The 72,089-nt window shown below is 36.5% G+C and overlaps 2 protein-coding genes across 3 annotated transcripts; both read right to left on the bottom strand.

The window, feature by feature from the left end:
- Positions 1-22,279: 22,279 nt before the first annotated feature.
- On the bottom strand, positions 22,280-31,519 carry LOC140242512 (monocarboxylate transporter 12-B-like). 2 transcript variants are annotated; one of them, XM_072322250.1, is made up of 4 exons: positions 31,264-31,519; positions 26,832-26,972; positions 24,667-25,563; positions 22,280-22,979 (listed from the first exon to the last, which is right to left on the bottom strand). In XM_072322250.1, the coding sequence occupies exons 1-4, from the start codon at positions 31,481-31,483 to the stop codon at positions 22,834-22,836; spliced, it is 1,404 nt and encodes a 467-aa protein (XP_072178351.1). In that variant the 5' UTR covers positions 31,484-31,519; the 3' UTR covers positions 22,280-22,833. The 2 variants fall into 2 exon arrangements, with proteins under 2 accessions (XP_072178351.1, XP_072178359.1); XM_072322258.1 differs by having other exon boundaries at positions 22,844-23,968.
- Positions 31,520-40,803: 9,284 nt separating this feature from the next.
- On the bottom strand, positions 40,804-55,851 carry LOC140244878 (monocarboxylate transporter 7-like). The gene is made up of 4 exons (XM_072324490.1): positions 55,632-55,851; positions 51,316-51,456; positions 50,133-50,766; positions 40,804-40,873 (listed from the first exon to the last, which is right to left on the bottom strand). The coding sequence occupies exons 1-4, from the start codon at positions 55,849-55,851 to the stop codon at positions 40,804-40,806; spliced, it is 1,065 nt and encodes a 354-aa protein (XP_072180591.1).
- Positions 55,852-72,089: the final 16,238 nt, after the last annotated feature.

Here is a 72,089-nt window from a genome sequence, read left to right as displayed (position 1 = left end):
ACAGTTTGTGGTGATGGTGCCTTCTATCAGTGCTCCGATTTGGATGCCACGTCACATTTTTTTTGTGTGTGTGCTCTATCAGCCTTTCCCAAAATCGACTCAAACAGAAAATACAAATATCTCAAAAGGTACACCAGCATTTTCGCCCAAAATTCATATGGAGAAGAAAATGCCAATATTAAATCTATATGTGAGGTTTCAAGGAATGAGATGGTAAAATAAGGGGGATACGCTGAAGTTAACTTTTCGGAATTTTTGTCCTTCGCTGCGCACAGTGCTTATATGGCCGTTACGATTTCAAAAGCTTTTGCGTCTTTTAGCGGAGTTTATTGCACCGTATCAACGCGCCTGAAATGATAGTAACTGGATAGGAACTCGATGCCACATAGCCGAGATAGGAAAACAAGGAACCTGAAATACAAAGTGACGTTGACATCTCTAAACCAAAAGAATCACAACTTCAATCTTTGAGAGCTGCAAAAGGATTGAAATTATCTCATTTGAATATACGTGTATAGTCATTAACCAAGAATAGTGATGAAATACGTAAAATCATAGATTTGTCTGATATTGATGTGAAGACTCGAAATGAAATAAATCATGAGATATTCAAAACACAAATTGAAATTGATTTATGTGATATAATTAGAAAAGATAGAAATCGTATGAGTGGAGAAGCAGCAATATATATATGTATATATATATATATATATATATATATATATATATATATATAATCAATTGGTTATTTTAAAAAAAAACCAAAAAACAAGATTAGAGTATGTAATGAATCTTTGGAAATGATTGCAGCTGAGGTAAAAATTACCGAATGTAAAATTAACTGTAATTATCGTGTGGTAAAGACCACCAAATGCTAATGCTCGAATGTTTCATTTGTTTGAATCTGTACTTCATAAACTGGATGATTTACAGCATGAGTTTATCATTGTCTTATTAGGCGATTTGAATTGTCAAATACTTGCAGGTTACCAGTCCCGACAAAGTGAACATCTGAATGACTTGAATGAAGCTTTCTGATTAACTCGAGTTGTATCTTCATCGGAACGAGTTACTGTTGGTACTTCTCGTTTGGTCTGTACCAATACTGGTTAATGATTTGAACAGAGTTGGAAGAGTAGATGTTATTTCAGTCTCATTAAGTGATTTTAATCTGATTTTCTGTATAATTTTGTGGTCGGCAAATAATGTGTAAAGAACACTCAAACATAAAGTTAGCAGTAATAATAAAAAAGTGGATATTGTTGAATATGCAGAAAAAGTAAATTGCGCTGGGACTGTGTGTATATAAATGCCACTCATGTCAGTACTGCGTACTCTGCTTTTGAGAGAGAACTTTTGAAAGTAAGAGACGATAATGCTCCCCTAAAACGTGAACGTATTAAGAAAAGGAATTTTCATAAATTAATGATCATGTGCTACAGCTCATTAGAAATCTTAACGAGTTAATATGAAAAGCTAAACTCTCTAACGATATAAAAGGCAAGAAATTGTGTAACGGCTGAAATAAATTCGTTGGATTAAAAAGTAATCTAATAGACCATGAGGAGGAACAAATCCGAATAAGATAATTAATTTCAAATCGAAGGGATTTAATTTCTAAATCAATTAGACTAAAAATTGTAATCTTATGTGGATTTGTCCCTCCTCATGGTCTTATTAGATTACTTTTTAATCCACCGAATTTACGCGTAACTAAAATTGAATTTATAATCAATACTAGACAAGTAACGGTAAATCCAGTGATGTATGGCAATCAGCAACTGTAGTGTATATAATGAAATATTAGCGTCATCACAACGTGGTGCAATCTATTACCTATGTATTCATTATGTAATAAGTGTCTCTATACACCTTCCATTTACAACAGCAATGTTCCTTGCTCTACTTTCAGAAGTCTCTTCCTTCCCTCTTACTGCCACTCCATTAGTGGCGTATCTATAGGGAAAACGGCGCCTGGGGCAAGCGCAAAAATTGCGCCCCTAATTTCTGAAAAAGTGTTCAACCCCAACCCCACCCCGGTAGGGACTTTTAAAAATTCTACATGATATGCTTTTTCAAGCACAACAAGGGGTCTTTTGAGGGTGATTTAAATGTAATAAATTTTGATAAATTTTGGTGAGCGAGCGCAATGAGCGAGCCGAAAATATTTGTATTTCAGCTTACAAAACATGGAGTTCTTGTCATTTTTTTGCTTATTGAATCTGACAATTCTAATCAAGATATAGTGACGGCCTGCTAGGTAACGATTTATACAAACAAATTGAGGACTTGAAAAAAAATACTCTAAATTGATACGAGCGAGTGAGCCGAAATTTGTATATTTCCGCGTCATCATCACGTTTTGTTCTTATCTTGCTTGATTTTTTTTTTTCGCTTCAGAACGAAAGAAATTGCAGCCGCTGCTCCGTGTAACATTTTGCCTGCTATATATAAAGTGACATGTGTGAACACAATAGACATTGCCATTTTGTCCGCGTCATCATCACGTTTATTTCTTATCTTCTTTTTCTTTTACGCACATTTTTTACATATATATAAAATTGCGCTCGCTATAAATTTAGTTTTCTTCCCCCCCCCCCCGTCGAGTTTTTCTTCTTCTTCTTCTTCGTGTTTTTTTTTTCCGTTTTTTTTTTTTTTTTCGTTTTTGGTGCCCTCAAGAATTGGCGACCGGGGCACGTGCCCCCCCCCCCCCCCCCCCATACGCCACTGCACTCCATTCCCACTATAACCTATAACGTTTTATTACTAACATTGCTGATTATAAGCCTATATAGGGCCTACTACCTAAAATGTATTTCAACAAGAGTTATCATGGAATGATACCTGAAGTCATGTCTCCCACAAGAATACCGAGGCCACCTGCGAATCCCATTAGCGTGAGGGCGATCGGCATATTTTTTTCATTCGTTATGGTCGACTTTGAGAGTATCCCTCCGATTGCATTAGCCATGAAAACGGTGACGCCTTGAATAAAAGCCATGACGGCTTGGTAAGGGTATGCCGTGCTCAAGGAGTTGATGAAGATGGTAATGTCACAAATTGTACAGCAGGTAACCAACATGATGCTCAAGTCGAGCTGGGCGTGCGTGATGATGAGCAGTGCAATTTTACCAAGTATGCCTCCAACACCCGCGATGCTGGCGAGAAACACTGCCCGCGAGCTCTCGATTCCAAGGGATTCCGCTCTGGGGATTAGAAAAAGAAGCCAAGAATACGAAAAATAATACATCAGAAAGAAACTGGGTGAGACCAAAGCGTACAACGGTTCTTCATAGTACACGCATGATTTGAGTTTTGCCATCATATTCCCCCGCGAAGCAGTAGCATTCTCTTGATACCGCGTGTTGTTCGATGTACTCTTTGACTGGTCAATAAATTGTGAGTCGCTGTCGCTTTCAGTGGATGAAGACGAAGGTCCGTCGGCTGACGAAATAATGGCATCACTTTTCTCCGTGGCAGAGCAATGGGAGTCGACACTTGAATAATCTCTTGGTGGTCTTAGTGTTAGAGCGCAGGGAACAACGTTCAAGCATATTCCTCCCAAGAGTAGGAATGCGCCGGAAAGACCGTAGGCCTCCAGGGATCTCTCCGCAATAACAGGCAGACAGAAGGCTCCAATGGTTTCACCGAACGTAGATAACGTAGTATAGAAAATAAATGACTCCGGGAAATAGTCGTTGATCGCTATAATAAAAGCGAGATATGTCATACACATCCCCAGACCTAATAGATAAGGATCAAAGAGAGAGAGGGCGAGATATACAAATTAAAAAAACAACATGCCTCACATCATATCTTCATAATAAGATACACTGATAGTATGGAAATCAATGGGATACCAAGGAATCCCTGCACGAGCTGTGGTCAATATTGCACGAATCGAAGATATGAGTGCAATATTCCCTGGTAATCCATGAATTAAAGCCATTCAGTAAAATTACTTCATCTATCAATGGGCCTAATCATTACCTAGATAATGCATAATAAGCTCTAAAAAATCTCATATTTCAGCTGTGTTGACATAAAATTTGTCTTAAGCCCCTATACCAAAAATAAGAAAGAACAAAATTTAATGTTAACTCTGACATGTGGAAATATACTTTTACCTGAATGAGCTAATTCAAATATTTTTTGCTAGTTCAGATGATCTCCTACAAACAATTCATAGAACTATATAACACATGGGATATTGTGAGGGCATGTGACACTATCAACTCGCTCATTTGAATATTCTTTGGGACTGGTCAAGAAATGTTTTCCGAAAAAAAAAATTGTGAAATTTCAAAATACTGTATCTTCCTTCTTTCTCATTTTTTGGTCTTTTTTTTTTTTTGCAGCGTTCTATTAGGGTTTATTGCTCTTTCCTTTAGCGTTTAGTTGATTTTTAGGTGGGTTTCCCCATTTAAAGCTTATGTTCACAGCAGTCCGGCATAGCCCTCTGGTATCCCCTCTATGTACTTGTCGATTATTTGAATTGAAAATGAAAAACCTTTTGATTCTTTGCTACAACCCACCCTGATACTACATCTTTGCTACATGATCAGTACTCTATGAAGTAAATAAATGTGAACATTACATTTCTACTTGTTTATATGAAATTGCTTCTTTACTGAGCATAAGGCGGAATATCGCTTAAACTTTGAGACAAGCTTTACTGTCATCACGCGTTTTGACCTTTATAAAGGCGCGTGGCGCGTGTTCATTAACATTAACGGTGCACAGGACAGAGTGGATCACTTAGATCTGTTTAAAGCCCCCTCACACCTGAGCGAATGTAGGGGGACGAAGGGGGACGAATGGGAAAAACGCTTGAAACGCGCGCGAATTCAACGATTTCAAATAAAATTGCCTTCAAATCATCCGATTATAAACTAAAGTCAAATATGATTAACGAACGGTAAGCGAATGATAAATATTACATGCGAAGGATAACGATTTTTCGGTTCACTTCATTGAGTAAATTGCGGCCGAAGGCGAGCGAAGGGTTGATATGACCCGATAAGACGAACGAACAATGAGCAATGGTTTGATATGGCGTGCGATTGGAAACGAAGACGAAAGAATAGATCAGGCGTTCTCGTACGTGTGTGTGCGCTCCTCGGGGAGTATAAAAGCGACCAGGTCCGTCCAGATTTCAGTGCGGCCAGAGAAATCATCCACGCAACATTTACATTTAAAGGACGACAAAGATAAACAGTAAAATCAGCCGGAAGATTCCAGTATTTTTGGCACTGTAAACATTAATGTTTGGTTATTTTTCGCAAAAATTGTGCGAGTACGTGGAAGGTGATACTCATCACGACGACGAGTTGGGTAGATATGAAGAGAGTTATTTCTTATGAACATATGTGCAAAAATGTCAGGAAGCTCATCAATTGAAAATTTACACATAAAAATACCAACATTATAATGAAACAAATCAATCAATTTCAGATTTTTGCTTCTACACAAAATATCATTTGTGTGAAATAAATATCCAATATTATTAATTATTCTTAAAGCACGTTTTTGAAGAAGAAAAACGGTATCAAGCAAAAACTGAGATGAATTGCCCCAATTGCTATCATTTTAGCAAAAAAAATAAATAAATATTGAAACAGTTACAATGGAGGTGAGGTGGTAACAAATCTGACGTACCCCTAAATTGACTCGAGCTACCCACTTTCCCCTATTGTATCATACCACCACCAACATCGCACCAGATAAATTAGTAGTCACTGTCCACTATAGCCAACAGGATTATACTAAAAAGACCCTTGTAGTTGCAGCATAGCGAGCCGGACAGAGGAGGCTTTCTGATGGCCACTCTGGCTTGCCATCAATAGCTGCCACACAGTGGGGAAAATTCCACCGCTTGTAGAATCCACCAGCAAGTTGTTTCCATCCATCAGGGGTTGAAGGGGCTGTCATGACTTCATCTGCATACTCGTCACATATGGCCTGACACACTTTCCTGGCCACTACAGATAGGGTGTTTTCAGGCACCCTCCACCCATACTGCATGTCGGAGCACTTGATCACAAGATGACGGAGAGTAGCTGCCAACTTGAGACCTTCTTCCAGCGGCTCCCTGTACCAGGTGTACTGCATCCTGATTCTTCCTCTTACCCTCTCCAGGATTTCATCGTAGAGTTCAGGGGGCATGCAGAGAAATTTCTTGAAAGTCGAAGGGTCTTCTATTCGGAGCTCAACCAACAGCTGGTCGTAGATTCCAAAAGCCCTTCTTCTGGCAGGGTTCAGCCACGTCCTTCTCCAGATACGACGTCGTCTGAAGCCTCGTCTGCATCTGAATCGGCCTCTGATGAACTGGTGTAGGTTCAGCTGCTGATGTATAATATCATTCTGAGCCATTGCCAGTAAATACTGGACTCTGAGGCGGGCTGCATTTTCCATTTTTCTGAAGAAACTTTGAAACTTTCAGGTGGAATGTTTATATATGAGTAGCGTGGTGAGTGGCTGGTCACAGGGAGCAGCTCAGCATTCGCCAATTTTTTCGTCAGGTCATTCGCTCGTATTCGTGTCACTTCGCAATCCATAGTTTGTCATAGTATCTCTTGGACTTGCCTTCGTGTATGCATCGCCTTTCAAATTTAGTAAAAGTCAATCTTAGTTTCCCTTCGAATAGAAGATGGCAAGCGAAAATACGTTTGTCATAGTATCTTCGTTTCTATGCGCAAGTCATATTTAGTCATCGTGTTGCTTCGTTTAGGGTTCTTTCGAGATCGGTCCACCTTGGCAAAAGCGCGATGAGGGACTATGCATGACAATAGCACACGAACGATAAACGAAAGATTACCGCAGACTAAATAAGAGATGCAAATGACAGACGATTTTTCAATTCGTCGGGAAATTTTAAACGTGTTCAAAAATCCCATGCGAATTTGAATAATCGCAACTGTTAGTTCAGCAGGTGTACGAACCCAAACACGAAGGGTAAATATGACTTACTATCAATTACCATTGAAAACGATTTTTCCAAAAATGCCTTTCGCCAGCCATCGCAAGTCATATTTCAGGCAATTCGCTCAGGTGTGAGGGGGCCTTTAAACCCACTCGCTGCGCTCGTGGATTTCAGACCGTTCCATAGTTAAACGAGAGCATCCAATTCTCATTGATTCACGAAATAGGCCTGTCCATCATCTTGCGTTATAAAATGGGCCCGGATTTCATGAAATACAACCATTTCCCTCATTGATGCGTCTAATACACTATACAACACTGCACAAGACTTGAGCCATGCGTTCGGATTTTACCGGACGCATGGCTCAGTATGGATCAGTAAAATTTATAAAATGGGCTTTAGAATTTCTGCAAATTGATTGGTCAATAAATATTGTCATGCATGTTTTTTTACTGATTCACATTGAGCCATGCGTCCGGTAAAATCCGAATCCATGGCTAGGAGTCCGGTAAAATTTAGTGTAGCAAGTGTACCGGACGCATGATGGGGAAAATGGTTGTATTTCATAAATTTGCGGGTCCATTTTCAACACGAAGGATGCACATGCCTATTTCGTGGATCAGTGAGAATTCGATGCTCTCGTTTAACTTTGGAACAGTCTAAAACCCACTCGCTGCTCTCGTGGGTTTAAACCGTTCCAAAGTTAAACTCGCGCATCCAATTCTCACCGATCCACTCTGTCCTGTGCATCATTTGTTTATCAATGCATGACAAGTGACCGATCAGATTCTAAAGTCCAGTTTGTAAAGCTGTTTGATTGTCCTTGCTATCATTCACCTGTCATGAACATCAGGACGCCAAGGAGAAAGAGATTCTGAACAAAGGAGGCGCAAATCAAGGGCACGGAGCACAGAAAGCTGCCCACGACGGTCAGAATTCTCATGTTTACCAGCCTCATCATGAAATACACCAGCGGACCTGCGTAAGGGACAGAGAGTATATATCACAAAGTAAGTGTGGCTGCTTCAGTATATACACTGTACAACTGGGGAGTTCAAGTTTCAAGTTCAAGTTTCAAGTTCAAGTTCATTTTTTTATTTTTTTTCCAATCTCAAAATAATCAGTAACATACAAATTCGCGATATGTAATAAAAGTTAAGAAATTTCAACACAAGTAATCAATAAAAAAGTTTCATTATGTTTTAGAAGGGGATAATAAGATATTCACTAAAAGGGATAAATTAAAGGAGGATGGAGATGTGGGACCCACTGAAAAGCAAAGCTTGTAGATTGTTGGTTCCCCAGTTACGATACGCAATGTACATTGGAGAAAAAAGAAGACTGCCATGGTAACCAAAGCCAGTTCCTGTTCCTTGAACAATTAACAAAATTAATCATGAATACATAAACACATAAGTATTATTTCATAGGGCTGATACGACTTAATGAAACGTATAAATCCAGCTGAGTCGAGACTAAATTAAACAGCACAAACGAGCAAGATAAGACAAGTACATGAGCGAAGACACACTGAAATACGAACAAGATACAAATGCAACGATACAACGAAAATCGGGACCGTTGTTGAAAAAGGAGAACAGACAAAAGGAAGGGAGAGAGGAAAGACATTTTGGTAGAGACATTCAAATGCAGGGAACATGCCATGGCTTAATGATAAAGAGAAGATAAGTATAGGCCTACCAACAAATACTGATTATACTGGTCCATAAAATTACTCTCATACATTTTATTTATAATCTATATGTTTATTTACATGATTTAAACAATAACCACTTCAGTTTGTTGTTGTTTATATACCACTGATGATAGGGCATTTTTTATATCATCACTTGATGTATTCCAGAATCTTGACCGAACGTCTTCTTTACATGATTATGAACGTGTAATTACACATCAAACTAAATCTTGTAACTCATACGTTTTGCAATTGGTAATTTTCCTAACGTTGTCTGTGTGTATATTGTCTAATCAATATTGCATTTAAATGCTTAAATGCAACTGTCATCATCATAATGATCCTAATGTGCATACGTTGTGTTCTGTAACTGCACATAATCATGAATATTACCCATTTAATGCAGACAATAATTACCTTTAATATCAGAGATACAGCCAACCACATCCTAATAAATGCAGAATAAACCGAAATTATATCACTTGATCGTCATATTTTCACAAATTATCACACAACTCACACAACAAGCACACACTTATAGTCATCATCAATGTGTTATCTGAGTTACTCAAGGAAATTACTATAGTACTTACGCTTAAATGTGAAATAAACATAGGCCTACACATCCCATAAACTCATTATCAGTTGCAAATGTAAGATGTAAAGATTTACTAGTTTATCATGTCCTATCCATTATGATTATGTGCCCATTATTATTATACTTACCGTACTATTTGGCTTTTTACTAAACCTGAACTTCTCTGTTGATTAACACTAAACATTATGTATACTGATAATACAGTAACATCACCACAATTTGCTAAATACATGCACTTCTAAAATGTACACGAGCTGTGCAATTAACTCTAAAAAGACAAGGGGCGGAATCTGCCTCCCCCTCCCCCCCCCCCCAGATTTCGCGCAAAAATTTGTAATGCGAGAAGACTCGTCATGAGACATTTTTACTTTTTTCTCTCAAGTCTCACGCAAATTTTAGAGACCAAATTTGCAATGTCCGCGCGTAATATTGTACCGAAGCCACATCCATTTCCTGAAATGCATATCACCCCATGAAATATACACTCAATTTTGTGATTTTATGTACGTTTCCTAGGTGTTCTGTCATGAAACGCATATAAACCTAAATATTTCTACTCTTGTTGACTCTGATTGATGTATTTTATGCTAATTATATATGGTAGAAATGTGATACGTAACGATTTAAAAAAAGAAACACCAAAGGGTAAAAAAAAATAATGAAACACATAGCAAATTCTGCAAAACAATAAAATATCATTGAAATGACATTCTGTACTTTCTATGATAAAAAAAAAATAAGTGAATAATTGTGTGAAAGGAAACCAACACCCAAAGAAAAATGTGGATTAGGTGAAAGCAGCAACATTAGTAGAACACATCAGTGAAATTTTGAGGAAAATCGGACGATCGATGTAAAAGTTATGAAGTTTTAAAGTTTTGGTGTTTGAATCGCTGAAAGAGGAGACTACTAAAGGTTATGACGCCATGTTTGGGCAACAACATGAAGAAAATATAAAAGGAATTCCACAAAAAAAAAACAACTTCTCTAGCATATGAAAGAGCGCTTGACGAACCGCTTTCAGAAAGCAAGGGCAATAATAATTATTGCTACCCCTAACATAATGTCATTATCAAGTTGATGGAATGTGTAATTTTCATGAAAATGCTTTTTTGTGAGATTCCCTTTATATTGTCTATATTGTTGTCCACATTATGACGTCATAGCCTCTAGTAGTCTCCTCATCCAGCGGATCCAATACCACTTTTGCATCGATTGTTCGATTTTCCTCAAACTTTCACTTATAATGTTCTTCCAATGTTGCTGCTTTCAGTCAATCCACATTATCTCTTAGGGTTTTGGTTTCCTTTAAAACAATATACACGCTTTTTAGACTCCCAGTACTTTTGATTTTAGTGTTTAACATGGTAGAGTTAGATCTTGAGCCAAATTCGCATAATCGATTAATTCAAATTACAAGTTGCTAATTTCAAACTCTAAAGACTCAATCTTTAATTACGAGATGGGTGTCTCGCATACCAAATTTTGTCGCGACCGCGCCACTGATGGCTGAGATGGGGGGGGGGGGGGTGGGGGTGTTGGGGCGGATTCCAACCCCTATTCGGATTTTACATGCCCCCCCCCCCCCCCCAAAAAAAAAAAAAAAAAAAAAAAAAAAAAGGCCGTCCTGATTTGGACTGATCTTCTGCTTTGTTAGTAAAAACAAAACTCAAATTTCTCGGTACTTCTACTCTGCCTTTTCTCTACATAAAAAAAGAATAAATCACTTCTTAAATGACGAGTTAAGGGTTACATAATATCTATCTTCCAACTTTACTGTTTTCTATGATCAGAAAACTGTCTGAAATTATGAGTTGCCCTGCTATAATTCATCATCACATCACATAAAAAGTTTTTCCTTTTACGTGGTAGTCCATATATAAAACATATTACACTTTGTGTCTTATTTGCCATGATGGCAGTCGGTATAAGATTAAAATACGACTGCCAAAAAGGGGATGGAGTATAATTGCCAATGATAGCACATCCGAAGTAAAATTGGAAACAATATGAATACTTATTCAAATTCATGAAATTATTCCGTCGACATATATTTATTGCAACTACTTGACAAAATAATTGCCCTACATCGACGTAAATATATATTTTATATACGTATATTTACTTTACGTATACCTATATATACGTATACATTTACGTCGATATAGGCCAATTAGTTGCAATATGAATACTTACTTAACAAACTCTGCAGAGTAGCTGGCAAGCTACAAATGAACGCCATAGTCTTGTAATTGCTGTCAAATTGAGCGACCATATCCGCAATGAGCACCCCAAAACATTTGATAAGTCCAGCTTCGAGGAAGTTTACCACGAACTTGTTCAGGACCATGACGTATCTCCAAGGATCGGAAGAGTCCCTCATTTTGCCATACCTCACAGACCTGGGCGAAGCCATTACAGGAACCCGTATGCTATGTAGTCCATCTATACTGAAGTAAATTAGTTCGTGCTCACTACACTAGTCGAGTTTCTGTAGAGAATAATTATGACCTCCGCGTGTTCTACGTATGGCGCTATAATATGTTGCCCGTGGTTCAGCGTTCTACAATAATTATTGTCTAACTGCAGTAGAGTAAACTTATACCGAACGCTACTCCCTGTGGTTCTCTCTGCGTCAAAGGTCAAATGACCAGAGGCAGTGGGGATTGCCGCAGCGTGCTTAGAGCGTAGCGAGAACTATTATTGAGGTGGCATTGTCTGCATGATCTCCCCAGACCCATTTTACGTTTCCCTGACTTAAATATACAGATATATATATCTGACATATACATGTATATATTATATGTGTATATTATATGTATATATATATACATATATTATGTATATATATATATATATATATATATATATATATATATATATATATATTATATATACATATATGTATATAATATATATACTAGTATGTATATATAAATATATATATATATATATATATATATATATATGTATATGTGTGTGTGTGTGTGTGTGTGCGTATGTGTGTAGGCCTATATATGTATATAGGTATATACCCATTCTGATAAGCACATCCAGTTTGCTAACTGTTTACAATGACGTCTGTAATATGCCATTGTATGCATTGATTCTGTGACCTGTTAACTACCCGTCATTTTGCCTTTGTATCCATATTAATATGGCCTGATACAGACGCCACGGTTGAAAAGCAGTTGACAAACTGGATGTCCCTACCCTGTTGTTGTTGTTTTTTTTAAAAGAAAGCATGAATAAATGAATAGTATATGTGACGGAGACGTAGGTACAGCGGGTGGCAATCTGCTCGGACACAACAATCGGGATCGAAGCTGCACAGACGGCGTCTGCGAGCGCAACAAACGCAGGGGGAACACCACCAACGCAACATGAACTTATAGCAAGGACGTGACGCCGACGTATAGCATGCAAGGAAGTATCTTTGAAAAGAGCGAACTTGGCGCTACGTTCTAGGCATTTTTTTTTCCGAACTTAAACGAAACACCAGGGAATTTCCTCCAGTATGAAGAGGCATAAACAACCCCAGCCCGGCATATATGCGCAGCTCCGAGGAATTTACTGCAGTTGTCAAAGACTGACTATACAACTTGTCAAGGCTGACAACTTTCATGAAACGGTGCCCATTCCCTGCGATATCGTCCTTCCATTCCCGGTGTCCTTTCAGAACGATCCCTGATTATCTCATTTAATTCTTTAACTTTGCCTCATATATTGTATTCAAATATTGTATGGGGAAATTGTAGTATAGGTTTTCCCGGTCAATTTCATACTTTTGTCATTCAAGTTCCTATTCCGAGCATTCGATTTCACGCATTCCACGCTCGCAGCACTGAATCAGCAATCAAATTCAAAATCCGGTCATTCGAATTCACTATCCGAGCATTCAAATTCACTGTCGGAGCATTCAAATTCACTATCGGAGCATTCAAATTCACTATCGGAACATTCAAATTCACTATCGGAGCATTCAAATTTAAGAGAGGAGCACGCATTTCATCAATGAGCAGTCAAATTCATGTCAAGCTGGCGACGGAATCTCGTCGGTCATTCAAATTCGTGAATAGGCAACCATGTTCCAAATAACTGCATTCAATTTAAAAGAAGTCCTGAATTTAGTTAGTTTGGGGTCGTGTATGCATGTGCTTCTCATTTGGCTTTGAATATATTGAGATTTACGATGATTATCTATTTTGCAGTAGAGGTCCACCTGTTCATTGACAATTTTGAACTCGCACTTAGCAAATAGGAATATACAGGCACATGTCCCTCGGATTGGACATAAAATGGAGGTCCCACGTGCAAGAGAGTCACAACTCATGCACGTAAAAGATCCCACTTCATTTATTCATCGCAAAGAGCAGAACATCAAACTGGACCCCATATTATGGAAGACCACCTCTTGCAGCTGAATATGGGTTATCCAGCCATCTTGTTTGATAGAAAACGAAACAAACAAACAAAAACTAGGCACTGTATAGGCCTACAGACGAGCATAATGAGGATGGTTGGTTGACACTTTCGAGGAAAAAAAAACAATTTCGGCTATATTGAAACTGATACTTTAACATTTTATACGTGCTGTTTGTTGTGTATTGCTGTCTTATTGGTTTACTTTTGCGGGACTATGTGAGATCACTGTGTGTCAGTTTGTCTTTAAATCGATGAATTGTCATTATCACGATTATGTGGTTGGTGTTGGGGCGTTGTCAGCATTCAGTATCACCAAGAGATATGATTACTAGTCGTTGTGTTGTTTGGATGCACTGATGATGGCTGATTGGACATTGCAATTTGAAATTTATTGAGATGAAAAACAAAATACGTGAACAGAGAACAATGTAGAACCTGTAAACAACCATAATTACACTATATGCAAGCCTTTATTGATTGTATTGGCCCTTTTCCCTTTCTTAAAAGTCTACTTCATTTTCCTCGTTAAATTGATTGCACGAAGTAGGAACTTGATCGCCTAAAAATGAATTTGAACGCTCCAAACAAGCTCATTGGGACTATCACGTGACTATCGCATGAATTTGAATGCACGGGTAGGAAAGTCGGTGCTCGCATTTTGAAATTGAATGCCCAATCGTGAATTTGATTTCACGAAAACGAAATAGAACCCCCATAAATGAAATTGATCGCTCGGATTCTGAATTTGAATGCTCGAATATTTTCGCGTGCGTGCGCTGCGTGAATTTGAATGCACATTAATGAATTTGAGTGACAAAAGTATGAAATTGACCGGGAAAACCTATATTACTAAACTGAATTCATTGTACATGTACTTACTCCAAAAGCGTGCTATTCGCATTATTACTAATTCCACATATTTATCTCATACAGATCCTTTATTTCATCGTTTGCATACTTTGAAGCTTCAGGACATCCACATTTTACAAACAGGTATATTTATGTACAAGTACGCAACAAATCAACTTCCCTCTTTATTTCATAATATTTTTCACTTAAATTCGAATATACACACACACATCCAACTCGCCGTTCGACAGACTTTCATCCTGTAAACCCCAAAACTGTTTTAGCTCAGAACTCAATTAGACATTACGGTTCCGGTGTCTGGAATAACCTACCTGATCAATTAAAGCAGTGTACTTCACTTTTTTCCTTTATGTGAGCTCATTTAAAAAAGTATTTTTTATTGAAATATGTTTCCAGTTAGTAGTCTTTGATCAATGTAATTTTTCTTTCTTTTTTTTGGTTAAGTCTCAGTCAGCCCTGATCCATGCAAAGTGTTTTTTTCTTCTTTTTTTTTTCCATTCCCTCCCGTTCCTTTCTTTGATAATGATATAGCATACATTCAGTAAAGCGCATACCTTACCCCCAAAATAGGCATGCTACAGCCTTTATTCTCTCTTGCACTGTCACCTGCATACACGACGCACTGTCACTCGTACACACCTACACTTTTATTGTCTACTATACCATGCAGTAGTAAATGGTGCTGCGTGCTGTTTTTTTTTCTTGTTTTAAAGCGCCAAGTCACTATTTTTCTTTTCTGTTTTTTTTTTCTCTAGCAAAATTTGTTTCGCGTATTAAGATTAAGAGTTTTATTAGTACATATACAATTGGTGTTGTATTATATTGGTATCACATATTCAGATAGGGCCTCATCCACGTCAAGCTCTGCTTATGATGACAGTCCCCTGTATTGATTTCTCCTTTGTTAATAGATACAGTATGCCTTAATATGTTATTTTGATTCATATGTCACTTCAGACTGATGTTGTTACGCAAATGATGTGTTTTTTTTTTGTATTGATTTGTATGTTATCTGTATCATTCTGTTTTCACTTGCAATTGTATTCGGAGAAAGAAAATGCAGAGACAAACCAAACAAACAAACAAACAAGTCATAAAGTATTCAATAAACCAGTTCACAGAACACTGAGGAGATTGAGCATGTGCAGACAGAGGTCATTGTACTATAGGTCTTATCTTGAAGGTTGCTTTTGAGGTATTTGAAAAAGAGGAGTGGTCTTCATTAAAGCTTTGTGAACTAGATCTACATGCTATTGGAAAGCAGGTGCATGTGTTTTCTTCCCATTCATGCAGTACTTACTGTAAATTAATACTTCGTGGTATATTGCATGTTTGCAACTGTTCGTTCTAAAAGATAAAATGCTTAAAACGTTTGTGGTTCAGAGGTCTCACACCACTCAGGTGTATTCAGGTATGTGCGCAGCTGGCCCTCTGGTAGCGTCCTTGCATTCATGGTGTCTTAATATATCCAATATCCACACATTTTGACTCAGAATATGTAACAGTATCAATGCTCTCCTGACCGTGCAGTCGGACATCATTCATTGAACACTGCAACTGATGGAAGCCTCTCTTAACCAAATCGCCTCACTGGCATAACTATAATTTTTCATAATAATCCTTGGTTACCCCTCCCCCCCCCCCTTTTGACCTGCCAAATTGTTTGTGTGCTTGTTTTGTTTTGTTTGTGTGTTTGCTTGTTTGATTGTTTGTTTGTTTGTTTGTTTTTGTGTGAAAGCAATGTTGAGAGAATTGGGACAAAAAAAAAATGTATAAGGACTTTATTTACAGCCCCTCCCCCCCCCCCCCCCCATGGCGACCATGACTAGCAAAAAGGTAATTCCGCCCCTGATCCTCTAATGTATATCAAATCGAGAAAATTGTGATTCTTGGCTCCATATAAGTGGAAACTGTCGCCGTATACTCCTGCTGAGCGAAATGCCTTGATCACCACTAGATGGAAATGAACTGATCCCCCCCCAAAAAAAAAAAGAAGAAAGAATAGGAAGAATCGCACCGTGTAATCAGAGCACCGGATTTAGTTTTTAGTAATCATTTTGTCTGCTTACAAACTGCTTAGTCAGTTTGTGCTTTGGTGAAGCTTTTACGCAGTGCCAGTGAGGAAAGTGTGTGTTTCCACAACCTTGACTTCTCAATAAATACAGGAAATCGAAGACCGTTTTGCCAAAGTGCATGCATGGTTCGAGCAAAATCAGTGACAATAACTCATAGATTGCACTATATGAAGTGTTTGAGAGCAAAACGTATGAACTCTATGCTTGTCATTTTGAGATATTTGCCATCAAACTTTAGAAAAAACACAGAAGATATATGAAAATGAGATATTTTAGAATAGTAACTTTTTGTTTTGCAACTAAAGAAACAAGAGTAAAAAAAAAAAGTTGTTTTTCCCTCTATTTGGCGGTAGACTTGATTTAAAGTTATTTACACTGTAATTAAACTGTAATTTAATTACAGTTTAATTACAATGTAAATGCACTCCCCAGTATTTTCAATTCAATGTTCCCACGAACCAGTCTTTTCATGATTATCCCACTAGACAATCTAATGAGTTTCATTTACCCCTCCTGAGAACTTTATTGGCTCAGATCTATACACCGGTCCTAGATTTTGGAACTCACTAAGCTGTAAAATAAAAAATTCCCCATCTTTGTATTCTTTTAAGCGCAAGTTGAAATCTTTTCTATTAAATCCTCTCTTCTATGTTTTTTTTTTTTTATTAGCTATAGGTTTCGTCAACCTCGGGGTTCATCATCCATCCACCAATCATTCAATCACTGAATTCATTATTACACAATGAAGTAGCCATCACCATCCTTGCACAGCTGCATCAGCGCCAACTCTATGAAACACATACTCTACCCTCCCCTGTTCCATTTCCCTTGTTCAGCGTGTAGGCATTCTTTCATTCTCTCTTTTTCTTTCTTTCCCTCCATGCTTTTCATCTATTCTGGCAAGTTGTGTCATGTTGTTGTGTTTCTTCTGTTTTGTCCCGTCCTGTCGTATATCATATTTTCACAAGTGTTTGTGAATAAGTAATTCATAAGTTTTATGGGTTGTTCACAATATACAAGCTTTGCTTTTTAGTGGACCTCTCTATTCTTTCTTCTTTTTTTTTCAACTGAAACATGACTATGTATTATTTTCTTCTTTTTTTTTTGCCAGTATGTGCTCTTATGTTTATCGATATCATTTATTTATTGCAAGGGCAAATGTTTTTGTTTAGGATGTACCTGATTAATCTTGTTTTATGTTTTGTTGAAAAAAAAAGAATGAAAATAAATGAATTGAATTGAAGTATACGTTAAGAATGGTGCTTAATAAGTTTGCGATCCAATTCTTCATGCACTACAATATGCGAACAACCACAGGTAACAATCATAGGATTGACATAAACTATTCTTTCTCCGTTTTTGTCGGTTACATAAGTAAATTGTGTGTGTGTGACTGTGTGTGAATTTTTGCATGTCCTTATCAATTAAACCATTCTAATACAAAACACACACACAAAAAAGGGAAAATGATTTGTGATTTATGCATATTTGAGTTTCCTTTTCACCTTTTGATTATGGAAGAAGTAGCGCACTGTAATATACGTGAAGAGTTAGCGCCAATTTTAGACATCTTAAAGTAAGTCTATCACCAAATAGAGGAAAAGAAAACGTTCTCACTGTCTGTTCATAATTGCCAAACCAAAATCATCCTTTAACTTTAGATTAAAAAGCTCATCTTCTTATCAATATCTGTAGGGTTTGATCTCAAATTGACAAGAATAAAGTTAACTCTTCATTACAGTGTAGTCAAATATTGTATACTGTAGGTTGTTAGCTTAACTAAGTGCAATGTAGTGCAATCCTTGAATCTTGGTAATGTTTGTGTTATGGAGCGAAATACATACCTGGACAAAATGATGAGATAGTAGTAGCTGTTCACATGAATTTCCAGGAGGTAAAGGCTATCAAAACATGCACTTTGGTGAAGAGCATGAAGTACATGTACAAGATCCCTGAAACCAAAATAGAACTTCCTGGACGCACACTTAATCAAATGTAAGCAAGTGGCTCAGTTAAATGCGCTACATGCTTTATTTCATTCCACATTTGCATTCATGCATGACTACAGGGCACACTGAGTATCAACCTCGAGTTTCAATGAAAATGACAGGACTTACAAATTAGATATGAATTACTGTACACGAAGAATTGCATCATACCGTTTCAGTGTTTAAAGCAGGTAGACCTATAATAGGAAGGGTAAAAGATCGAAAGTGCATTGTGATTTGAATGGGACACAACCTGTTGCCGCAGATTACAAACTGGTTGGCAGAATTTTCAATTGTGTTCCTGAATTTGAAATGCAGTTGCCATCTCTATATCATCTTACCAAAATTATGTCATTGCTGTTTGTCAACCCAAAGAGATTTTAGAATCTCTTTGTGTCCACCTGAAGCTTATTGATAAAGGCTGTTGCACGGCGATAGTCAGATAAACATTATCAAATTTGCATATTCAAAGTAAATTCGCGGATGATCGGATAAAAAAAAAAACAAACATCGGTAACGGACAGTGATGAAGGAATTTCATACAATTTTCTGTAAAATTTTCATGTAAACCTTTCATCTGCTGCAACAGGGCTGTTTTTGTGTCGTTTGCTTTTTTCACAGTGGTGTCTCGCTTACATACTAGTGATCATTATGCCGTAACTTCAGTATGCTAGGCAAGCGAATTAGTGGAGCGGCATAGCTTGAAAAATTAGAGGAATTGTGCATTTTATGATAAAAGCACCAAATTTCGCACACATGTTGACAATGACAATTCAAATAAATTCAGATATTGGGCCATCATAAATAGCGCCCTCAGCGGCCATGGCAGCCATTTTTCAAAATGGCCGCCATAAATGTCATATTTCGTAAAAATTTACAAATTTCAGTAGGGAAAATCAATAAGATTTTGCAAACGAGTGGGAAATAACATTTAAAATAAATTTAGATATTGGGCCACCACAAATTGCGCCCTCAACGGCCATGGCAGCCATTTTTCAAAATGGCCGCCATAAATGCCTTTTTTCGCAAAAAAATAAAAATTTCAGAAGTGAAAATCAGTAAGATTTTGCAAACGAGTGGGAAATAACATTCAAAATAAATTTAGATATTGGGCCATCGCAAATTGCGCCCTCAACGGCCATGGCAGCCAGTTTTCCAAAATGGCCACCATAAATGCCATTTTTCATAAAAATGTACAAATTTCAGAAGGGAAAATCAATAAGATTTTGCAACCATGTCGGAAATATCATTCAAAGTAAATTCAGATATTGGGCCATCGTAAATAGCGCCCTCAACGGCCATAGCAGGTATTTTTTTCAAAATGGCCGCCATAAATGTCATTTTGCATAAAAATGTACAAATTTCAGAAGGGAAAATCAATAAGGTTTTGCAACCGTGTCGGAAATATCATTCAAAATAAATTCAGATATTGGGCCATCGCAAATTGCGCCCTCAACGGCCATGGCAGGGATTTTTCAAAATGGCCGCCATAAATGCCCGTTTTCGTAAAATTTTACAAATTTCAGAAGGGAAAATCAATAAGATTTTGCAAACGAGTGGGAAATAACATTCAAAATAAATTTAGATATTGGGCCATCGCAAATTGCGCCCTCAACGGCCATGGCAGCCAGTTTTTCAAAATGGCCGCCATGAATGCCAGTTTTCATAAAATTTTACAAATTTCAGAAGGGAAAATCAATTAGATTTTGCAAACGAGTGGGATACAACATTTAAAAAATAAATTTAGATGTTGGGCCATCTCAAATTGCGCCCTCAACGACAATGGCGGCCATGTTTGAAATTGGCTGCCATAAATACAACCTTTTTCTCTGAATTTACTAATTCCAAAAGGAAATATCAATAATATTTTACACACAATTCGAAAATTATATTTGAAATGAATATTTGTATTAGATTATTATAATACTGCCGTCAACGGCCACGGCCGCCATATTCCAAAATGGCTGCCATTGTCATAATCCTTTTTGTTTTAAAAAATGGTAGTTTCAGAAAGAAAAGTCAACAAATGTGTCCCATAAATTGAAAATCACGTTAAAAATCAAACAATATATCTAGATTGCATTAACTCTAGATATTATTCCTTCGCAAAATTTCAAGAAGAAAAAAAAAATTGCTAATAACGGTAATTGCAGCCATTTTTCAAAATGGCTGTCATAGATGCCATTTTTCTTTTATGAAGATGTCCTAATGCCGGAAGAAGACAATAAACATTTTTTTTTTTTTTTTTGCGCAAGTTGACAATTACATACAAAGAAGTTTAGACATTGAGCAATCATAAGCTGTGTTCTCAATGGCTATTTGTAAAGCTATTTGTCAAAATGGCTACAATGCACTTTACTTTTTTGTCTTAAAAATTTGCTTAACTTCAGAAGGAGAAGAAAGTACAATACTCACGAGACATTATGTAATCTGAAATATGGTGCTAAAGAAATCATTTGAGGGACATCTAAATTAAACGAGGCAAATGCTTCGCGAGTATATCTCACCAATGATGAATGCATATTTCAGGTGGCAAACATGAAAAAACTCCAAAAAAGAGTAATATGAATATCTAGGGATAATGACGCCATGTATTAACTTTGACAGTAACACCATATCATTCTGGGGCAAATTATTTGTTTAGGGCCCCATTTTCTCTCTCTCTCTCCTTTCGTTCTTTAAAACAACAACAACATATCATTGAATATATGGGACTATATGACGTGTATCTATTCTAAAATGTAACTTCCTAAATATTCTTAAGACAGATACGAAAAAAAAAATAGCCTTTCATTGCACGAAAAAAAGTTAATTTACTTGCTATGCTTCCATAAAAACACATACCTTTGATATCCATACTGTTAGCCGTCACACGCGAAATACTGCAATTAGAACTTAACTGAAACATGAATTTAGAACTAACCCATCAATGAAACCTTTTTTTAAATATAAATTTCTTTGAACACCAGATTGCATTAGATATAATGGCTGTTTAGCAGTATTCTATTGCTTTCTCCTTCTGGAATAAGCAAATAAAAAAGGAGTGTGTGGAAGCCATTTTGACAAAGAGCTGGGGACGATGTTTATATGGTGGCTCAATATCTTCATTTAAAATTAGATTCAAATTCAAACTTGAATTTATTTGAATGTCCTTTGTCAATTTGCAAAAGAAATTTTATTGTTTTCTTCTGGCAGTATCATAATATTTTCAAGAAATAGATACCATCTATAGTGGTCATTTGGAAAATGGCTGCCATGGTCGTTGATGGTGCCATTTGTAATCTTTCCAAAAAGAAAAAAAAAAGGAGCAGACATCCATGGCGGTCATCACGGCCCTTGAGGGCGCCTTCTAAGAAGACCTCATACTTAAATTCATTTTTGAGCATAATTTTCAACTTGTTTGCAAAATCTTATTGACATCAGCAATTTTTTTGCAAAAAAAAAAGGGGGGCATCCATGGCAGCTGTTTTGAAACTGTTTTGAGGGTGCACTTTTGGATGGCTTATTATCAAATTCAGTTTGAATGCAATTTTGCACCTTTGTAGAAATTCTGATTGACAATCTGATTTACAATGGCCCAATATCTAAATTTAATCTGAATGTGATTGTCAACCTGTGTACGAAATTTGGTGCTTTTATCACAAAATGCACAATTGTTCGGCTATGCCGCTCCACTAAATAGGCAAGCGTTCGTCAACCCTTATAGTGATTATCTCATCTACAATTCAAGTATAGTGTGTAACAGTCGAACGCATATACCATCATCACATGGTGCATGCATCTCTTACAATCTTTCTTAACTTCCTTCTAGATAAATTTTCTCAAAATTATGGCAAATAAGACACAAATTGTGTAAATATAATGTTGAGATAAAACTCAGCGCTGTATGCAAAGCAATTTGAGATTGGGCTAGCTAAACTGGTAATTTGCAATAGCGTTACCGAGACATCCTTTACATACACTAAGACAATGATCATGAAAACAATGAAAAACATGTAATGCTATACACATAATGTAACATCAAATATCCAAACGAAAATGCGTGACAATATTCATAATTGTGCTATTAAACACTTTACCATTGACCTGTGACCTTTTGCTTATGATATGATATGAAAAAACACATCGAATCTGTGATGTGTACTACACAACTTTCTTTATTTTTGTAAAGTTATACCTGTGCCTTCAGATAGTCATTTACAGGTGCAGATAGTGTTAAGAGAACTGTCAAGACAAACCCCATAGGGTGATTATAATGTTCATGTTCGCTTATCGGTGGCTCGTTGCTTCTTGGCCCGGAAGCGGAGGATCAGGAATACGGTCAGGTTGATGATGACGACCAAAAGGAGAAGTCCCAACGTATTGTAGACGACTTGGTAGGACTGTGTGACGTCATAGATGTGACCTTGGAAAGGAGCAAAGGCAAAGAAAGATGCTGAGAGACAGAGATGGGTTAAACCATCAAAGCTTTTAAATTTTTCATCATCTCAAAGGAAATATTCAGGAATATAAGTTCTAGCGGCTATCCAGTTGAATATCTCAAGAATGCAAGAAATGCAAAGCATGCAGAATCGTTCTGATTTGGATTCAGCTCCCTGTAAATGCGATAAAACTCCGTTTTTGCGTCCAGTTTTTCACAAAGAAATATGCAGTATGTATAAGAATCTCAGATTTTGGCGACCATTTTAAATTGGCGGTCATTTTGAATATCTTAAAGCCCTCAAGGATGCAAGAGTTGCATCATTCAGATTCGGATTTAGCTCCTCGAAATAGGTTGAAATCATCACAAAACATCGGGCAGATGGTAAAACAAGGTTCAGCCTCAGTCTGGCAACCAGACTATGTTGACCGAACAGTGAGACCGAACCGTGTCGCCGAACCTGACAGGCCAATCCGACACCGCTGACTCTACATTAATAATGACTCTATAATGAAACACATCTGAGTGAAGAGATATTGAATACAGAAATTGAAATTGATCTATGTGATGTAATTAAAAAAGATAGAAATCGCATGAGTGGAGAAACAGCAATTTATTTAAAAAAAATCAATTGGTTATATTATAAAAATGTAAGGTAAGATTTATGTAATGAATCCTGGGAAATGATTGCAGTTTTTACATTAAAATTACCGAATGTAAAATCAACTGTAGTTACTAGGAGATACAGACTTCCAAATGCTAATGCTCAAATGTTTGATTTGTTTGAACCTGTACTTCATAAACTGGGCGATATAATATAGCAGGATGATATAATATCATATTAGGCGATTTCAATCGTAACATGCTTGCAGGTCGTCAGTCCCGACAAAGTGATCCTCTGAATGAGTTGACTGAAGCTTCCTGATTAACTCAAGTCGTATCTTCATCCACACGAGTGAATTTTGCATGATTTCCTGTATATTATGTGATAAACAAAAATGTGTAAAGCACACTCGCAAAGATGTAAAGTTTGCAGAATTTTCAAAAAAGGAGATATTGTTGAATATGCAGAAGAAGTACATTGCGTTGGGACTGTGTTTATAATGCCGCTCATATTAGTACTGCGTATTCTGCTTTTGAAAGAAAACTTTTAAAAGTAAGAGAGGTTAATACTCCCCTGAAACGTAAACGTATAAGAAAAAGGAATTTCCTTGGATCAATGACCACGGACAGTTCATCAGAGATCGTAACAAGTTAATATGAAAAGCTAGAATGACTCACGATCTAAAAAGGCAAGAAATTGTGTAACGGCTGAAATAAGTAAAACCAAAAGAGAATTTATTATCAATACTATAAAGACAAGGCAATCTGGTGATGTATGGCAGTCATTAAGCTACTGTATAATGAAATTTTAGCTCTACACGAAGTGATGCAATCCATGTTTTTATTATGTGATGATTGTCTCTGTACAACTTCCATTTGCAACAGCAGTGTTCTTTCTTTGTTTTACTTTCAGAAATCTCTTCCTTACCTCTTACTGCCACCCCATTCCCACTACAAGCGTGTTTAACGTTTATCACTAACGTTGCTGATTATCACAAATTCTATTTCGTATAAGGCTATAATGTACTACCTAAAATGTATTTCAACAAGAGTTATCATGGAATGATACCTGAAGTCATGTCTCCTACAAGAATACCAAGGCCACTTGTGAATCCCATCAGTGTGAAGGCGATCGGCATATTTTTTTCATTCGTTATGGTATACTTAGAGAGTACCCCTCCAATTGAATTAGCCATGAAGACAGTGACGCCTTGAATAAAGGCCATGACGGCTTGGTAAGAGTATGTCGTGCTGAAGGAGTTGATGAAGATGGTAATGTCACAAATTGAACAACAGGTAACCAACATGATGCTCAAGTCGAGCTGGGCGTGCGTGATGATGAGCAGTGCAATTTTACCAAGTATGCCTCCAACACCCGCGATGCTGGCGAGAAACACTGCCCGCGAGCTCTCGATTCCAAGGGATTCCGCTCTTGGGATTAGAAAAAGAAGCCAAGAATATGAAAAATAATACATCAGAAAGAAACTGGGTGAGACCAAAGCATACAACGGTTCTTTATAGTACACGCATGATTTGAGTTTTGCCATCATATTCGAAGTAGTAGCATTCTCTTCATATGTGTTGTTCGATGTATCAGTAACCTTTGACTGGCCAATAAAGTGTGAGTCGCTGTCGCTATCAGCGGATGAAGACGACGGTCCGTCGGCTGACGTAATAATGACATCACTTTTCTCCGTGGCAGAGCAATGGGAGTCGACACTTGAATAATCTCTTGGTGGTCTTAGTGTCAAAGCGCAAGGAACAATGTTCAAGCATATTCCTCCCAAGATTAGGAATGCGCCGGAAAGACCGTAGGCCTCCAGGGATCTCTCCGCAATAACAGGCAGACAGAAGGCTCCAATGGTTTCACCGAACGTAGATAACGTAGTGTAGAAAATAAATGACTCCGGGAAATAGTCGTTGAGCGCTATGATAAAAGCGAGATATGTGATACACATCCCAAGACCTAATAGATATAAGGATCAAAGAGAGACAGAGAGAGAGAGAGAGAGAGGGAGGGAGATATACGAATTAAAAACCAGTATACCTCACATCATCTCTTCATAATTACATTACACAATGTTATACACTGACAGGATGGAAATAGATGGGATACCGACCAGGATGGTATACCTGCACGGAATACCTGGATGGGATACCTGGATGGTATACATGCACGACCGGGGTGGGGGGAGGGTGGGGGAGGGACAATATTGCACAATCCGAGATAAAACTCAGAAGTGCAATATTCCCTGCTAATCCATGAATTAAAGCCATTCAGCAAAATAACTTCATCTATAGACCTAATCATTACCTAGAGAAGACATAAGGCATCATAAGATGCAAAAAAGACTCATATTTCAGTTGTATTGATATAAAATTTGACTTACATAAAAGATATACATAAAAGAAGAAGGAACAAAATTTAATGTTAACTCTGATATACGTGGGGATATGCTTATAGCTGCGTTATCTGAAATATTAGTTTTTATTTCATATGATATTCTTTTTCCATAGAATCATATAATACATGGGATATTTATTATGAGGGCATGTGACATCATCAACTCGCTTATTTGAATATTACTTAGGACTGGTCAAGAAATGTTTCCCGAAAAAAAAAAAGTGAAATTTCAAAATACCGTATCTTCCTTCTTATCAAATCTTCGTCTTTTTACAGCGTTCCATTGGGGTTTATTTTTAGGTGGGTTTCCTCTTTAAAGTTTACTGTTCAAAGCAGCCCGGTATAGCCCTTTGGTATATAGCCCTGTGTGTACTTGTCGATTATTTGAATAAAAAAACAAAACAAAAAAAAAACTTTTAATTCTTTGCTACAACCCCCCGTGATACTTCATTTTTGCTACATGATCAGTACTCTATAAAGTAAACTGATGTGAAAAATACATCTGAAATTTTTTAAAGTTGTCTTCATATGATGTGCGCGAGACGTAATGGGAAGTAATTATTACTGTCACGTCATATAACAAACACATTTTTTTTTTTGTGACCGAGACCATTCTTTTATAATTCAATACAAATTCTTTCGTTCCCTTTAATCCAATTTAATGAAATTTCTACTTGTTTGTATGAATTTGCTTATTCACTTCAGTATAAACCTGAGCATACAGCGGAATATCACTTAAACTTTGAGACAGGTTTTACTCTGGCATTACGCGTTTTGACCCGTACATTAACATTTGATATAGTTGTTTGATTGTCCTTGATATCAATCACCTGTCATGAACATAAGGACGCCGAGGAGAAAGAGATTCTCAACCAAGGAGGCGCAAATCAAGGGCACGGAACACAGAAAGCTGCCCACGACGGTCAGGATTCTCATGTTTACCAGCCTCATCATGAAATACACCAGCGGACCTGCGTAAGGGACGGAGAGTATGGGCTGCCTCAGTATACATACTGTACAATTGCATTTGGGAATTCAAGTTTCAAGTTCAAGTTCATTATAGATATATCTCCAATCTCAAAATAGTTAGTGTCATAAATATGCATAAATTTTCGAGGGCTACTATGAAATAATTGTCGGTTACGGCAGTATGGAGACGCATTGTTTTTTTCCCCTTCCACAGGGTGTTTTATTTATACACATATTCGGAAAGTGACATTTACGAATAATTTGCACTTGTACTTATAATAACAAAATATCTAGCTTTTTTTACAACATATAATTTATATCATTCTTTTTTTTTCATTAGCAGAAACAACACTGAAAACACTTTTGATATGATATGATTTTAATTAAACGTTCAAAAACACTCAATAGATAAAGCCCATTACTTCACAAAATTCTTTTCTCTACAATTCACTTGACTTATACATGTTTCCATCTCAAAATAACATTTTATTTCAGATATTATAAGTTCGAATGACGGAACGTTTTCTTTAATTTCGCTGAGAAAATTTTTCTTCTTATAACAATCATCATACAGTTTAGTGCACTGTTATTGAGACCATAAAATCCGAATAGCTTATGTTGGTTTGTAAATACAATTGGTTTATCTATCTTCAGAAGTAACCATCGATCAAACTTATTCCATATATCATTTGAATAAGGACATGAACAAAATATATGCATTATGGTTTCCTCACTATCATTACAAAACGTACACTTTTTATCTGTTACAAAACCAAATTTTAAAAGAGCGTTTTTCATATATAATATTCTATTGAGAATCTTAATTGAAACCACCTCATATTAATATCAATAGTTGATTGAAAAGGAATTAAACAGTACAAAGACCATGTTTCATCATTAAGATCCAACATACTACTCCACTTTACAAAACTGTTACAATGTTTTGACGTGTGTCGCAAAAACTTTTGATAAATATCAGAACAACCTTTCCTATGCTTTAATATCACATTTAAACCATGAGGGATAAAAGGTTCTGTCATCTTCGACATGCAGTTTTTTGCAAATGATTGAATAGAAGTACACAATCCACAGTGCTGAAGAAAGTTGGTTTGTATACCAAACTTCCTGTGAAATTCAAAATATGAAAGAAATTTTCCATCATTATCTAACAAATCATTTATAAACGTACATCTTTCTCACACCAAGACTTAGGATATACAGTGTTGTTATTCATTTTAATCAAATTATTCCAAAGAGGCAGGCTTGCCAAATTATTATGTGTACTAATTTGTAAAAATTCTGAAAAAGCCAAAAGTACCTCTTTCCAAAAATCATTAAGCATTACATTGACATTTTTTTTTTTTTTTGGTAGTATAATGACCCTATGAATAAATGAAACGATACTGATTGGGGCAAGAAAGAACGGAACATGTGGAACGTGTAATTTTCAGTCTGCGGATCACAAATAAACCTTCAGATCTAGGATATTTTAAGAGATTTAGCATATATGAAAATATCAATCATTTTTGTACCAAAATGACAATACAATTGGCACATTTGATTTCTATTTATCTTATCACGTTTATTTTCCCATATAAACGAATAAAAATAACGATTTATATCTGTCAATGTTTAAAAATTTGGTTTGGGAAGTGATTGTTTAGACCAGGAGGTCATTGTATTTGTAATATCTTTCATTTTTGTCGAGCCCACCGGAGGTGAGGGGAGATTAAAGGATCGCCTGCGGCGTCTGTCCGTCCGTCGTCCGTCCGTCCGTAGTCCGTCCGTCCGTCATCTGTCCGTAACGCTACAAAAACTTCAATAACTCTTTACTCTGGGCTTCAATTGCAATCAAACTTAGAGGGAAGAGGGATCATACAAAGTTTCACATTTTACCATTATATATTATGAAGGTCACCTCAAGGTCAAAGCTCACAGGCAGGGGTCAATGAACTTTAGGGCTCAATGTTAAGTTTTTATGGCGCGAATCTTTTATTGGTCATAACTTTTGATCCATAACTCCATTTGTGTGACCAAACTTGGATGGTAGATGTCCCTTGGGGAGTGGATGGTCACCACAAGGTCAATGGTCACAAGCATGGGTCAACGAACTTTTAGAGCCCGATGTTAAGTTTTTATGGCGCGTTTCTATTATGAGTAATAACTTTTGATCCATAGGTCCGTTTGTGACTAAACTTGGATGGTAGATGTCCCTTGGCGAGTGGATAATTACCACAAGGTCAAAGGTCACAAGCAGGGGTCAACGAACTTTTAGAGCCCAATGTTAAGTTTCTATGACGCGTTTCTATTATGGGTCATAACTTTTGATCCATAACTCCATTGTGACTAAACTTGGACGGTAGATGTCCCTTGGGGAGTGGATGGTCACAAGGTCAGTGGTCACAAGCATGGGTGAACGAACTTTTAGAGCCTAATATTGTTTTTATGGCGCGTTTCTATTATGGGTCATAACTTTTGATCCATAGGTCCGTTTGTGACCAGACTTGGATGGTAGATGTCCCTTTGGGAGTTGAAGGTCACTACAAGTTCAAAGGTCACAGACAGGGGTCACAAACTTTTAGTTCCCAATGTTAAATTTTCATGGCGCATTTCGAATATGGCTCTTAACTTTTTATCCCTTTGTCCATTTGGGACCAAACTTGGAAGGTAAATGTCCCTTGGGGAGCTGAAGGTCACCACGAGGTCAAAGGTCATAGGCGGGTCAATGACTTTCGGGGAATTAGATTGACATTAATGTCTTCTATGCGAATGGGCGAGACACAATTTGGCAATTGCCTTGTTTCACGGTAATTCTGTTCAACCATTTCATGTAGTTTAACTGAAAATTCTATTCCCAGGTACCTAAACTACCTAGAGCGCAATGTTGGTTGTGAAGAAAGGGAAACTCTTCTTCTTTCCATTGATACCTAATTATGTTGACAAACGTCATGCATGACTGAGCACTTGAACTTTAAAGACAACAGTGACAATTGCGCATTTTCCAAGTTTGCATGACATTGTGAAGAAATAATGAATGTCTCACTGCATGGATGAGATCTGTCAGTGAAAGTGATTGAAACTTCAGGCCAGCCCTTGTGACTGCAGGTTTGTGTTTAGGGTTTCTTCTAACCATTAATGGCTCATAACCTTCAACTTGGCCACGTCTTGATAATTTGTACCTTCCCATTAAGGATAAACCATTATCCATTTTCTCTCTCCATATTCATAACATGGTTTGTCCCTGTGTGTTATGTGTTGAATATAAAAGAACAGAGAAAAATGGACGTGTGGATTAACCATGTTAAAGGTTACGAACCATAAATTGTTAGGAGACACCCTAAACACAAACCCTATATAAGCACAAACCTGCATTCGTACAGGCTGGCCTACCTGGCCACTTTCATTAACAGATCTCATCCATGCAGTGAGGCATGCATTGTTCCTTCACAATAATACGCTGACTTGGAAAGGCACAATTTATCATTGTTGTTTTTAAAGTTAAGGTGCTCAGATATGCAACTATATAAAGAAAATATAAAGGGAATTCCACTTCTAGCATAATGGAAGAGAACTGTACTTGACTAACCACTTTAAGAAAGCAGGGGGAATAATAATGCTATGTCAGTATCAAGTTGATAGAATGTGTAATTTTCACCCCAAAAAAAAAAAATTGTTCAATTCCCTTTTATACAGTATTTTCCTTATATTGGTTTATTTTCTACTTTGTTAGCAGTGGCGGATCCGGGAAGGGGGCGCATCGGGCGTGCGCCCCTTCTCTTATTTGATGTTAAAACAAGAAAAATAAAAATAAAAAATGAAATGAAACCCCGAAGTAGCATTAGGAATATATTGGTTGCGCCCCCTCCTCCCCCCCCCCCCCCCCCTTCATGGAATACTTGGATGCGCCCCTGGTTAAATTCTCTTTACTTCTGTAATTTTACTCTGTCTGTTCTCAACATAAAAAGAACAAATCACTTCTTGAGTGCTGAGTTATGGGTTGATCGACATTATGAACATCTCCCAACTGTACGTACGCCTACTGTTTTCTATGATCAGAAAACTGCCTGAAATAATAAGTTACACTGCTATTCATTATCACATCACATAAAAAGAGTCTTTCCTTTTACGTGGTAGTCCATTTATGTATCAAACATCTTAGACTCCTTTTGTCTTATTTGCCATGATGGCAGCTGGTGAAATTATAATATGACTGTCAAAAAGGGGGATATAGTATAATTGCCAATGATAGTAAACATCCCAAGTAAAATTGGAAACAATTTTGTAATTACTTACATAACAAACTCTGCAGAGTAGCTGGCAAGCTACAGATGAACGCCATAGTCTTGTAATTGCTGTCAAATTGAGGGACCAAATCCGCTATGAGCACACCAAAACATTTAATAAGTCCAGCTTCAAGGAAGTGTACCACGAACTTGTTCAGGACCATGACGTATCTCCATGGATCGGAAGAGTCCCTCACGTTGCTAGTCCTCACAGACCTGGGCGAAGCCATTATAAGAACCCCTATACGTGTACTACAGTATGTAGTATAGTCCATCTATGAAGTAAACAAATTCGTCCTTCGTGCGCTAGTCGAGTTTCTGTGGAGAAGAATTATGACCTGCGTGTGACCGTGTGTTCTACCATTGTGCTACTTGTAGCTTCATGGTTCTCCAATACATATTGTATAACCGCAGTAGAATTAGCCTTTGGACAAGGCCTCGCGCGCTGTTTGCCTCTCAGCAGTGTCTGAAAATAGACTAACGCAGTGTGCGTGACAGCAGTGATCGCTGGACCGTGTTGTATCGCAATTAGTCTCGATTCAGATACGCTGCAGAACATATATGAATGGATGTGTTTGAATAAGATTAGTGTAAATTGTGAAAAAACAGTATGCATATTACTGGGTTCTCGTTATAATCTAAGTAAATGTAACAAATTAAAATTATTTATTTCTGGAAATATAATAGAACAGAAGGATGTTGTGAAATACCTCGGTGTTATGATTGATCAACAGCTAAAATGGGATATACATATAGATACAATGTGTAAGAATATTGTTAAACTGGTGAAATTTCTGGGCCGTTTACGGAGTTATGTAAATACTTCAACTTTGAAATCGATTTATACAATTTTCATTCTCCCATTATTTGATTATGCCGATATTATCTATGGATCATCGGCGGCAAAACACACAGATAGACTACAAAAATTACAAAATAGGGCACTGAGAATAATTCTTCGAGTACACCCTTATAAATATGTCTCAAATCAAGAAATTCATACACTGATGAACCTTCAAACATTAGAATCCCGGCGCAAAGATCATTTGTATTCCATGACATTTAAGGCCATAAATAATTTTTCTCCACCGTATTTAAAAGAGATGTTTAGATTTTCTGATACGCCATATGATCTTCGTTCTGTTGGTACTCTTGTTCTTCCAAAACCCAAAACTCAATACTGCCGCAAGTCTTTTAGTTATAGAGGATCGTGTTTATATAATAGTATCAAATTTTCAATTTAAGTGTATTTGTAGATGTATTTTTTTATCCTCTTCTATTTCATTGAAGCATAGATGTATATTTGTTAAATTCATTGATCTGGTTTACTGCCATCATGGTAATAGTGTTCGTATAACTGTATAAGGTAGTAGTGGATGTTATTTTAATTCTGTGCAGTGTAGTTTTTGATGATACAAGTTTGCATGTTAATTTCAGATATACCGAGTGTGTTTTCTTCTGGACCCCTCGGTAGAACAGCTCCACCATGAGGGCGGAGCTGAGTAGGGCTATCCAGCCGCAGTTTCAAGTACTTTTGTGAAAATGTCTTTGTATTATTCAAAAAGAAATGATATACATATTTTTTTTTTTTTTTTTTGCGGAAATAAAATCAATCAATCAATCAATTCAGATACGCAGGGGATGACTTATACGCCCAGACCGCATTAGCTAAAGGCTACAATAGAGTGAACTTATACTGAGTACCCAGCGCTACTCCCTTCGGTTCTCTCTGCGTCAAACGCCAAATGACCGTGAGGCAGTGGGATGTGCTATAGCGTGCTGGTTGAGCAGTACCGGTTGAGGCGGGGATTCATGTTTTGAACAGTCCTATAAGTGAGATAATGATAATTAAACCTCTTACGAAATATGAAAGAGCATGTAATTTTAAGAAGGATTCAAAGTTTATTTGATGAAAATTGGTTTTCAAATGGCTGAGATATAAAAAAAAAATGATAATAATAAAAGGCGACAGGCAACGCCTTTTATTAGGATCTCTTTGTTTCACCTTGTTTTTGGATATAACCGATTTTCGTGAAATAAACTTTGATACCCCTTAGAATTGCATGCTCTTTGACATCTCATAGATTTGTTTCTGAATATCTCGCAAAACGTTAAAAGGTAAATCCTCACCTCGACCAGAACTGTACACACGTTAAAGCGTAGCGAGAACTGTTATTAGGGAGTTTTCTCAAATTCAACTCTTCATTTTATAGTGCAGTCAAATGTTTTGTCATTGAACGCGTTTGAAGCATGAACCTGTATGCATACTTCAAAGTTCCATGCTTGCTTTAGAGTTAAATATAGGTTGTTATTGCTTAACGAAGTGCAATGTAGTGCAGCCCGTGATTCATTGTAATGTTGATTTGTGTTATAGATCGAAATACATGCCTGCTCAAAATGATGAGAAAGTGGTAGCTGCATGTTCACATGAATTTGTGAGGAGTTCAAGGCTATTAAAACGTGCACTTTACTGAAGGCCATGAGGTGCAAGGTCCAAAGAACTTCCTGTGCGCACAATAATCAAATGTAAACAATAGTCATGCTCAATGCGCTTTACGTTTTTATTTCCATACACATTTGCTTTCATGCATGACTATAGTGCACAGTAAGCTTCCAGTTTCAATGAAAATGGCAGAACTAATGACTCACTGTACACGAAGAATTACGTTATACCGTGTCAGTGTTTAAAGCAGGTAGACCTATAATAGGAAGGGGGAAAGAGTGTGCATTGTGATTTGAATGGGGGCCGACCTGTTACCGCAAACTACAAACTGATTTTTCAATTGTGTCTCTGAATTTGAAAAGGCATTTGCCATCTCTTTGTCATCTCATGTCAGACCAAAGAGATTTTAGAATATCTTTGTGGTCACCTAAAGCTCAACTATGTTTCTTCTCAACATAGACTGATAATCAGATAAATATTATCAAATGTGTAAATTCGCGGATGATTGGATGAAAAAGAACATCGGTAACGAACAGTGATGAAGGAATTTCACACATATTTCTGTTGAATTTTCATATTAACTTTTCACCTGCTGTAATAAGGCTGTTTGTTTGTGCGTATGTGTATGTGCTTTTTCACAGTGAGATCTCGCCGACATAATAGTGATCATTATGCCCGAACTTCAGTATGCAAGGCAAACGATTAGGCAAGCGTTCGTAAACCCTTATAGTGATTAACTCATCTACAATTCAAATATAGTGTGCACCACTCAAACGCATATACCATCATCACATGGTGCAATGCATCTCCTACAATCTTTCCTAACCCTAATCCCACCGGGTTTTTTGAGGGACTTGAAACCACCGGGGAGGGGGACCTTTTTGGCCTCCCTTCAGATCTCGGTCGTGGATCACGCGATCCTCGCGAAAATTTGCACTAAGGTAATTTACCAATGTAATCTACAAGTCTCAATAGTTAGATTTTTTCAAATTTTAATTTATGTATTCAATATTGATTAATTTATGTTAATTTATGCAACCAAAAATTGCCTATGAATAAAAAAAAAATAAAGCTCAAAGACTTATTTTTGGTGAACATATCCTTTTCAATATCCGCAACAATAATATTGAAGCAAAAATTCGGCTTCATAATCATTTCTTATGTATTTTATCGTTTATTGAATTTCTTATGTATTTCTTTGTTTGTTTACTTTTCGTTTTTGTTGTTTTTTCGCCAAAATTTGTCTCAGAAACTTTATAAAGCATAATCAGCCTAAAATAAACCATTATCAGCTATTGAAAGTAAGAAAATATCTATTTTTGTATGAATTAATTGCAAAAGCACAATTTACATTGGATTTGTACACAAAATCATGTTTTTGAGCAATTTTTGGGATGACAAATTTTTTTCAAAGGGGCGTGGCTGTAAAAAGATATGCCCGGTAGCGACAAATTTGGTCTCGCGATACTTGAAAGAAAAAATAATTTAAAAACACTAATTTTCGATGTTTTGTAACAGTTCAAGCACTTCATTATACGCACACACACCCCTCGCGTCAGAGGGAAATAGTCAATTTAACAATGCAAATTCTGTGCAAATGATTAGACTTAATTAGCTTATTGCGCGTATTGATGCCTGAATACCAGTGTATCAAAGCCACCAGTATGCAAACAGTGTTCAAGGGATTCACCTTGAACAAAAATCCTCCCCCCAATAAAAAGAAGAAAAAGTTCAACCCAAAGAACCTCAATTTTTTCATTTTTTTTTTCATTTCACACATGCATGTTCACATGCATGTTTTTTATTTTCATTTCCAATCAATATAAACAGGTGATACACTTCAAATGATTACATATCTTGTAACATAATGATACATATTGGTTATTAAAAGAACTTCATGGAAATGAAAATTGAGGGGCTGCTAAAAAGCGAACATGTATAGTGCAGTCCCCTCACTGGCGTAGCCGGGGGGGGGGGGGCGATGGGGGCGGTCCCCCCCCCCCTAAGATTTGGACCGGGGATTTGGGAGGCGGAAAAAAAATGCGTGTATACTGTATGCATGCACATGAAGCGGTCTCTCGTGCTTGGGAGGGGGATACCCCCTCCCAAACCCTCCCCCTCTGTGCCTCTTTCCCTAGCTTAGTACACTTTTTAGATTTACAAAAAAAAAAAAATATGAATAATTCTGAGTGCACAAGACTTATCACTTATATTCCGAAAACTCAAGGTTACCTCATGTATAAGGGGACTTTCCCCTTTTAATCGACCCTTTCCTCCCTCAGCCCCCCCCCCCCCCCATCATTTTTTTTTTTTTTTTTGTGATTTCCCAAATGTTGATTCCATCAAATATGCGTATACGAGATATCTCAATTTCAACCTTAAAAAGGCAAAAGCTCCATCGGAAGGGAAGGGTGGAGATAACACTCGCCCACGCCTTCTCCCTGCTCGCCCGCCCCTCCCCCCCCCCCCCTTCCGCCATGCATAGAAGTAGACTGTGGCTATACCCAGATCGCTTTATTTCAATTCTAAAAACGCAAAAGCTCCGCGAGCGGGAGGGGGAATCCCCCTTCCCCTAAGCTCTACCTCACTAGACTTTATACATACACACAGATGGTGCACATTCGGAATAAGAGCTAAATTCCGTGATTTTAACACTTCGATGAAAAAGTATTGCACCAAAAATTTGCACCAGATTGCTGAATTTCAGGTCTGAAAACGCAAAATCACCTTCGTGTGGGAGGGGATATGCCCCTATCTACACCCTCGTGTGCATGCTTTTTCTGTTTGATGGCTGAACTGCAGACAGCGTTCATGATATTCAGTGTAAGAATTAATACAAGAAGATTGTTTAAATGATATACCATTTTATAGGCAAATTGTTCAATAATAATCTACATCAAAATATACTGCTATCACTGCAACCTTAAACAAGTGGGACTGTTTCACGTCGATAAAACGAGCAAAAACATGCATCAAATTGCACCATTTGCAACATCAAAATGCAAAAAGTTCTTACCGTGGGAGGGGGGACACCCCCTCCCACACCCTCCCCTCCCCCTTCGCTCGCTCCGCTCGCTCGGGTTCAGTCGCGTTCATGATATTCAGTGCAAAGAATCAATATAAGAAGTGTGTTTGAATTATATCATTTTATAGGCAAATTGTTCAATAATAATCTACATCAAAATATACTGCTACCTCAAACAAGTGGGACTGTTTCACGTCGAGCAAAAACATGCATCAAATTGCACTATTTGCAACATCAAAATGCAAAAAGTTCTTACCGTGGGAGGGGGGACACCTCTTCGCTCCCTCGTACACTAACCGCCCCCCTAAGATCAAATCCTGGCTACGCCGTTGCCTCACTTACGTTACATTACTGCAATACATTAATTATACATGGCTTTATAACACAATACAACGATACATGTACCGTACAAGCTAATCGTTGGAAGTATACAGTTTTCATTCAATCGAATCGGATGGTAACATAAAGCATACGCTTTCACACATACACATACACATACACATACACATACACATACACATACACATACACATACACACACACACACAAGCACACACACATACACATACGCACACACACGCACGTACACACACATGTATGCATCCACATACATTGTGCACACACAGAAGAGGGCACGGAAAGAGAGAGAGGGAGGGAGGAGGGAGTAGAGAGAGCGAAGGGCAGGTCAGCATTCTCGATGCAGGGTGAACAAAAAAGAACAACAATTCCAAACAGTCAAACTAATCATGGGGTACATATGAGCCAATCAAATATTTCTTTAGATTACTAGAGAATGATTTCAAACTAATAGAATCTTTTATATTTTTCTCGAGGGAATTCCAAAATTTTGGGCCACTGTAAATAAATGTGGATTTTGTAAATAAAGTTCGGGTGAGGGGCAAATGATACTCATGTGTTTGACGAGTGGGGTATTTATGAATATTTTTATTCTTACTAAACATGTTTTCAAAAACTAAAGGAAGTGAATTATTATGCAAACTGTACATAAATCGACCAAGGTAATAATAATACAAATCCCTTACTTTCAAAACCTTATTCTCCACAAATAATCCGTCAGTATGGGAATATTTGAAGAGTTTGTTTGCAAAAACCGATAAGTCCATATTTGCCAAATGGAGATATTTTCGATTAAAGGTCAAGAAAAATAAAGAGATACAGACATTTTTTGCTTCTTTTGACCATAACTTCAAAATATACCTTTATAGGTAGTGACCAATATATCATTCAAAAGTTATTATTTTGTAATTTATGACAGAGATCATACTTCAAAATCTTCAAAAATGGACTTATCGGTTTTTGCGAACAAACTCTTCATTTGGAGTTATCACATAATATTACTCGAAGTGCTTTTTTTTTGTAACAAAAATAATCTATCCAAATAAGTTGAATGTGTATTTCCCCATACTATAATTCCATACATTAAATAAGGTAAAATTAACGTTGAATATAACATTAACAGGAAAACAAAACTTTACTTTATTTGTTACACCTATGTTGCTGGAAATTGTGCGGCATATACAATCTATATGTTGTTTTCAAGAAAGCTTACTGTCTACAGGTACACCAAGAAATCTAACAGAATAAACCTGTTTTATCACTTAATTTTCAAAAATTATATCATGTGGCAATTTATCAAGAGTATTACTAAATAACATCACATTTGTTTTCTGCAAATTAAGCGATAATCTATTTGCTCTTAGCCATTGCATTATCTTGTTCAATTCTACATTCATAATATCAACTAATGTATGAGGATTTGAATAAGAAAAGAAAAGATTAGAATCATCTGCAAATAATATAAAAGAAAGAACATTTGAAGATTTTGGAAAATCATTGACGTAGATAATAAAAAGTAACGGCCCTAGTATACTTCCTTGTTGAACTCCACAATCAACTGAACGCAAAGAAGATTTTTCATTGTTTATACAAACAAATTGTTTTCTGTCTTTCAAATAGCTTCTGAACCACTCCAAGGCCTTCCCACGTATGCCATAATGATTAAGTTTGCAAAGAAGAATGTCGTGGTTAATCGTGTCGAAGGCCTTGGAGAGGTCCAGGAAGATTCCTGCAGTATGTTGAAACTTATCAATGGCTCGAGATACTTTTTCAGTGAAAGATAATATTGCATGTGCTGTGCTATGTTTCTTGCGAAATCCAAATTGATATCTTGACAAAATGTCATTTCTATTTAAGAATTCTATAACTCGAGAATATGTTATCTTTTCTAATATTTTAGATATATTAGGCAAAAGAGAAATAGGTCTGTAATTATTCAATTCTTCCTTATTACCCTTTTTAAAAATTGGGACTATTTTTGATATTTTCATAACATCTGGTACCTGCCCTTGTGATATTGATAAATTGAAAATGTGAAACAAAGGATCAACAATATAAGATATTATATTTTGAACAGTATATTATCAATATCATCATAACCAGAACTTTTTTTAGAAGGTAAATTATGAACAATATCTAAAATCTCATATACTGTTACAGGGGAAAAAAAGATTGAATTTTGATTACCTACATCCAGGTAATCGTAAAAATTCTTTAGTAGACAACGGGATATTTGCACAAAGATTCCGGCCAACAGTTGAAAAATGTGAATTGAATATTTCTGCTATCATACGTAAATCTTTTATTTCAAATCCATCATTCTTAATTTTAGAAATAACATTTCTTTCCTATGCTTATTCAATGTTTCATTTATCAATTTCCAAGTATTACGCATATAATTTTTAAACAAATCTAATTTTCTCATATAATAATTCCTTTTTTCTTTACGCAATACCTTGGTGAGAGTATTTCTATATGCAGTATACTTATCACGGGATTGCTGTATTTTTTAGCCTTACTTACATAATACAAATTATTTTTACGATTAATTGAACCTAATAATGACTTTGACACCCATGGCAATCTTGGATCACGTTTATAACTACCCAACTTCTTTTTAACTAATGGAATATATGTATCTAACAAAATAATAATCTTATTTATAAAAATTTCATAAGCTACATTCGTATCTTGCACCACATATAAGTCAGACCGGTCAGTTTCCATCAAAGATTCTTGAAACCGCTCTATATTCTGAGGTGTAAACTTACGCCTTCTTTCATAATTCTGAACTATTTTAGTCTTTAACTGTAAGGATGAACACATATAAATAGCATAATGATCAGATATATCCGTAAGTATAATAGCAGAATCAGGAAGAGGGTTTACATTACAAAAAAAAAAAAATATTATCTATTAATGTGGCAGATTGTTCTGTTCCCCGGGTTGGTTTTGAAATCAAGGGTGAGAAATATGCAGAGAGCATAATATTGAGAAATTCCTCGGGATAATAAAAATCACTACATTTACTTAAATCAATATTAAAGTCACCCATTAAATAACATTCCTTATCTAAAACCGAAGATTCCTGTAGTAATTCATTAAAATAATCAAAAAATAATTTCATATTAGCGTCAGGGGGCCTGTATATTACGCCTAATGAAATATTTTTCCGATTAGGCACTTTGATTTCTATAAATAAGGATTCAACAAAACTTTCCATTCGACAAATATCTTTTCGAATGAAAAAATCAAAGTTGGATTTAACATAAAACGCAACAGCCCCACCACTTCTATTATATCTGTCATTATTTATCAAATTATATCCTGGGAGATTAAATAAAAAGGCAGTATTATCAGTGAGCCATGTTCCTGTAAGCCCAATTACAGAAAAAAAAATGAGTCTATAAAATTATCTAAAAAATACACAAATTTTCAAAATTTTTATTGAGACTTCTTATATTCACATGCATCAGGGTGAACTTTTCACTAACATCGTTGGACTTTAATTGATTAACAGTGACATATGGTGAAGAAATATATTGAACTTTATCATTAAAAATATCATTTGTATGAAAATTAATATCTTTGGATATTAGGTTGTCAAATGAGAGTGAAGCAGTGGCATTCGGATTATTTGAATCACATACAAATAAATCATGAAAATCCTGTTCATTCAAACGACTGAAGTCAAAATCAAATGTCGAATCAGCCATTAAATCGATTTAACGCTGGAAGACCCTGACGGTCGTAACAAAACCATTCCGCACGTCCTGTAATGAGAAATCTACTGTCCTGTTGAAAGAAGAAGAGGGGATGAAAAGAAAGAGTGTACACACACACACACACATGGTATATACAAACACATGCATACTTTAATACACATACACAAACATACACGCAAACACACACACATACGTTCATATACAGACGTACACACATACTCATACATACCAACGTCATAAGGGGACTTACACATCTATCATTTTAAGGAGTCACATCGGTCTCTCCAAAGGAGCGCAGGAGTAAAATAACCTTATGTTCAAACTACACTCTTTGTACCGTTCGCTAATTTCATTGATACTTCCATTACCTATCAAACTATCACAGGGAAAAATTTTAGTGTACCATTATTATATACCATTATGAATAACAGATCTTTCCTGGAACAAACGAAAGGAAAAAAATGTTGAAAAATGCTTGTAATTGAATCTCATAAAATCAAAATTATCATGGGACAGGGAAAAAAGAAGGATATTAAAAAAAGAAAGAAAAATGATACTGATGTTTCTTACTAAATCGATCATAACTATATCCCAATCTTTTATTGCCTAAGAGGCAAATTATGAAAATGTCCTAATCTATTACAAACAGAAAAATCAAGATAAACACGGACTTTGTGTGTAATATCAGGGTTACAGCATATTTTCAATGTAATAACATTGCAACTATTATTTAGATAAAAACAAATATCAATTACATTACAAACAGAGATTATATAAATGCGAAAATATATATTATTTAAACATACATTTTTGATTACTAACTTTATAAATCGTATAATTTATTTAAAAAAAAGCTGGAAAAAGTATAACACTATACTATACTGAAATAAACAGATTTCAATACTTAGAAATTAGAAGAAAAAATCAACAACAAAATAACGGTAGTTCTATCTCTTAGGAAAATTTTAGTTAGATATTTTACGATCGATGGAACATTGAGTTGTTGTTGTTGTTGTTTTGGGTTTAATGGCAATCAGTCATAATTTTGACTATTTTTGCCAGACTATATATTTTTTCTATAATTTTCATTATCAGTATCTAAATTCAACAATTTCAAGATTTTATCATAATATATACATTTTTATTTCCAATCATACAATTTTATAATTACACAATTTTATTGTTGTCCTCACTCAGTCAAAACGGCCACGTTGCCACCCTCAAGTCTATCTTACCAACCCGGCGAGGTGCGTTTCGCAGGCTTCTCAGGCGTACGCCCTAGGTAACTCAAGAAAAGTCGGGTGGCGACCGCTATGCCTGGGTGTGTGGAGAACAAGTCTATTTTCCGGCATAAACCAAATACAAATAATTATATTCATTTTATTTATCTTTTTTTTTTTATTTGTTTGTTAAAGCGAACATTTGTGGGCAAAATCAAGAGTGCAAATGATGAAAATAGGTGCACTGGTGAAATACCTTCAAAGAATTCTAATACATAATAAAACATCTGTACTAATCTTCTAAATATACAATAATACTTCACATACTACGGCGTATAATATGCATATGCCCATATGTATATATATATATATATATATATATATATATATATATATATATATACATGTATAATACACATACTCATGTATACATATACCTGAAACTCTTACAAATACACATTCACATAATATAATTTACTGTATTACAAATTTTACAAAATTAATATTTCTACTTTACACTTCAATTTTAATGAATACTACATTATAATCTTTTGGGTTCATGAAATTTATACTTGGCTCAGTCGATTTGTCCTGTACACAAATGTGATTATAGAATTTTGGATATTTCGATTTTGAGACAGGAGTTTTGGGATATCAGAATCACGATTTGTGTTGGTTTCTGCCATCAACATGGCTCTTTCTATTGTGTATTTTGGGCATTCTGTTAAAAAATGTTTAACTGTTTCAGGAGTGGGGCAATAGGGGCAATTTCCTGTGGGGTGTTTTGCTATTTTTACTAAATCTGAGTTCAGGCCGAGACAGCCCATTCTCAACCTATGTATAATCATTTCATGTTGTCTAGGAAGATGACATATGAATGGCTGAAGATTTACGGATAATTGGATGGTTTTTAGAGGGGAGGTTGAGTTATTCCATTTACTTTGCCATTCTGTTTTATGCTTCGTTACAATAACCGACTTTATCTCTGAGAAACTAAGACCATTGTAAATTTCAATAGATTTCGTCAAAGCTTCTTTAGCTCGGGAATCAGCGACTTCATTACCGTGAATTCCACAGTGTGAGGGAATCCATTCGAGTGAGATGTCCGTGCCTTTATGTTCTAGACGAGTGGCAATTGTCATGATTTCGGTGATATGTTTTCGTCGTATGGTTGTGATTTTATGGCTTTAAGTGAGCTCAGCGAATCGCTGAATATGACAGCTCCTGTGTGGAGGTCCAATTGCTCAAGCCAGGTTAGGGCGAGGATAATTGCAGATAGTTCTGCTCGATATGATGATGTGTGATCACGTAATCTTTTACATTGGGAATAACGAAGTGATGGTACGTAGAAGGCGGCAGCTGAATTGCCTTTATTTGGCAATTTGGATCCGTCAGTAAATATGTGAAGTTGCTGTTTCCATTTAGTATTGATCAGTTCTAGGCTCCGTTGTTTTTATATTAAGGGGCTGTCGTCTTTATCGAGCCACTCAGTAAGCTCTAAGGAGATTTTGATTTCGCTTAAATGCCAGAAAGGGATTTCTGGGGGAGTGAGTGGTTCGAGTGTTGTTGTGATATTTGTGTTTTGAATTCAAAGTCCGAAAGGTTTACGTGATTTGTTCTCTTTCATATACTCGTATTGCCAGCAGTTTTTTGTGTTTTGGGATACCGGATGGTTTGCAGTTCTCGTCAAAGACGCGTTGTATTTTGTAGTCAGCATCTTTCTTCTGATGCATAAGGGGAGTTCTCCCATTTCCACTTGGAGGGATTCTAGAGGTGTGGCGGATTCTTCAGGTTTTGATAGTAACATTAAAATATGATCGGTTGCAAATCAGAACGTGGTTACTGAGTAACCATTTAACTTGATTAATACATCGAGCCATACGATAAAATAAACAATATAACACTTTACAAAACAAAACAAAAAAGCAAAATAAAAAAAAATGTCGACAATAATAATTAGATAAAACAACAAACAACAGCAAATTAAGAATATTCTAACCTCAGAAGATAGATACAAAAAAAATCCACAATCGATTGCAAGTCAGGGTATTGATGAAGATATTGAGCATGGTCGTTTGTATATCGGAACGTGGTTACTGATCAACTCTTTAAATTGATAAATAAATTGGGCCATAAGATAAAATATAAAGGAAATAACACTTTGCACAAAGAGAAAAAAAAGAGCAAAGTCAAACTTCGACCATAAGAAAAAACAAAAATAGAAAAGATATTCCAATCTCAAAGCATAATTGCGACATAATATTCCTTGATTTTAATTCAGGGTGTAACAGTGCCTATCGATTCTTATCATGAGGATACATTGTTCAAATACCTGATTTACTTATGGGGGACGATCATAATCAGATTTGTTTAACCTATCCAAAACTAAACAATACAAAACACTCAATCATTCAATGTAATACCTTGAAAAAAAAAATAAAATCATTCAGAGATACATCATTATGATGTATCAAATTAGGTTGAAAAAAAATGCTACACTCAACATCATATATAAATTGTTATATACTCAACATGCTACACTCAAAATATAATACTCAAAATGCTACACTCAACATCATATATAAATTGTTATATACTCAACATCATATACAAATTGTTGCGTACAGGTATTCAATTCAATTCAATTGAATTCAATGTGGTTTGTTGTGCAAATATAAAATAACAATCCAGCAGCTCGAAGGGTGATACATACGGTTGCTTTGCATCAGACTCCTAAAATGGAATTGAAATGACACTGATAGCATAAGCACACGTGAAAAAAAAAAAGAGAGGATGTTATACACATCAGACCTGAGCATCAATAAAATGAGATATAGTATTGCACAATGAGATAGTATTGCACAACAGGTAAGGAGATAATACGCGTATACAGAAGAACGAATATGGCAAGATGGAGAGGAGCGGGCAAGGAAGTAAAAATGTAGAAGTGGCTAAATAATTCAATGCCCAAAAGTATGAGAAATAAGAGTAAAGAATATGATATCGACACAACATCAAGCGGAAATACGTAAAAAATAAGAACAAAACGTGATGATGACGCGGACAAAATGACAAAGTCTTTTGTGTTCACACATATCATTTTATATTTAGCAGGCAAAATGTTACACAGAGCAGCGGCTGCAATTTCTTTCGTTCTGAAGCGATCGCCGATTGGATCAAAAGAGGGTGCCAACGGTTTCGAACATACGGGGGGGGGGGGAGGGCGCAAAAAAAAAAAAACAGATCAAACAAAATAAGAACAAAACGTAATGATGACGCGAAAATATACAAATTTCGGCTCACTCGCTCGTACTAATTTAGAGTATTTTTTCAAGTCCTCAGTTTGTTGGTATAAATCGTTATCTATAAGGCCGTCACTATATCTTGATTAGAATTGTAAGATTTAATAAGGAAAAAATGACAAGAATTCCATGTTTTGTAAGCTGAAATAAAACAATTTTCGGCTCGCTCGCTGCGCTCGCTCGCCAAAATTTATCAAAAAAAAAAAAGAGATAAGAACAAAACGTGATGATGACGCGGAAATAAACAAATTTCGGCTCACTCGCGCGTACTAATTTTGAGTATTTTTCAAAGTCCTCAGTTTATTGGTAAAAATATTGTTATCTATAAGGCCGTCACTATATCTTGATTAGAATTGTAAGATTTAATAAGGAAAAAATGACAAGAATTCCATGTTTTGTAAGCTGAAATACAAAAATGTTCGGTTCGCTCGCTGCGCTCGCTGGCCAAAATTTATCCCCCCAAAAAAAGATAACAACAAAACGTGATGATGACGCGGACAAAATTACAATGTCTATTGTGTTCACACATGTCATTTTATATTTAGCAGGCAAAATGTTACACGGAGCAGCGGCTGCAATTTCTTTCGTTCTGAAGCGATCGCCGATTGGATCAAGAGAGGGCGCCAACGGTTTCGAAGGGGGGGGGGGCAAAAAACCAAATCAAACAAGATAAGAACAAAACGTAATGATGACTCGGAAATATACAAATTTCGGCTCACTCGCTCGTACTAATTTAGAGTATTTTTTCAAGTCCTCAGTTTGTTGGTATAAATTGTTATCTATAAGGCCGTCACTATATCTTGATAAGAACTGTAAGATTTAATAAGCAAAAAATGACAAGAATTCCATGTTTTGCAAACTGAAATACAAAAAATTTCGGCTCGCTCGCCAAAATTTATCAAAATTTATTACATTTAAATCACCCTCAAAAGACCTCTATATCATGTGGACTTTTTTTTAAAGTCCCTACCGGGATGGGGTTAGGGTTGTACACCAGTCTTTTCCGGAAATTAGGGGCGCAATTTTCGCGCTTGCCCCGGGCGCCGTTTTCCCTAGATAGGCCACTGAACTGCTGATCTCTAAATGTGATGTAAATCGCCATGCTGGTAAAGCAGTTGAATTTATAGCATTATTGATATCTAGGGGAAACTTAAATCATTGTGTCAATTTACACTTTTAACAAATAGTTAAACGTATTTAAATGAAGGAGTGAACGGTGGCACAAAGTTGGGCGAGAAATGCTGTAGGTACAACAGCAAACCATGTTTACAATTGCGGCTTTCCCCATATTCTTGTGATGAACGGTAGATAATGTTTTTTCTTTATGGGATCAAAATTCCCCAGTCGGAAGTGTTCTTCATTTGACAAAATGTATTAGGTACGTGGAAACGAGTGTACAAGAATGATATCAATATTGGCACAAGTTCGATAGGATCATCGACAATAATGTCCGTAGTTCAATGATTACCGTCGATTTCTTGAAGAAGCTATTCTTACTTCCCTCATGATTTTCCTGATATTGTCAATTATCCGTTCAAGCCTATTAAAATCTACGATGAAATTAACTCGCAGAAAAGATTTGGTTTCCTTTAGACAACAGTTTGATTTTTCAAGAATTACACACCTCATACAACCATAGGAAAGAACACTTCAGAATGCTGTTAACTCTGGGAAGAGTCGCTGTTCGATGGGTTTCTTTTAGCTCTTCGGATGATGAAGACTGCGACAAGGATGACGATCACGGAGAGTAATGCCAGTCCCATCGTATTGAAGACTGCCCTGTACGACTGTGTGACATCGTAGATGTGACCTTGATGTTTAAACGATGTGAGGGAATAGTTGATAAACGGCAAAGTAAATGTCACAAAAATCATCTTTCTTTTTAGCATTTGGTTACCAGGACAGGAAATCAAGATCAAAAGGTTATGCAGCAATTTGTCGAAAACGAAATACAAGGAGTTATATGATTATAGAGGAACTGAGGGTAATTGGCGTTAGATATAAAGGAATATACCCTCCTCATGATACTGCATCTTTGTGACACATTAATTCGAATATCTTATTCTGTTTTCATTTACTGTAATTCAATTCGTCCAGCACCGAAGCCAGAGTTGTGTGGTTTAATAATGATGCTACATGGTCCACATGCTTTTATCACACTTTTTGATAATCACAATTTGTACGTTTAAAGGTAGAGTATAAAATTGTTTGGAACTCTCTTAAGCCCTCTGTTCATTATATGGTTGTTTGCATCTGATGCAAAATTTGTGAACGAGTTTGAATCGCTAACTATACGACTGACTCTTACATTGACAACACAATGCAAAACATTTAGTTCTTGTTTCTCTCTCGAATTGACAACGTTCCGCAAGATGTCTTCTTGATTTTGTGCAGATGACGAGTTCCAGATGGTATCTCTCCCGTCAACAATACAACTATATTTAGTGAAGTTAAGGGTATCTGATTTGATGATGACAACAATTATAACTCATACAAAGAAAAACAAACAAACAAACAAACAAACAAACAAACAACCCTCTCGGGATTCGATGGTGTAAATCGAAGGTTTGTTACTAGTATTCTGACTAAAACAAATTCCACATGCCTAGATGTTCGTTAATCCGAAATGAAAGAGAGTTCATCATAAAGTTTTTTTCTTGTTTGTTTTGTTGTTATTGTTGTTGTTGTTGTTGTTGTTGTTTTGGGTGACATTATTCTCAAGGTTCGTCATTCCAAAAGTTCGTTAATCCATAAATAAAATAAGTTTTGTCATGCCAAAAGTCGTTTCTCCAAAAGCCTCCTCGTTTATAGCTTGTGTTTGTAATATAAATATTCTTCTTAAAACGGTAAATTTTTGAAAGAATAAATAGCTGTTTTCATAGATGCATCTTCTTTTCCTGAATCAACAAAAAAACCTTGATAGATTGATACCTTGATTTACACCTTGATACCTTGATTACGTTAATTGCTGTGAATTCATAATAAATCCACACCTTCGCTAATGACTACGGCCCCTCCAGATCACGTGAAGTCGAGGTGCGCTGCGACATGGACCACTTTTTTTATATTGTCTTCCTTGTAAATTTTATTTCAGAACTGGGCGTCTTTATAGTAGGCTGATCTGAATATGCATATCATTTCACTTTTTGTTTCTGAGTGAGTGTATGTTCTGCAGGATGGGACAGAACGGTTTGGGGGGTACATTCCTCCACCTCCCAAAAAGAAATTAAAAAAAAATAAATAAATGAAAATGGGCTGCAACAAAGTTTTTCCCATAAAGAACTGTTATAAGCTAGCACACCATAAATTGTTGTAACGAGGCAATGTATAGTTTTTGTCTTTTTCTCTATTTTCTTCGTCATATTTTCTTTGAAGATCCCACTAGACTGTAATTACCAATTTACCATGACCGTACACAGATTTATTTTTTTTTTAAGGGGGGGGGGGGGGCAGGGGCAAGAATACCTAAAAAGGTCAAGGGGTTAATAAGCAAACGACGGTGCTTTTGTATTTTTGGAATTGAAGTGGAAAGATCTAATGCGCAGTTTTAATGAATTTATCAATTTTTGCGCAACACTAACACACGCACACACAAATAAAGGTACTGAAAATTTCAGGGGTGAGGGAGGGAAAATGACGGCGGTAACACCTTAGCAACTCCTCCTTTCCCATCACTCATTTCTCATGCCATTATCGGAGCACTTACAATTACGCAAACTGAATTGGTTTATTGATGGCGCTGTTCATCCTATCAGTCTCGTGGGCCTTCTTTGTCTAGTGTCGGTCTCGTGAGCCTTTTTAGTGCGGTGTCGAACTCACGGGCTTTAATTGCCTTGTGTCGAATTCATGGGCTGTATAACACGTGGGTCTACTAGTATTTTATTTGATGTCGAACTCGTGGGCTTTGTGCATCTAGTGTCGAACTTGTAGGTTGTATAACTAGTGGGCTCCATGACTCGTGGGCCGTATGGCTCGTGGGCTGTATAACTCGCGGGCTTTATGACTCGTGGGTGTCGGTCTCGTGACGTGCACCCGAACAAACTGCGGTTCAGAATACTAATCATGACATGTCTATAGTTTTCTTTTACCACACACACACACAAAAAAAACAGCTTTAGTATTGTTTACACGTCATTTTCTTCTTAAAATATCTTATATATTTCCACATTATAGGTAGAACGTGTTTCACCTTACTTGGCAATCATTTGGTGATATGGCAAGAATAAATCTGATGTACATCAGCGCATTCAGCTGAAGAAATACAGTTCTATGTATACTACTAGAAACGTTACATAGGGTTTTAGGGCTATTACCCCCTGGACAATTACCCCCAGACCCTTCCCGTGACCCATACCCTAATCTTAACCCTGAACCTTAACCTTAACCCTAACCATAACCCAAACTCTAACTCTAAACTTATGATCCTTACCCTAATCTTTACTCTTACCTTATCACTAACCAGTATTTAACCGGGGGTAATTGTCTTCGGGGGGTAATTGCCCTGATGCGTTGTAGTACATCTTATATTTCGAACATCGACATCATACAGATACCTAATAAAACGTCGCCGATCAGAGTGCCAATGCCACACGCAAATTCCGTAAGGGAAAAGGCAGTCGGAAAGTTTTCTTCATTTTCGACAGTTAACTTTGTCATCACGCCTCCAATTGAATCAAATACGAAGACAGTGAGACCTTGAGTGAACGCCATTAGCGATTGGTACAAATAGGTGTCGTTCATTGAAGTGATGAAAATGGTGACATCGCAAACTGAACAGCAGATTATATAGACCAGGGTCAAGTCAAACCTTGCGTATATTGCAATCAACGTTCCAAGTTTTCCGAGTACACCTCCAAAGCCAGCGATACTCGCGAGATACACAGCACGCGAACGCTCAATACCAAGAGACTCCGCCGCGGGTATTAAAAACAGCACCCACGCGTACATGAAGAAATAACCGAAGATGAAACACGGAGTTACCAAGGCGAAAAGAGGTTCTGCAAAATACACGCATGATTTCAGTCTAATTCGAAGGGAAGAATCTCGTGAAGATTCCATGTCACCGCCCCTTGAATCAGCTGAAATCTTTTTGAAATCTGGTCGTTTTTCAGAGGCAGAAGCTGTGGTTGACTGGTTGTCAACGCTCTTCAGGAGACTATTGTTTTCTTTTGTGGCAGTGGGGTGCACTTGGAGCGTCTTACCGTCTCTTGGTGGACGGATCGTCAAGGCACAGGCAACAGTGTGTAAGCACATTCCTCCAAGGATGAGAAAAGCACCGTTATATCCGTAGGCTGTTAATGACCACTCCACTATGACTGGCAAACAAAATGCCCCGACAGTTAATCCCAAATTGCTCAGGGTCTTGAAGAAGATGAATGACTTCGTGAAGTACTCGTTGAGAGTTATGGTGATATTGAGAAAGACGATGGACATTCCAAATCCTTTTAGCAAAGACAGGAAAACAGAAGAGTAATTTCATGTCATCCGTATACACAGTCTATGAAAACTAGAATACTTCTAAGTTCTTGATGCATGATACATGTATTACAAGACATGTGAGACAGATGTGATAGTGAAACTTCCAAATTTGTTGATCCCCATATCGCTGTGTTTATCAGCTATCTGGCACCTCGACTTTATATGAGTATAATGTCTGGAGACGGAATTCTTACTATACATACTACTATATAATAACACTACACGTATGTGCTGCAGCCCGATCCCTCGATCCATCCCCCCCCCCCCCACACACACACCTTTTCGTAGCCCAGCTGTGATGGACCAGGGAGTGCGAAGCCCTTGATTACATCATAAAATGAGCTACTCCGTGATTAGACGCATCATACGCTGACGGCGTCAGAGTCAGAATGAATAGTATAGCTGCTGCTGTGATTCCCTAAAACAAAGTTAAAAATCAGTTGGCCCTATGTTAGCTACGGAAACCTGAGGACCCCATACAATTAGTCTTGGGGATTCAGTTAAGGGTTGACCTGTTAAAGCGAAGAGGAAGCCGAGGAGGGGTAGGGTCCGGACCAGCGGCACACACATCAAGGGTACGGCGCACATGAAGCTACCACTGATGACTAGCAGTCTTGGTTGTACGAGCTTCATCAGTAAAAAGACGAACGGGCCTGATAGTGAACAGTGTTAAAGGAAGAAAGAAACCAGTGAGATAAAAGAGACTACCCGCATATGCTTACTTATGGGTTACACAAAACATCCCCGAAATTCTGTCATTCAAATTTCGATCAAGCAGTGCTGTTGAGGAATTATTTCGGACCTCCCTTATGATGCAGCAACTCCGCTGGTCGACATTTTGGTCAAATTTATTGGACGATATGTCGTAGGGCGTGGAGATGACAATCGTTTGTCTGTCATTGGTCAGTTTATATGTGTTCATAACTTCTTATGAATAAAAATTGTAATTACGTAAACTCAGTTTCAGTTTAAAATCAGTAAATACGTCAGACAGTTGACTCCTTTGATCCAGAGGCTCGAGTGTGGAAGTTTTGATAGGTCTATAGACTCGTATCGCGAAGTACTGGAACCTCGAATATTGAATGCGAGTAGGCTTATATAACATAAACGTGGTACAAGGTCGAACCTTATCGCGGTATCACACTCAAATTGTCAGTTCATCACAAACATATCAATATCTTCTAAGATCCTTCAGTTTCTTCAGTGGAGGGATCTAGAGGTTGTGATTTTGAGCCAGTGGCCCTATTAACAGCAGAAATATGAAGTTAAATGCTTACACCCGAATGTGAAATTTGTGACCGTTAATTCGTTTGTCTTTAAAAAAAAAAAAAAGGAAAGCCTTAAACATGAAATCTTTTGACCAAGGTCACTCTTTCGTTCCAAACATACGAACTTGACAACCTATATTTTACACGTGGTTCCACAGAAAAAAAAAATAAATTAAAAAAAAGATTATATATATATATATATATATATATATATATATAATCGAGTTTACTCGTGTTACTATGACATTCTTACCCAACCAATTTTCTATCTCAATACCATACTTAAGCAAAAATGAAGGAGTAAACAAATGCGAATTAGAACAAACCACTAGCAAAATGAGTTTAGATAAGATGGTCTCCAAAGTGGCCGTCAAGAGTTGCATCATTTAAAGGGATTGTATAGTTTTGGTTGAGACCTAATTTCAGGTTTCTAACATATTTTGGTGAGATAATGTGACACCTGTTATGAAATATGAAAGAGCATGTAATTCTATGAGGAATTCAACATTTATTTGATAAAAATTGGTTTTGATATGGCTGAGATATCCAAAAAAGAGAGATTCTAATAAATCTTTGTTTTACTTTGTTATTGGATGTTTCAGTCATTCCAAACCCGATTTTCATCAAATAAACTTTGAATTCCTCTTAAAATGGTATGCTCTGTGCTATATCATAAGTGTTTTCTTGGTATCTCGCAAAAAAGTTAAAAGCCCAATTCTCATCTCCACCAATACTGTACCATCCCTTTAATTCGGGTTCAGCACCCTCGAAATAGATTAAACCATATTTCGCCTCAATTTTGACCATTTAAAAGAATGTATAGGGATATCAGATTGATGGCCATCTTGAATATCTCAAAACCCACAAAGATGCAAGAGTTGCATCATCCAGATTCGGATTCAGCACCTTCGAAACAGGGTAACATCATCAACAACAACAAAAAATCGGGCGGACCTTAAACCAAGGCTAGATCCAACATCTGACTTTAGTATCAGACTATATAACTTACGGATGCATGTTTAATATCCCCAATCATTGATTCCGTTACTTGAAGCAGTTACAGTATGTAACTGTAATATGTAAAAATGTTGAATTTCTTAGATTGTTATCAACAATTTTCAACTCAGATACATGACTAATATATCAAGGGATAAAGTTGAAAGCGATTTTGTACATTCTTAATAATACATTTATTTCTTCTCATCTCAAGTGTATCAATATGAATACGTCAGTATAAAACTCCGTTGAATATCTCAATTGTGTTTAATGTTGGACCATATGACATTACAATAATCAAGGTTTTCTTTGACTAAATTATAAAATATAATTGCTGTTACAACCTATGTAAACTTTCTATGACCTATTCTTCCTAACAAATACAAATTTTTGACAGGTCATTTACATAATCCCGCCATAGCAGGGTATTCATTTGCCTCTATACACACATTCTGACGTGACACGTTAAAACACATGTCGTCAGCATATATCCAATTATGCAACCGATGAACGACGTGAACAGTAACAGGAAAATAATTCATAATTTGATATCTCATATAGATTGTGAACAATAACAGGCCATGACTGGACCCCTGCGGTACTCCACATCTTGCGCCAAAGTGATTTCATTGAAAACTATTCATTCGGTATGTATTATACTTATGCTACCGCTAAAGTCTGTAGTCCATACCAGTCATTCGTGGCTTATTTACGAGTATTACGTGGTTCATTGTGTCAAAGGCCTTTTTTTTTAGTCCGTACTGACAATGCCTGTAGTTTTGCTAACATCCATACAGGAGAGCCAGTTTTCTGTAACTTTCAATAGCGTGGTCATCGTTGAATACTTAGTATTATGGACGAAAACCTGACAGTTTTTTTTTCTTTTTTTGTTAATGACTTTAACAGTATGCAAATAAGAATGGATTTGATTATAATTTAGATACACTCTTTTCAAGCATAATATTCAAAATGATCGGCAAAAAAGAGAGAGATTAGCCTATAATCATTATTTGTTAAAGTTTGCCTTCTTTCCTCTTTTGTAAACTGGAATGATTTTTAAGCGTTTCAGAGAAGTTGGGGATTTTTATCAGTCTGAATGGATATATATATATATATATATATATTATATATATATGAATAATCTGATTTATTGTTGTTGGGGTAAGCTCTTAAAACTTCCTATATATCTGTTTCAGAAATTGGCTAAAAAAGAATGTTTTCTTTTTTGGTTCACTCTCATCTTATATCTAATGTGTCCATTATACATGTGTGACGCTGCTCTGGATAGTTTGACCAACTTCACTAAAAACACATTTTAATCGATCTGCAACTTCTCTGAAATCATTAACACCATAAACACAAACCATTAACACCATACTCATCTTGTAAATACGCTGAGTCTTGATCTCTTTTCCTCTGTCACATAACATACTTTTCTGATTTCCATACCTTGTGAGAATTTCTGTCGTTTGTTTCGACAGTCTTAGTAATACACTGAAAATATGCCTTTCTTACTTCTTGTGATCTTACTTCGTAACGTTGTTCAGTCCAGTCGTCAACTTCTTTCATTCTCTTATGCTGTTTTCTTTTGTATATTTCTCAAATGAATCAACTCTAATATCATCCTTGCCATTCATCCATGTGCACTTTTTTGACAAGAGTTCAAAAATCCAAGTGATATGTATATTAAGTAATATGATTAGATTTAGGTGGTTTTAGGGTAAGGGCAAGAGTTTAGGGTTAGGGTAACGTTGATCTCCGTGTCCTCGGGTGACGCGGACCCAGGTGTCCTAGGTTAGTGGGGTAGGCCTACACCACATTTTCCACCTTTTCTTTCTTACTCTGATTTTTTTTTTCAATAGGAACACGTCATTTTGTCAACAATAGCCATTAACTTATTTTCAAAATAACCATAGGCATCATTTACGTTTTCAGTTCGAACGGATGGTTCCATATGCTTCCTCTTCCCGTTACATACCATGGTATACTAATTCTGGTTTTGGGACCTTAGGCCTATTTCTTATCTTTGTTGCGATCCCCATGTGTAATGGACTAAATAATGATCACTATAGTATAACCCCTCTCAGTCTTATTCTGTCAGGATCTTTTGTAGGCCTGATAATAATGTCACCTAATGTTAAAGTCGCATATTCCCCTTCCCTATGGTTGGTTCACTAAAGACTTCTTTCACAATAATATCAACAAATATATCAAATTAAAATAAGATAATTTGACTGTCGTAAAGTTCGATCTGAGATATCATAGTTAAATCACCAATGATGACCGCGTCATTGTTCATGTCATTGATTCTCTTTAAAAAAAAAAAAACCACACATATCAATATTTATTTGTTCTTCATGAGATAGCTTCAATATGATTTCATGCTGCTAATATTTCAATTTCTTGTAGAATGAAAAATTACGATGAAAACATGGGGATCGAAAAGGCAACTCTAAACCAAACAATATAGTTACGGGAAGGACCGACATGTAGATATCGAAAAGGTAGCCAAAGTTGACAAACTCAACGGGAAATAGAAATATTGATGTTTGAACGATACGTACAAAGAATGGTACAGAGTGCTGAAGGCAAACTGCATATGAAGGCGATTGTCTTGTAGTCACTGTCGAAGCGAGAGACCGTATCTTCTATCAGCACTCCAAAAGATTTAGCCAGCCCGGCATCGAAAAATAATATGACAAAATTGCTCAGCAAAACAACGTATTTCCAATAGTCGCTTGAGTCTTGCAACGAAACAGATTGTGCTGTCTGTGAGTGAGCCATTATTATTACTATTCAATGCCCGATCAATCAAAACCTGATGTATTTAAAGTTGAGAACAAGGTTCCTGCACAGACAAATACACCAGACAAAGACCCGCGCGACAGGGCATTTCTTGCTGCTGCAAGCCAGTTCACAGGTATCAACAGTCTACAAAAACCTCCGAACCATAGACTGTCAAACAGGGATTCATTTATTTGCAGAGCTGCAGCTGAAACCAGCCAAGTAGAAAGTTGTTAGTGGTAAGCCTGGCATGTGCCTGGTATTAACTTGTTTTGGTTGCACAGTCCTGCATGCATCTAGCTCATAGTCGAATCTATTATATTCATAACATAGTTTTGGCTGAGTCCTAACCATTTTTTTTCAAATACCTCATGTAAAAAGTGCTCGCGGGAGATCGATCGGGGTCATCCCACGAGACCAACATCCATGAGTCATACCACTCACGAGTCATACAGCCCACTAGTTCGATATTGAAAAAAGGTCCATGAGTCATACATCCATCGAGACATATATGATAGCCCATGAGTTCGACATTAGGCAAATAAGGCCCACTAGTTCGACACTAGGTAAAAACAGCTCACGAGTTCGACATACAACACGGGGCTTACTGTGTCTGTCTCGTGGGCCTTGTTTGCTTAGTGTCGAACTCATTGGCTGTATATGACTCGTGGGCTTTATAACTCGTTGGCTGTATGACTCATGGGTTGTATGACTCGCGGGATGTATAACTCGTGAGTGTCAGCAGTCTCGTAACGTCCACCCAAAATCTGCCCAAAAACAAAACCCTAATTATATAGTAATCCTAATTCTCATATCAAACTAAAATTAATCTAAAACCCTATCACAACTCCACCCCTAACCTTGTAAGTCATTGGAGAACATATTATGTTATGTTATGTTTGTGGGTAAAATTTATATTTGGCTTATAGCGTGCAGATATTTCATATCATAGGAGCAAATGTCATGGAACCAATACTCAGACACTGTATTTTAATTTTCTCTTTATGTGTAAGATTCCGCATGTTTATGTGTGACAGTGTGTTTGTGTGTGAGAGAGAGAAAGAAAATGTTTGTGTATAAACATGACTGTGTATGTTGTTTGAAATACTGGGGAAGTAATAAAGAAACCTAAACGCCAGATTTACTTGCACCTTTTTAAATCAACGTTTAGACCTAAAGTAATCACTTGAGGGAAACGCGTACTTCGTCAAAAAATAATATTCCATCTAATCTGAGACTTAAAAATGATGTACATGTATCATACTTGACTAAAGTTGAGTCAATGAGTTGCATGGTTATGGATCGATACTAATATTTAATCATTAAACGTGTTTTTTGTTATTTAATGCATTTTGTTAAGTGGCCTGTTCCTCACAACTCTGTTGCGCCGCAAACAAACAAACAAATAAACTTCAGATGTTTAACCGTTCAATGTAGATGTAAATGAAAAGTTGAAAATGAAAAGTTGGAAATGATTAGAATGCGCGTTTGTGTATCACATAATTTGTGTTCGTGTATCATAATATGGCGTGTATAGGCTGCAAAGAATTATCCTGATGTTGTGGATTTGGATTTTGTTTCGTTCTGATAAAATGAATAAAAAAAAAATCAAATAATAAAAGAGAAAATGAACAAATCAAAGATTCGTAAAATGACCTTTGCCATCTTCACTGAGCAAAGCCCAAATAGCTATTGACATAAATGGTGTAGCCCTCCAGTGGTTTAAAAGCTTTCTATCGGATAGAAGAATTGACAAAATGATACTCTGTCAGATGAAAGGGTACTGACCCACGGCGTGCCACAAGTCTCGTTGTTATTAGGTCCGTTGTTGTTTGTTATCTACATATTCATCAATGATTTATCTATGTTTTTCGTTCACGTTATTGTCAAGTGCATCTCTATGCAGATGGTGGATGTAAATGTAATCGAATCAGTTTTGAACACTGAATTGCAAGCTTTGGATAAATTTTCAATTCAATTCAATTCAATTCAAACGTTATTTCATTTTTCGAAAAAAAAAAGCATAAACATTTCACTTTCTTTGGTAACAGAGAATAGGGTTGCATATAATCAAAACAAAGTAAATTGAGAAAACATAATTGTGGAACCTTGGGGTAACAAATATGTTGTAATGAAAATTGACTGAAGTGATATAGACGATATAACATTACACAAAATATCAAAAAATGGGGGGACCCACTAAAAAGGCAATGCTTGTAGAATGTGGGGCCCTCAGGTACAGAATGTCAATAGAAAATGAACTGATGCAAAAAGGGAAAAAAAGATTGGGAATAAAGTCAGATTGAAAAAAAAGTCTGGAAGCCCAATAAGAAGACAGAGTAAAAAACAGACACAAATACACAGGCGAATGAACATTAAACGAGACTGGGACGACAAAACTTATAAAGGGGGATTTAAATACAAGACAGAACGAGACAAGACTGACATAATAGGAAGACAATACAACGGACAGAAAGGCAAAACAGATCCAACGATCCTCGACAGAACTATATCGAAAAAATAATGGGATGCGTGGAAAGGGTACGGAAATATAGAAAAATAGAGAGAAATAGATGCGGAAGTAATACAAGTAGAATCGAATCTACTCTGTAAGTGTCACAGGACAACAGGGACGAGAAAATATGTGACAGTATATTACTGGTAATCAAAATTCTTCGAAAAGAGATTAAAATGAGCCAACAGGCTGATTCAATTCTGTAGGAACATAACACTGCAATAAAAAAGACTTTAATCTCCTTTTAAATGAAAATATAGAGGGTGCATTTTTTTTGTCATTATTCAGAAAATTCCAATAAGTTGGGCCAGTATAGATAAGTGTGTTCTTAGCAAGAATTGTTCGTAGAAGAGTTAAGTGAAATTCATTGGAACGTCGAATGGGATAGTCATGGAATGATTGATTTCTTTGAAAAATAGAATCGAAAATGGAGGGGAGTGAGTTGTTGCTGTACGTATACATAAATTGCCCCAAATTAAATCTTTAATTTTTAGCAGCTTATTAGCGGCAAATAACATATTTGAGTGGGAGGGTATGAAAGGATAACTGATGACACGGAGAGCTTTCTTTTGTAGAAGGAACACTCTATCCAGTAGGTCCTGGTGAGTGTTGCCCCAAACTAAAACACCATAATTAAGATAAGGCAATATCAATGATGAATATAACATAAGTAATGATTTTAGTGGGATATACAATTTCATTCTATTTATAACACCTATATTACGAGACATTGTGTTGGATATATAATCAATATGTAACTTCCAGGAAAGTTTGTCGTCAACAATAACTCCAAGGAATTTAAAATGTAAAACTCGTTCTAAATGAAAATCATTCAAAACTATAGCTGTACTCAAAATGTCAACAGTATAACTAAAAATCATATATTTCGGTTTTGGGCATTCAACGATAATTTATTGGCTCTTACCCAATTATTCACTTTTTGTAATTCAGTATTGACTTTTTGAACAAGAAATTAAACATCATTGTGGGCAAAAAAATACACTGGTATCGTCAGCAAAATGGATAAAGGACAGTACATCGGATGCCTGACAGAAATAATTAATATAAGCAATAAATAATAGTGGCCCTAATAAACTTCCTTGTGGAATGCCAAAATTCACTTCACTTATTACTGAATAATTGTCTTTAATTGTAACAAATTGTCTTCTATTTCCTAAATAACTCTTGAACCGCTCCAAGGCCTTCCCACGTATTCCGTAATGTGATAACTTGTGGAGTAGAATATCGTGATTAACTGTGTCGAAGACCTTGGAGAAGTCCAAGAAAATAGTAATTAAATGAGAGTGATTATCAATTGCGTGAGCTACTTTATCAACAAAATATAAAAGAGCATGAGTTGTATTATGCTTCTCTCGAAAACCAAATTGAGAATTAGTCAAAATATTATGCAACTTCAAAAAATTGATAGTTCTCTTATAAATGAGTTTCTCTAAAACTTTGGACAACGATGATAAAAATGAAATTGGACGATGATTACTTACTTCAGATTTGTCACCCTTCTTAAATAATGGAATTACTTTGGCCAGTTTCATCTTATCAGGAAACACACCATTAGAAATTGATAAATTAAAAATATGAACAAGTGGATCAGCAACTGAAGATATAACACCTTTAAGAATAAAATTATCTATATCATCATAACCAAAACTCCTCGTGTTCTTAAAGGAAGATACAAATCCATAACCTCATTCCTATTAGTTGGAGTAGAATAAACAGATTTGGGATTACACTGACCTAGATATTCAGTAAAATGATGCTCTGACACAGGAATATTTTGAGCGTAATTTTCACCTATCTTTGAAAAATAAGAATTGAAAACATTTGCAATGTGAACATGGTCACTGATGATTTCATCATTCAACTTGATATTATCAATGTTTACTCGAAACATTCATAGCTTGCTTTAAAACATTCCAAGTGTTTTTCATATTAAACTTATATCTTTGCAATTGCTTAAAATTATATTTTGTCTTTTTGGAACGTAAAATCATAGAGTATTTTTATATGAAGTGTATTTATGTTTTGATCGCTCATTTGTTTTTCCAATTTGTATGTCTAATATAATCGATTTTTCCTGTTAATCGACCGAAGAATTGATTTTGAAATCCATGGTAACCTAGGTGTCTTTTTATAATCTGGTTTAAATCTTGTCTTTTTATAATCTGGTTTATAATCTGGTTTAAAATGGATGTCTCAACAATTGCTTAAAACAAGTTACTGGTCAATTATAATAAGACTGTAAGTATGCTTCTTGTCACACGACATAATCCTATATTATCAAGATGTGACGCTCTCAACCTTAAAGTAAGTGGTATTACAATTGATAAAGTAAGAAATGTAACTTATTTTGGAATTGATATTGACAATGATTTGAAATGGGATGCTCACATAAAAAAAAAAAATAATATGTGTCAGAAATTGAGCGGGCTTATCGGGTTTCTCGGACGATTATGACACGTTTTAAATGTATCGAATCTTAATATGATTTATGAAACTGTCATCCTCCATCATTTTGATAATGGAGATGTTGTATGGCAGTCAGCTTCAAAAAGTTCTCTTGTTTCCTTGCAAAAACTTCAAAATAGAGCTGACAGAATTATTTTGAAGGTTAGTCCACTTTCTCACGTTTCCAATCAACCTATTCAAAAAATAATAATAATAATAATGTGGAAATCATTGGAATACCGGTATAGAAAATATTTATGCCCTATGGTATATAAAATATTAAATAATCTTACTCCAAATTATTTGACTGAAAACATCACATTCAAAACTTCCAATTATGCACTACGGTCTAATTAAGATTTGAATCTGCCGAACTGACCAGATAGCTGCAAAAGAACATTTTTTACAGTGCTGTTTTATGTTATAACATATTACCTAAAGAAACACGAAATGCTACAACTTTGAGATCTTTTGAAATATTACTTTATGATTGTTTTGAACGAATTTACCCATGAACATCTTTTTTTTGCCATTCATTATTAATATGATTGCTTTGAAACCATGAATATAACCTTGGAATATTGTTTAGTTTAAGTCTTTTTTATTTGTTGTTTTTGTTTCTGTTTTCTGTTTCCTGCTAAGCCTGAAGTATGCATTTTGTTGTTGTTGTTGTTGTTGTTGTTGTTGTTTTTGTTGTTGTTAAACTGTAATTTAAAGACCCCCTAGGAAGAGCAGTGTTATTCTGATAGTATCACTGAGTTCGGACCATCCTTCGTATTTCACTTTGATGTACATGGTTTTGACATTTTATATATTTTGTATGTGGTTTTTTATATGATTCGGAAATAAATACAAATAAACAAACAAAGAAATGATATGATATATATTTATTGTGAAGGTGGTCGGGTAATTCCTATACCCCTTTTGCATAATTATGATATCCATATCGAGAGTCTGTGGTATTGAAGTGACAATGTAGGTTGAACGAGGTACAGGGTACCAGACTGCCAAGTACAGAATGCACGGTCGATTGATGAAGACCAATAACATGTTTGTCACATATTTCGATAGTATGAAGAATAAAATAGAAAATGCGCTTTTGTCTGCTCCTCGGAGCGCGAATCTGTGTACCCACCTTAACCTTAGGCATCCATTGTGATACAGAGCGAGATCTTCCCTCCCCATTGTCACCCTTAACGTTTCCCACGGAGGGTGAATTTTATTTCATTTTCTCTTTGTTTCTTCCCCTCTAGAAATGAATCTACAGCAGGAATTATTGAAGCATTCGAACGTACTGTTTACATTTTCCGTCACGATGCTTTTAACGTTGATATTTTTATATACATAATTATTGGCTTGCGAATGAATTACAAACAAAATTTCAACACAATGCCTGTTCAAAAGAAAACTGGCTCGTACGTTTTCTCACTCAGCAGAGTACGTGGTTATAGCACCTTCCACATACTTGAGCGGCTTTCGTTAAAAACACAATGATGTTTGCAATACTCAAACAGTATAGAATTATTTGTCCTTTTAAGCAACTGCACAAATTGAAACATATGGTGTTCTTCATCCTGAATGAGGATGTGTTAACTGAATTCTGGTCTAACATGAATATCACAATGAAAAAAAAGAATTGATTGACGTCTGTATTCATCTGGCAATCTCATCATATTGATGATCATTGAAATGGGACCTCTAAGTATAGTCTCAGCCATTTTCTTTTTAAATCTTTTATTTTCCCTGTAGTAGAACTAGGGGGTCCACTAGGGGGTCATCCCACTAGACTGACACCCACGAGTCATACAGCCCACTAATTCGACATCGGAAACAGGTCCATGAGTCATACAGCTCACGAGAACACTTCCAGCAAATAAAGCCCATGAGTTCGACACAAGGTGAAAACAGCCCACGAGTTCGACAGAAACAACAGAGGCTTAATGTGTCGGTCTCGTGGGTCTTGTTAGCTTGAAATAGTGTCGAACTAATTGGCTGTCTGACTCGTGAGCTGTATAACATGGGCTGTATGACTCGTGAGCTGTATAACTCATGGGCTGTATGACTAGTAGGCTGTATGACTCGTGGGTGTCGGTCTCGTGACGTGCACCCGTCTACTAGGCCCCAGCCACTGCTGAGGTGAGGTACCCTTGCTATTCAGGCTACCTGTGAAAGAATTATTTTAAAAATTGGATTATAGCTCAGAAGCATCCTGAGATTGTCAAAAACAATGCTGAGGATATAGCTTTCCGTATGTAGATCCATGCATGAACAATTTTTGATCCAAAGACAGATTGAATGTAAGTAATTTGAAGAAATAAAGGCAATTGAACACATATGTATATGTACCCACTTATTTTCCATAATGATGAAAGTGTAAATATGATGAAATATTGCTAGGGTTTTGGGAGTCACTCGCTGCTGCAGATCCCGGCATCTCCTTCAGTTGGTCTTTATTATGTAAAATATATGTGAGGGTCACAGTAATATCAGCACTCATCCCCCCCCCCTACCTGTGATGATTACACTCGCTCATTATATTATGTAGTATTCATATGTATTTTTATCTATTTGATTCTCTATCCACACATATTTATATGCAAGATATATCACAGTACTCTAGCTGGATGGTAGAGGTACATACACGGTGGTGTAAGGTCAGAAGGTAATTTACATAATCATGGGGAACCCCCACCCCACCCCCACCCCCATAATTGGAATCTCCCTGTGAGGGGATAAAGCGTATCCTGAAGTTATTCAGAAGGGGCACTTCCTTTGACCATTCTTGAGAAGGCGTCCAAGCAGGCAACATCATTTTAATCAACCTGTTCCTGTGGCTGTAGCCATAGTCCAGTCCCTCATCCTTTGTACAAAGGTAAGAACATCTGTATGATGTGTCTTTACTATTTTACATTGATTAACATTATAATTTATGTGGTGTTCATTATATTACATATGATATTTGAGAGTGTTTGGTTCTACCAAATAATTGATGGATGAGGTTTTATTCACAAAGGAGTGGTTAATGAGGATGGCACGTCAGTTGCCAATGAAGTGCATTAGCAACTAAGAATTTGTAGTTTTGTTTTCGATAATATCTATGCTTTAGTGTTATTAATATGAAACTTAGTGATATTGGAAGGGAACATCGCTTACAGCAAGCTTCATGAAGGACTGTAGATGGTTTTTATCTTTATCTTTATTCTTCATTCTATGTGACTCTGAGAAGCGTGCTTGATGCAGAGGGTAGCATAGAATATAGCACTGTGGTATATGGAGATAAAAGCTGTAAAGCGTTCACACAGCCCGATGTGCACTATAGTTGATTTTGGTAGGCACGCTGGAGGATTAAAAACAAAGGGGAATGAACTTGGCCCGAGTACAGGGGATGATACAATATGCTGGTAGGTGCCTCGGCTCACAAAGGGTGACTGCCTATGCAGGGGATTAAAGCAGTGACTACATTCAAAGGACTGTGCTTTTTATCTTTACTGCTCGGCAAACTTCCTCTCTCACTATTCCAAAGACTTGGGCTGATGTGTGCTACACTGTATGAGCTGTGCACCCCTATTGATGAAGATGTAGACAAGCTGCTCTTTGTTTCTATAATATGGGCGCAGGAGGTAGCTACCTAGATTTAGTTCAGGCAGGAAAGCCTCTACGCCCATTATCGCATGTACAATATATTTCAAGTCATGCAAGTTGCTAGATGGTGGAAATAGAAATATATATCCCTTGTACATCTCTTGTATATAATTATGTATATTACTGCGCTATATCCTAGCGAAGGCAACTGATCAGTCCTTTGAGTATAGCTTTCAAACCGCTGTATGATGTCGTATTATTTTATCGGTTAATATAGTTAGCACTGGTTTATTAGTAGATTGAACGATGCTTGGGTCGAATAATTCGCTTTGTTTATTATACACACAAGCACATGTCCGATTTCATCTATAGATTCCTAACATGGGGGAAGATCTAAGAAAGTATATTCATTTGCATTGTCAATTTTAGAAGACACCAAGACTTCTGTCAAGTGGATGGACCCCAGCGCACTGCACATGCTGTAATGTCAGAGGTGAATAGTCCTTCTCAATATTGTGTATCATATGGTAATGAAATCAACAGGCGGAATATTACTATTATATGACATAATATGTTTTGCATTTTTGGAGTTTACTTTGCAGATGGCTTTGCCTTCTTGAATCAAATTATGTTGTTACTGTTGCTAATAGAGGATATAGAGTTTGCCTGCCATGGAAGTTTGACAATAGCGCATTAACCACTGTTAACGCTATTCACGTGACATGTTATGTATTTGGTTGCGGGCAACAATCGTGATATCATACATTCAAAACTGTATGCTTTTACAACTGAATTGCTTATCAACCAGAGAATAATAAAACTATTATCAGCTTAATTCCAGACAATATACTGTAATGTTTATACATTGAATGTTGATACACTTGCAGATTTCAGTGATGTCACTTATGTAAATATGAGTGTGTATAAAAAGTAATAATAATATGATTGATTCATCCCTTGTGTTATGTAGCTTCTGTGGGAAAGGGACACGGACTTGCTATATTCTGCGTCGGACAGTGTTGCGTTTGCTTTTAAGAGTTGTTTTCAGTGTTGCTTTCTTTTGTAGTTGCTTTAGGTTCGTTGTTTTGGGTTTATTTCGTTGCTTTTAAGAGTTGTTATTGTTCCGTTTGGTTTAAATTTGCTATTAGTTGTTTTGCTTTGTTATTAGTCGCTTTTAACCGTTGCGTTGTGTTGCTTTTAACTGCTGATTTGTTTTAGTTGCTCTTCGTTGCTTTAAACTTGTTTGCTTTGTGTTTAGTTTAATGTTACAGTTTTGGAGTTGTTTGGGTTTTGGTTTAGTTTGAAATACTGCAACAAAGTGATTTAATAAAGACACCTCTTTTTTTTTGTAACGGAAACAGAAAAATCATCTTTGAGCATTCCTTCTTTTCCCAGTCCTTAATCAAATTGAACCAGGTGATTCATTTTGTCAATCGAGCCCGAGCTACTGTAGGTCAACACTGACTGGACGTGTCCAGCCGGTCACACACACACACACACACACACATATATATATATATATATATATATATATATATATATATATATATATATATATATTGTCTTACGTTCCTTGCTTGCGCAAGAACAGGGAATTTCTTCGTCCATATACTTATTTATAGTTATTCATAAATGATACACTTTTCATCCTTTTTGTAGTGAGAACCACTCTTATTTTTGTAAATCCCCTCTCGTATGAGTCGCTTGCACTTATTAAATACTTATAAACTTGTGGTTTAAATTTACTTTGAAGATTGTTATGACTCCCACTTTCTGGCACTAAATTTCTTCTTTCCTCTTTTGGCTTGAAGCCCGCTGGTATACTCATACGTCATTGAGACCATAAATTTGTACAACATTTCTCCATTGTTTCGCTGCAAAACTATTTTGCTGTATCAACGCCTCTGGATTTTTCCCGAATCATTGCTGTGATGCTCAGAGCTCTATGATATAAACACTGTAAATTTTTTTTTGGAGGTGTATGTGTGTATGTGTTTGAGTGTGTGCACGTGGGTGAATTAGTGTGCGGTACACGCGCGCGTGTACTGTATATAGTTATTTGAGTTTGCTTGAAGAATATGAGGTATTCATCAATATGATATGAGCGCCCTCGTGGAAACTTAATGAGCTCCTTTGTGGACACATTAGACTCCCTCGTGGAGAATTGTTATATTTAATATTCTTGTTTATATCTCTCTAAGATTTATAATGTTTGTTTTATGTTAAGTGCTGTCTGGGGAAAATTATTTCTATAGGGCCCCATTTTTTTCTCTGTCTCTCCTCTTTCTTTCTTTAAAATAACAACAACAGCAACAAAATCTTGAAGCATTTTCAAATTCACTCGTGCAAATTACCGATCACCCCTAAAAAGCCATGGCATGCTGCCAACTCACTAGATCCGCTAGTAATTACAGTTAACTGAGGTCATGTAATTAAAGCCTTCTTGGAATTGTCAGATTGTGTCATAGCCTTGCATATAATGAGCATCTAAAGTGATTTCTTTCAAAATTATTTTTTCAGCCCCCCCCCCCCCCCCCCCCACCATCACTGGCGTATCTATAGGGAAAACGGCGCCCGGGGCAAGCGCTAAAATTGCGTCCCTAATTTCTGAAAAAGTGTTCAACCCCAACCCCATCCCGGTAGGGACTTTAAAAAAAAAAGTCCACATGATATACTTTTTCAAGCACTTAAAAAAGGGTCTTTTGAGGGTGATTTAAATGTAATAAATTTTTGATAAATTTTGGCGAGCGAGCGCAGCGAGCGAGCAGAAAATGTTTGTATTTCAGCTTACAAACCATGAAATTCTTGTCATTTTTTGGCTATTAAATCTTTTAATCAAGATATAGTGACGGCCTTATAGATAACGATTTATACCAACAAACTGAGGAAATTTTGTATATTTCTGAGTAGGAAAAGTTGCACTTATCTCATAGTTAGTTGTACTTGTAAATCATACAATGCTGGCACATTGTTATTTTATGGTGGCTTGCCCTGTATATAAAATCTATAAATTATATATTTGTCTAAACTATATATCTTGTTACATCAGTTGTAAAACAATAAAAAAAAAACAAATTGATTCAATAAGAAAAGAGAAAAGAGATTGTTATAATCAGATCTCTGTATCCATGCAGTGTAACATGGTTTTGCTCCATAAGTGTTTTGGTGGTGAAAACGGACACCAATAATAATAAGATTTTCTTCTGTCACATACGTCATGAAAATAGTAAGCATTGTATCACGAGAACAATGCAGATCGGTGTACATTAAAAAAACACCACCTGAAAACGATACATATAATATGCGCATGTTCTTTTTTGTGTCGTTCTGAAATAAATCAAAAGTTGAGACCTTCTGAAGGAGATATGTGAAGAGAGCGATTGAGAGGCTGGGGGAGAGAGAGCCAGAAGGGGGTTGGGGTGGTAGGATGGAGGGATGGAAGTGAGAGAATATTGTGAGCCAGCAAAAGGATAAGATGTAAGAAATGGATAAAGGCACATAAAGGGTCTATAGAGAAAGGTGTTCAGTTGACGCAAACTTGAGCATGTCTAAAAGTAAGATGATGATGAAAAATTGAATATACATAATCACAAATAAATGCATGACAAAGAAAAACAAACAAAACTTATTAAGTTTTTCAATTCACTTCATTAGCAATTCAATATACTACCTCTAAATCATGTATAAGTCATCACAGACATTTCCTCATTAAAAACAACAAGAACAACAACAAATCAGTATACACAATGTTTATAGCTGAATACCCATTTTTGGACACAAGGGGGTGACACATATAATTATAAATGAGAAATTCAAAGTACAAGTTTCATGTTTGACGACTTAGGGTGCTTAATTATTCCATTTTTTCTGCAGTTCTGCCAAATTTAAGGTACATGTAGTTGCCTTGCGGTGATCACAAAAAAGGTCTATATAAGGGAGCAGTTTTAGCAGTGGCGTATCAAGGAAAAACGTGATTCACAACCAAATACATGTACTGAAGAAAACTCCAGCGTTTCCTTTGATATGATACAAGAATTTTGACTCTGTACAACTTAAGTATGCCTCTCTCCAACTTATATATGCCTTTTATCAAGTAGCCACCATATCATTATTAAATTCAATTCAATTCATACATTTATTTAGTAATAAAAATCGTTTGGATATAAAATGTTTACAAAATGTAGCAGGTACAGTTCTGAGAAAGCCAGAGGCTTGTTAGAAAAGAATGTACCCTTGAAAACAAATCATACACATATTGCAATTTAAACATTGAAATACCAAATGATAAAAGGAGCACAGAGAGAATAAAACATATTAAAACAAGCATAAAATCAAAATTTACAAAAATTACCGAAAACATCAAGGGAACATGAAAGAATAAAACATACTAAAACAGAAGACAAAACAAATAACACCACATGAAGCAAAGCAAACAAAACAAAACTATAGAATGAGACTACAAATATACGTGATAATAGTACGAGGAAGCATTACCGATTGCAGCACATGTAAAATACATAATTAAAAAAAAACGTAATTCAAATTTCCTATTTTGACTAAAATGAGAAGAAAAGAGCATATCAATTTTTTTTTCTTGAAATTGTGCAGAGGCAGCTTTTTAAGATTTTCCGGAATTCCGGAGTTCCATATATTAGATCCATGAAACCTTATCGATTGTTTTTGGGCACGAGTTGTTCGGAAACAAAATGGATATTTTTTAGATTGATGACGTGTGTGTTGCGACATAAATTGTCTCCCCGTCAAAAATTGTCGTCCCCTGAAACAGGCGACAATTTTTGACGGAGTTGGCGGCTTAGATTGTCGCCCCGTCACCAAATTGTCGTCTGGCGACAATTTATGATGAGGGCTGACGGCAAAAATTGTCGCCCGCCCTCGAAGTACATTTTTTGGGTAATATCATTCTTGACATAGTCATTGAAATACCAAATCATAACTTACATGGTTACATCCATGCAAACAAGCCATGTAGAAAGTCACGGTGAGGTTTCAAGGTAGTGTGTATGTGCGCGCGCACATGATAAATGAGTGTCTGTGTGTGCGTGCGTGTGTGTGTGTGTGTGTGTGTGCGTGTGTGTGTGTGTGTGTGCGTGTGTGTGTGTGTGTGTGTTATTGTATATCATGGAAGAATGTGTTTATTATGTGTTTTGGCTGCGCGTGGGGAGGGGTAAGCTGTAGCTGGCATTAAAGTTATATTGAATATTTATCAGCAGCTTTGAGTTTGATGAGTTTGACAGATTTGTATTTGAATTCGGAGTGGTATCAACATTGGGAAGTCGTTTCATCAGGAAGGAAGGTGGTATCGGTTCGGGTGTGTGTGTGTATGTGTGTGTGTGTGTGTGGGTTGGTGAATGTGGGTGTGGGATGATATAGGTTTTGGTTAATCGGGGTTGGTGGGATGGGGATTTGATTTGAAGAAGGATAGTTATAAATATCGCATGACAGACATTGGTAGGATTTAATATTTATGATAGATGTCGATTTGTTTCGGTTGGGAGGGGAAGGGTTGGTCGGGTTTTTTATGGATGATTTCATTCTAGATTTGTATAATGCATGTATTTTTTATGTATATGCCCTTGTAAGTGAGAAGGAGTTACATGATCCAATATATTCAAGGGATATAGATTTGGTACATGTCAAAACTTTCTCGTGAAGAAATTGTTAGTAGGGTTGATTCATAATCGAGTTATCTATGTTGAAGTGAGATTATTTGTAGTATAAATTGACGAATGGATTTGTTTGTGTTTTGAATGGCAAATTTAACCGTTTTTGTTCATGTTACACCCAGAATGAGTTGATTTATGAATGATTTGAATGAAATCAATAAATATCAAGGAAAAACAAAAAAAAAAAGTGTTGAGGTGGTTTATATGCATTATGATGATTTGTTTGAGTGTTTGTTGGTGTTTGGTTATAAATTTGTATGTATTTGCGGTATGCATATGGTAATTCGTTTGTGCTAAAATCAACTAACGATTGATAAATTATTTACGGCGTGTCAAAATCATTCGTTCATGCATAAAGCATGCCGATCTTATTCTGGGACAAAGAACGAAGAATAGTGATATGAAAGTAGAAGTTACGACTGATTGAAGAACGTGACTGCAGTGAAGAAAAAAAAATGAACAAAGACAGATAACATTTAGGGAGGGTACCTCCCTCGTATGCCATTCGCTTCTCTCGGCCTCTCTCTCCTAGCCCGCCTCATCGCTGAAATTGACACACCCATATTATTTTGAAATCAACGACGCTGTGAACTCTATAAACACGTGCTCATACACGTTGAAGGCATTTTCACTGCGACAGTGTAGTGCCTGCTGCTCAAAAAGTTCGTTAGCACAAACATCAAAACACAAACACAAACAGACACACGTACGCATACAGGTACACGTATACTACACACAGACAAACAAACCACTACCGCTATAAAACCACCTCACATGCACAGTTGAGTTTTTACATATTGTATTATTATACTCCAAACACACACACACACACACACACACACACACCCACACACACACACAAACCCGTTGTTATGACAGTTCACAAGGCGGCGTGCCATTCTCACATTCTAATCTGATTCTGTGGTTAGCAGACGACTATGGTACTGTATACAAGAAGCCGAACTCCACGCGCAACCAACTACACATAATATCCTGTAGTACACTGATAGTCTTTGCTCAAGTGCCACAATTGGCAATTTCGACGCGTTAGGGTTACGGGGGAAAAAAAAAATCGCATCCGGCGGGGGGAGGGGGGAGGGGGAGGGGGAGGGGGGGGGGGCAAGGGGGGCACGTGCCCCGGGCGCCACTCCTCGGGGCGCCAAAAACGAAAAAAACGAAAAAAAAAAAAAAAACATAGAAGAAGTAGAAAAAAAAAAAACTCGCTAGGACGGGCGGGGGGGGGGAGGGAGAATGGGAGGGGGGCAGAAAACCAAATAAAACAAGATAAAAATAAAACATGATGATGACGCGAACAAAATGACATTGTTTACTGTGTTCACACAAGAATTCCATGTTTTGTTAGCTGAAATACACAAATTTTCGGCTCGCTCGCTGCGCTCGCTCGCCAAAAATTATATAAAAAATAGGATAAGAACAAAACGTGATGATGACGCGGACACTTGTGTTCACACATGTCATTTTCTATTTAGCAGGCAAAATGTTACACGGAACAGCGGCTGCCATTTCTTTCGTTCTGAAGCGATCGCCGATCGGATCAAAAGAGGGCGCCAACGGTTTCGAACATGGGGGGGGGGGGGGGGTGGGAAGGGGGAAAAAGAAAATCAGACAAGACCCAAAGAACAAAACGTAATGATGACGTGAAAATAAACAAATTTCGGCTCACTCGCTCGTACTAATTTAGAGTATTTTTTCAAGTCCTGAGTTTGTTGGTAGAAATCGTTAGCCCGTCACTATATCTTGATTAAAATTGTAAGATTTGATAAGCAAAAAATGACAAAAATTCCATGTTTTTTTAAGCTAAACTACAAAAAAAAAAAAATCGGTCCGCTCGCTGCGCTCGCTCGCCAAAATTTATCTCCCCCAAAAAAGATAACAACAAAACGTGATGATGACCCGGACAAAATGACAATGTCTATTGTTTTCACACACGTCATTTTATATTTAGCTGGCAAAATGTTACACGGAGCAGC

The sequence above is a fragment of the Diadema setosum genome, chromosome 2 (genome assembly GCF_964275005.1).
Source record: "Diadema setosum chromosome 2, eeDiaSeto1, whole genome shotgun sequence".
Lineage (NCBI taxonomy): Eukaryota > Metazoa > Echinodermata > Echinoidea > Diadematoida > Diadematidae > Diadema > Diadema setosum.
This window is presented reverse-complemented; position numbering and strand designations above follow the sequence as displayed.

Excerpts from the sequence above, each read along its gene's own strand:
- LOC140242512 (XM_072322250.1), bottom strand. The coding sequence starts at position 31,483 with ATGGCTTCGCCCAGGTCTGTGAGGACTAGCAACGTGAGGGACTCTTCC. Across the intron at positions 26,973-31,263 it reads TACTCTGCAGAGTTTGTTAT|GTCCGCTGGTGTATTTCATG; the intron begins GTAAGTAATTAC and ends TCCCTTACGCAG. Across the intron at positions 25,564-26,831 it reads CGTCCTTATGTTCATGACAG|GTCTTGGGATGTGTATCACA; the intron begins GTGATTGATATC and ends TATATCTATTAG.
- LOC140244878 (XM_072324490.1), bottom strand. The coding sequence starts at position 55,851 with ATGGCTCACTCACAGACAGCACAATCTGTTTCGTTGCAAGACTCAAGC. Across the intron at positions 51,457-55,631 it reads AGCACTCTGTACCATTCTTT|GCCCGTTCGTCTTTTTACTG; the intron begins GTACGTATCGTT and ends GTTCACTATCAG. Across the intron at positions 50,767-51,315 it reads CTTCCTCTTCGCTTTAACAG|GATTTGGAATGTCCATCGTC; the intron begins GTCAACCCTTAA and ends CTTTGCTAAAAG.